At 38.0% G+C, this 72,089-nt stretch overlaps 3 protein-coding genes and 1 pseudogene across 5 annotated transcripts; 2 read left to right on the top strand and 2 right to left on the bottom strand.

Moving 5' to 3' along the window:
- The first annotated feature begins 3,990 nt into the window (after window positions 1–3,990).
- LOC105049768 (uncharacterized) lies at window positions 3,991–19,196 on the top strand. Its single transcript, XM_010929512.3, has 8 exons — window positions 3,991–4,187; window positions 13,756–13,824; window positions 14,617–14,730; window positions 15,199–15,281; window positions 15,378–15,453; window positions 16,162–16,347; window positions 17,209–17,337; window positions 18,799–19,196. Exons 1-8 carry the CDS (start codon window positions 4,113–4,115, stop codon window positions 18,958–18,960), a joined length of 894 nt encoding a protein of 297 aa, XP_010927814.2. The 5' UTR covers window positions 3,991–4,112; the 3' UTR covers window positions 18,961–19,196.
- Window positions 9,535–11,336, bottom strand: LOC140859675 (probable mediator of RNA polymerase II transcription subunit 26b; annotated as a pseudogene).
- Window positions 19,197–42,818: 23,622 nt separating the features above from the next.
- LOC105049766 (vacuolar protein sorting-associated protein 9A) lies at window positions 42,819–60,460 on the top strand. Of its 3 annotated transcripts, none has more exons than XM_019852350.3 (7): window positions 42,821–43,030; window positions 45,751–45,898; window positions 48,902–49,072; window positions 51,947–52,126; window positions 55,942–56,239; window positions 58,999–59,217; window positions 59,291–60,460. In XM_019852350.3, exons 1-7 carry the CDS (start codon window positions 42,933–42,935, stop codon window positions 59,302–59,304), a joined length of 1,128 nt encoding a protein of 375 aa, XP_019707909.2. In that variant the 5' UTR covers window positions 42,821–42,932; the 3' UTR covers window positions 59,305–60,460. The 3 variants fall into 3 exon arrangements, with proteins under 3 accessions (XP_073118206.1, XP_019707909.2, XP_073118205.1); XM_073262104.1 differs by having other exon boundaries at window positions 42,823–43,030; window positions 59,341–59,544; XM_073262105.1 differs by lacking the exon at window positions 59,291–60,460 and having other exon boundaries at window positions 42,819–43,030; window positions 58,879–59,028.
- On the bottom strand, window positions 59,381–66,160 carry LOC105049767 (PHD finger protein At1g33420). Its single transcript, XM_073262106.1, has 5 exons — window positions 65,378–66,160; window positions 64,809–64,935; window positions 62,382–62,591; window positions 60,568–61,185; window positions 59,381–60,361 (listed from the first exon to the last, which is right to left on the bottom strand). Exons 1-5 carry the CDS (start codon window positions 65,724–65,726, stop codon window positions 59,518–59,520), a joined length of 2,148 nt encoding a protein of 715 aa, XP_073118207.1. The 5' UTR covers window positions 65,727–66,160; the 3' UTR covers window positions 59,381–59,517.
- Window positions 66,161–72,089: the final 5,929 nt, after the last annotated feature.

Below are 72,089 nucleotides of genomic sequence, written 5' to 3'. Positions count from 1 at the left end.
ATAATGAAGTTCTTAGAACTATTAACAATCGATAAAGGTGATGAGGATTTAAAGAGTAGTTCTTAAATTTTATTTGCGATCAAATGATATATTATTAATAGGATGATAATATTTATCAAATATAGATCATTGTGTACTATATAAGTTGGTTGTCCTTGTAACCAATGAGTATAGAGACACTGGTATGGCATGCAAGTAAAATATAAGAGTGTATTTTCATTGAATATGAGTCAGTTGCAGAGCGCTCTACTATCAAGAGTAGCTTACGAAGGAATGGGTATAAGTATCCCCCGATCTGAAATCACTATGGTGATTTGCAAGCAACTCATTGTGCTTTGATGCTGGACTATCTGTATTTTTAATACAGTGACGAAAGATTTTTTAGTACAGTCAAATACTTGCGAAGTCTGTGTGTGAGTCAAGATGGAATTGATTGCTCCAGATTATAGGAGATAATGCTTTACTATATTTCAATTCAGTAAAATCTTGGTTAGGATAATTTTTGGGATCAGTCACGGGATTTATAAAGTTGAAACACAAGATGGATGACTGGTTAAGAGTTTGATAGTTTCCTTTGAGATCATCCTAAGTATTGAGGATCAAAGAGATGAATTATACAGTAACCATATACCAAGGTTCTTGAATATTGCTTTGCAATAATTCGATCTATCCGGACGTCGGGTATCATTACTAGATAGTCATTATAATTAATACAAAAATTAGTTCTTATACTATCGATTTAGTATTCAAATTTATGGGATCACACATAATAGAGATTTCTGTGTGATTAGATGGTTAATTAACGATTATGAATCATTGAAGGATATAATTATCAATATAATTGATGATTAATCTTATGCAAAAATTATGATAAAATAATTTACTAATAGTTAGTGAATTATAAAAAAATTAATTAATAATTAAATTACTAATTGACTTAATTTGATTGAGCAATAAAATTTGGATCAAGTTTAATTGAATTGGATTTGATTAGGTTTGGTCTAATTAGTTTATAAGATAACCTAATTGCTAAGGGAGATTAATTCTTGATTTGATCAGGATTTGGGCTCAATTAATTTTTAATTAGATCAAGATTTAATTAAGAAGTTTAGGTTCCTAATTTGATTGGGTTCACTCATCTAATTGTCTCTATCCAAATTAGATTTAGATAGGGATCAAATTGGATTAAACAAGAGTTCAATTGGATTGGACTTCTCCCTTGCGCCAACTATCATCTCCACTCTAATTTTCTTCATGCAAATTTTGAATTTGCATGATGAATATGCCACACCAAATCACATCTTAACACCCCCCTTTCTCTGTTGTAGATAAGGATTGGATTAGTTTATATTTTGAGTTTGAATTCAAGTTGAATTTTGATTTTGATTGATTTTGAATTCAAATTTAAAACTCTAACTAATCCTCATCCTATCTACTCCTTTGAATGCTAACCATAAGAAGTGCTTTGCTTTTGTGCATGTAGAACTTCTTTTGGCCGAACAAGAGGGAAAAAGAGTTTTATCATGAGAAAGAAATAGAGGGCGTGAGGTCTTTGGGCATGGGTTACTTCCTTAGTGTGGAGTTTGGAAGAGAGAAAAAGAGTGTTCTTCTCTTCACTTTCTACCTCCACCTTTTCATCCTTTAAACTTCTTCTCATCTAGGAGAGTATGTGAGATCTGAAGAAGGAGCTTAATCAGCCATCAGGAGCGAAACTCTGCAAAGGAGCTAGCACCTCGGGGAGTTCATTAGATCTCTGATCAGATCAAAAATTTATGTGGATATCTGTAAAGATCGGACGTCTGTGCGGCTAGAAGAACCTGACATATCCATGATTATCAGCTGCAGTATAGATCGATCTGCATTTAGGTATTGGGATCTGATCTCAATTTCATGGTAGATGTGATCTATAGCATAGATATGATCTATGGTTTTAGATTTTAGATTATACATGTTATATAATATCATAAGATCCATGCTTAGGTAGTTTTAAGATTAGATCCAATGCATGCTAAATTAAAGTATTTAATCTAGATCCATTCTGCTGTGTTAAGATTAAAAATTTTTGAATTATATGCATGAAACTACCTGCTTACTTTCACTTTTATGCCGTAGGGATCACATAAATTTTTTATATTCTATTCACTTTTGTCTTTCTCTTATTTCTCTCCACTATTCTGCCACTTCTGATGGTAAGATATGATCTTATAATTGGAAAAGTTATCACTATAACTACCATGATTATGATAATTATTGTAACTTCGACCACGTCTATGACTACGGCTATGATCTTGCCCATGCCCAAAATTGTTAAATATTGTCACATTCACTTCAGTGAATGGAGCAGAACTAGTTGGGTGGGCTTTATGATTTTTCATTAATAGCTTGTTATTTTGTTTAGCCACAAGAAGACATGTAATTAAAGTATTTTGTAAAATCTTTTTTATGATATTGCTGCTGTAGGAGCACATTTGCAGTATGAAAAGTAGAGAATATTTTCTTTAACATATCTTCATCAGTAATACACAATTTCAATTGTGAACTGATTCTAAATATTGTTGAATTATACTCATAGTTTTAAAATCTTGCAATCGTAAATGTATCCGGTAATAACGAGCTTTTGGAAGAATCATTATTTTATGATGGTCATATCTTTCCTTTAAATTTTTTCAAAGATCAAGTGGATTTTTTACCATAAGATACTCGAATTTTAATCCTTCATGGAGATGGTGATGAAGAAAAATCATTGCTTTGGCCTTATCATGATTGGATGCTTTATTTGCCTCTTTAATTATGTCTACAAGACCCATAGCATAGAGATGAATTTCAGTATCTAGTATACATGACAGATAATTCTTGTCCGTAATATCAAGAGCCACAAATTTAAGCTTTGCAAGATTTGACATGATGAAAATTATTATAGGATATATCAAATAATTTTTTTAAAAAAATCAATATAATAGCAATTTAATAAATGTGAAACTATTAATCAACATATAATAGAAAAATGAATGAAAATATTAACAAATTAATAGATAATATATTTATTTTTTTTAAAGACTGTTAACTTTCCAACTTACCTTTCATCAAATAAAGGTTGTTTTAACAATTTTGAACATTATTATATACTATCAAGAGAGAAATTTTTTATGGACATCAAGCAAAAATTATAATTTAAACACATACATCTACTACTATAATAAGGTCATACCAAAAAATTTAATGAGATCAAAATTACCTAAAGAAATAGAGCTTGGCTTATAGAAGCATCAAAACTTGAGAAATTAGAGCATCGTGCTGATAACGTATTATAAAATATAACTAAAAGTGCAAATTGGAATTAGAAATAAAGAAGATGAAAAAATGGAGAAATTTTTCTATTTTATTTTTAAGTGTATACATTACAAATTACATAGGCTCTATTTATAGGCTCATGTTCATAAATAATTATATTTATAATAAATTAGAAAAATAAAGAGGAGAATTAAATATATTAAGTATTATGGAATATGAAGAGTTTTGGGAGTTGAAGAATACGAAAGGGCATCCATACACATAATATTCATAATTTTTTTTTTTTTGCCCCAAAGGACTTTAGTAAGAAGCCTTATTACTAAGACTTTAGTAAGAAGACTTTAGTAAGAGATCAGACTTAGTAAGGCCATCAAAAAACGAGCACAAAATCCTTAACCCGTGACGGGCACGAGCAATGCACTTGCCGTTCCACTCAAAGAAACCCAAGCGCAAACCCAAATCCTCACAGGCTTACCCTCCAAAGCGGCCCAGAAAAGGTACCCGACAACCTGCTTCGCTCGCAGACACGTGTCCCATTTACTGTACCATAATCGATCCCCGATCTGGACGCGAAGTACCGAAAAGCTGTAATCGCGCGTGATTATAAACTTCTACCCGTCAGATCTAAAAGGGTATTTCCGTAAATTTACCTTCGACGACCATTTTCCCATTAAAACCCCGAGAGAGGGTGAAGGGGAAGAAACCTAGCAAGAAGGACCAAAGGATTAGGAGGTTCCCTTGTTCTCCAAAGCCGAAACTATTCGAAGAAGATAGAGATCACAAGAGTAGGGAAAAAAAAGGAAAGAAAAAAGGGGGAAAAAATGCAAGGGGGAGAGGATCTAAGCATCGAAGAGCTCGCAGCGAATCTATCTACATATAAAGATCAGCTCCGCGAGGTCCGTTCCCGCGATCCTATTCTTTTTTTTTTTTTTTTTTTTTTTGAAGTATTAATGTGTTCTTGGTTGAAAGTTTGAATCTTTTGGAGTTTGATTGGTCTTTTTTTACAACGAATTTTGGTTTTGTGCCACAATCATGATGTTGTTATGCTTCTTCGATTTCTAGGGTTTCTTTTGCTACTTTTTGTTTCTTGGATTTATTTCTTGATTGTTTGAATTATTTGTGAGTTCTGACAGGCACCATTAAAGAAACATCAACCACGGGTTTTTTGGCTACGGAATTACTGCTTTTCTTGTTTCTTGTTGCTGCTTTGTGTTTCTTCTTGACAATTGAAGTTAAGCAACTGATTCCTTGTTGGCTGGATCCCTTCATCTTATTATTGCATAATTTTATGGTTTTTTATTATGAGATATTGCGGAAATTAGCAAGAATCATAAAATTGGATTGAATTAATGAGGATTTGACAGTTGCTAATTAGAAACATAGATTTCAGAGCTTCAGGGATCTGGACAGTGGCAGAAATAATATGTTGTGACGTTCCCTTGAATGAGGGGCCCACACATTAGGAGTTCTAGTTGGCAGCTTATCTTTCGCTCCTGGATGTGGTTGGGGCTGCTCATGAATCCATAATTTATTTCATTTGACGATGAAAGCTTTGTCTATCGTGAGGCGAATAGCATGGCGGATTGGGTGGCTAGTTTCGTTGCTGATCACTCAGGGGGCGCTATTTGGTCAAATTATGATGTTTTGCCACCTACTTTTAGGGTCATTCTCTTTTCTGACTTTGTGGGTTGTTTTCATACTCGTGTTGAATGAACACTCCATTTTTTTTATCAAAAAAAAAAAAAAAGATGAAAGCTTTCATCAATAATAGGAGTAACCTGTTCTGAGTTTTTGTGTGCTGACCCAGATACTTCTTACACTTCACAAATCTCACGAATCTGACTATGTTTCTTCACATCAGTAGATGGACTTTAATGCATGATAATGATGTTGAGAAGTGAAATGGCAGATCTGAGGTGACTAACAAACTTCTGGGTAGTGATGGCTGCACACTATAGTTGGTCCCCATCAACTATTGAAGCTTGTTGTGAAATCAAAATTCTATCCCTGAGACTATCGCACATGTTAACTCAGTTTTCTCCAATTCTATATCTTATTTTTTATTTTTTTATTTTACTTTTATTTGTTATTTTTTGATGCCAAGAGACAACATGTTATGTGATGAATGTCGCCTGGTATTATGGGTTATACTATTCTGTTGGTCTCTGCTCAGGGGAAAAGGACCAATTCCTTGGAAAGTGTAAACTCTTTTCAAATGCATTTCTATCACCTATATGAAGCCTTTTTTTGCCCATTTGCTTCTGTGGAGACTCCTCACCAAGGCTATCTCTAGCCAACATTTCATATGCCGACACCATCTTCTATGGCTTCCCTTAATCGAATTCTTCATTGAGGTTACTCTTATGTGGTTTTACGTTGCTTCTAAGCTTTATGAAAATTCAGAACCATATGAAAATTAATAACAAGATTTTTAAAATTGGTTTTGGTCCCTTGGGTAGAGTTTTGGTTTTACAATTTCAGTGGTTTTGGCAATTTCTCTCTAAGTTTCAGAGTTTCGGCCAAAAAATCTAGGAAAAAATCTAAGACAGAAAATTTAAGAAATAAAGAAAATCAAGGTGGATTATTTTCCATTATTTGATTGTGTTTTAGGTTATCTATATTCATAATGTATAAATTTTGGGTAGTTTCAGCCTGAAGTTAATCTATAGGCAAGTCGTTTCCCATCATTTAATTGTGTTTTAAGTTTTCTAGGATCATAATTTATATAATTGGGTAATTTTGATCTCAAAATAAGCTATGTTGAATCTGCATTACAGGAATGTATCAATATCTTAAGTAAATTACTAAATGTCAATCAATCATAGGGTTGAAAATAGGTCAGGCATTATCCAACCAAATCCATTTCCATATCTAGTTTGATTGGATTCGGATACAAAGTTTTGTATTCTATTGGATAACAATATGTAATTGTGAATCTAGGTCTCAAAAAATGCATTAATAACATTAGACTCTGGAATCAAATCGCTGAACAAACAATTGATCTTAGCCACTACTTATCATGTTTCATAATATTTTTTGTTGTTTATTAAAAATCCATTCACATCATTAAATAGAGTAATTTGAAGTGTGCTTTGATATTTCAATAATTAATTTTTCTCATAAAAATCCTTCTTCCTTTGATAGAAAATGGAAAAATAAATATATTTCAGTTTATTCTTTATGTTTTTTTTTCAAAATTTACTGTTTAAAATAATTAAAAAATATCAATAACTTTTGCATATCTTTATGTTATTATAAGTTTTTCTTACAAGTTTTTTAAAACTATTAGATGATTCATGATGATTTTCTATTTAATTTGTAATTAAAGAGGAGTGTGGGTTAGACCGTTGATTGCATCCACCTTTGGTCAATCTTTGATAAAGACCCTTACCTAATTAGCCATGCATAGCTTGCGATCTGGATAGTGGATCAATTACCTGTACGTTGCATGTGATCTGGAGAGTGGATTTTTCTTTCCCATATTTTATGATTATATTACGGATGTTAGTTCTCATTATTGAATTCTACTCAAAATCCAATTTATATTAGGCATAATATTAAACTATATCTATGTTAGGATATGAAGATATGGATATAACTGGTGTTCAACTTGTATGTGCATCTGTTTAGAACAAATATGGATACTTATTTTGATATCAGCTTAATGTCGTTATCTGTATTCATAGGCATTGATGTGATTACTAATTTTGATATCCATTTAAGATGCATATCTGTATTTATATCTATTGAAACAATGTGGATATGGACATCAATATACCAGTATCTGATCCATTTTATCCCTAACCACTTGAGTATAAGCTAACAAGACAAGTGCACATGAGTGTAAAACAAATTAGGTTTACTTATTCAATTCTGCATACTATTTGCAAGGTGAGTCACATAAATAATAGTGGCTATTATCATGATGGCAATGTGGGTAGGATGATTGATAGAGATGAGGATAAACATGAGATGACTCCACTCCCCCGCCAATCCATGGAGTTATGAAAAAAATCATTTTTTTGTACAACATATTGTATTTAGTTGCTTAGAACAATTTTTGTGAAGTAGTAAGATATGGGTCACTAGAAGCCTTGGGCATTAACAATTATATTTATTATATATCCTTTTTTAACTCGAAAAAAGAAAATCCATTGGACATTGGTACTATATAGCAGATGTGCTCAAACAAACAAAGAAATGAAAAATATATTAAAAAGCATCAAAAGAAAGCTTTAAAAAAAATCTAGACCAGTTTCAGTTAGTTTCAGCCGAAACTAATTGAAACCCGAAACTAGGGCTTAGTTTTGGTTCAATATAAACCAATCAGTTTGGGCTGTGAAATGGTTTGGTTTCAGCCGTTTTGGCTGAAACTTAAAACCTTGATCAATAGTGATAAAAAAAAAATCTGAATTCCTGTTTCTTACATAACTTGAATTTTGCAGGTCCTGTGATGCCTTCTTATCTAAGGCGATATTTTATTAAAAACAACCAAATGATGTTTCACAAACTTGCTTGCGCTTGTTATTCTTTGAACTCCTTCCATTTGACTTAGCAAGCAAATATTAGTTGTTCTTCAATATAAGTCAATTATTACTCAATCCCTCCTAGTCTGTCTCTCTCTTAGTGGGTGGAATCCTCTTCCTGGGATCTCACTTCTATTATGGGATCTTGCTCATCCTACATGCAAATAAAAGTATCTTTCATTGCTATTGCTACTTTTTCAAAATTTGTCTTTGTTTACTGATGCATGTAGTATGCCCTCTGCCTATACCACATTTCTTTGAGACGCAAGTAACTAGAAGTTGATTTTGTGTAATATTTTTATATCATTTCATACATATCTGTAGTTGTGTTTATATCCCCCTTTTTTTTATGATAGCATTAGATCCCTGCTTTTCTACTTGAATTTGCTATTGCACACGATATTAGTTAAAAGCTTTTTGACATTTTTTCCTCAAGACAGTAACCTTTTTCATCCTCGTCATACACTAATGTTGAGTTTCATTACTTATTTACATGTACAGGCACCTAAAAGGAAATGGAATGGGAGAAATTTTAGGTAAAAAATAGTAGGCGTCTTCAAACCATTTGACATACACACCCCTAAGTAAATTCATATAATTATATAGTACTTGCATAGGATTTGAGGATTTTTCACAACCACATGTTTTCTTTCCTATCTATAAATGTTAACAAGCAAACATTGCATGACAATCTTCCATTTGATTTTTTCCTTAATTCCTTGTCAGTTTTTCTAATTTAGCATTACAACAAGCTCTACAATCCACAAGAAATTGTTGGGTTATCTAGCTTTTTGTTAAAAGCTGATTGATCTATAATTACCGTATGTAGGTGACTTCTTTACCTTATACTGCGTCTGCGTGGTCCTTGAACCTTCATCATTAGCTAAGCAGCAGAAATTTTCCCAGGTCAAATTGCCGATGTAACATGCAGAAGCCTTAGAATGTCGTGATTGCCTTTTGGAAATTGAGATTCGATTCTACTTTATGATTTTTTTGGAGAGTTAAAAAATTTGTCCCTTTATCTATTTTTTGTTAGGATGTTCCGCTCGTAACGATGGCTTCTCTGCTTCGAGGGAGAGAAGTGCCTCCAAGAACAAGAGATAGAAGGAAAAATTATACTATTGCTGGTATTTAATTCAGAAAATAAGAAATTACAACTTCCAAATTCATTTTCTGAGGACTAGGCACCTCTATATATACTAGCAAGGTCTTTTGAATCTATCCACGAATGCATCTACATTCATTCCTTGCTAAAAGAGTAAGAGATTTTAAATAATGGAATCTATCCACGAATGCATCTACATTCATTCCTTGCTAAAAGAGTAAGAGATTTTAAATAATGAAAAAGAATAATCCTTGTAATTAGTGAGGAATTGATTATATCCGCCGTCCTTCCAAACCTATCTAAATTTGATGATATCGGCCATATCCTATCATATCTCCAAAGTTTTGTAATCTGTCAGGATTTGATTATATCCGGTACCTTTCAAATCTGTCTAGATTTGACGATTTCAGCCATATTTGATCATATCTTCAAGATCAACTTGTATCAGCGTTCTAAATTGATTTAAATCGGACTGATATCAAATCTCTTTATTTCTGTGATCAGCCTTTGACATGTACCTAAGCTACAAAATCATCGGGTACCGTAACATTCCCCCCTTCTTCAGTTTCATCTTGTCCTCAAGGTGTAATGTAAGAGAATCGAAAATGCCAACTAATAACGCCTATTCGCCCAGCTCCTAAAGTTGTTTCGAGGTTTCATATTAGGTTGTCTATGGAGATGGCTCTGCTTTGGTATATCATGCAACTCTATCACTAGTTTCATTCTCTGTTTCTTTGCTTTTTCAGTTTGCTGGTAATCCTCATGAAGTTTTCTTTTTGCTGCCTTTAATTTGGTCCGAACCAATGCCTTTTTAGAATATTTTGACTTATCTTGTGGAATTATTGGAGGCTTCCTCTGTGTAGCATAAAGGTCTTGTTGTTTAGCTTTTATTCTTACACCAGTTTTTTTGCTTAGAGGATAGCCTTGCTGGTCTCCCAGACCCAAAGTCAGCACTGACAAGCTTGCTTTCTTTCCTCAGAACATCTTGAGGCTTAGCTTGGAGAGCAGAGACTTCCTATGGCTTTGTTTGCCTTACCGTTGGTTCTTGTTTCCTTACTTGCCCCCTATCTTTAGTAACAACGGGCTGGTGTAGAGGTTGTTGCTTCCTCACTATTCTTGGTTTACTGGATGTCTTTTCTGTTTTTCCTGTTCTTGTCAATCTCTCCATTATTTCTCAAATTTCCATCGTTATCCATTCCATCGAAGAACTTAGGTAGCTGGATGCAAGTAGTTTGTGTAGCTAATAAAGCTTCCTCATCCAATGGAGGTGATGGAAGTCCTTCCTCACCTACGACAGAAAGATTGATAAAGGCTGGTGAATTATCTGCAATGGCAGTTGTCGCACTGACCCACTCATCAACCAAAACTTTCCAACCATCAATGAGGGTGTGCACAAGATGGCGAATTTGCTTTGAATTTTGTTTCTGCATATTAGTAACAGCACTTCCAATTTCAGTTGCCTTCAAGGTCTCTACAGAAAGCTCCATCAGCTGCGGCCTCCTCAATGAGTCAAATAAGACACTATCCGATTGATCATGCTTGGTGGCGAGAATCTTCTTAATCTTCTAAATCTCTTTAAACATTTGGCTTTCCTCAATTTTCTCAGTTAATTCCTCGACCTCGTCGTAGCTGTAATTGCGAACGAGCCGGTTCAAGTCTTCGGATGGTTCGTTGCTGCTATCCACTTTGCACTCAACATCTCTCTTGACGCTGCCATCTCCCTCTCTATCCTCCGTCGTTACCCAAGACTCAATCCGATCACACCCGAAACCCCGCAGTAGGAGGCAGGTGTAGAGTTTCTCGCCAATCCTATCAGAAGGTTTGTGGTGCAGCAACTCTTCAGGTGGAATCCTATCAGGAGGTCTGTGGTAGTCTGGAATGTTGGTGGTATGCGCCGAAAGTAAATCTTGGGTGGAATCAATCCCTTCTTATTCAAGATCTATACCCAATTGGCCACCCCCATAGGAAAAAGCAGTCGAGCCCAAAGGTGTAGTATAAGGGACAGTATAAGTCCCAAACATCATGGGCATTGCAGAAATATAGTTGCAAGATTGATGCAGTGTTGATTGGTGTTGATCCGGATATCATGTGAACCCAAAGGTATGATTTGGACCTTTTTGAAGGCAGTCGGTTGTAAACTGGCGAGTTGCTTGCTGTTCGCTAGCATGATGATGTGAGTAGATCTCTCCAACGATCTCAATAGTTATGTTAGGGTGGTTGGTTATTTGGGGTACCACCATAGCAATTTTCCTTCCCATATGGGGGCCGAGCACTTGTGAGGAGTTCACCTCCCCTCCTTCGGTAAACACCGGAGGGGGTACGGTATTCTCAACTCGTTGGACCCTACTCGTCCCATTTTGGATTTGGGCGAGAGGACCAAAGAAATTCGGCACCGTCGTCTTGTATGGGAGCATCGGAGTGTGTTGATGAACACTCCCCTTCTCTAGCTAGAAACTTTTCCTTGCGAAAAGTCTTTTGCACGGACTCTGTCAGGCTTTGTATTGCTTTCGTCAGATTGGTTTGGCTCGCCATAAAAACTCGAAACATCTCCTCGAGCGATAGCTGCTCCAAGGGTCGATCACCATGACAAGTCACTTCCGTCGAATCTTCGGTCGCCATAAAGGATTTGGTTAATGTGTTCGTCAGTGATGATCGCCGGAGTTAAGAGTTCCGACAATGAAATCAATTTGTTAGGATGTTTCGTTCCGACCGACAGTTTCTTCGCTTCGAGGGAGAGAAGTGCCTCCAAGAACAAGAGATAGAAGGAAAAATTATACTATTCCTGATATTTAATTCAAAAAATAAGAAATTACAATTTCCAGATTCATTTTCTAAGGACCAAACATCCCTATTTATATTAGCATGGTCCTTTGAACCTATCCATGAATGTATCTACATTCGTTCCTTGCTAAAAGGATAAGATATTTTAAATAACGGGAAAGAATAATCCTTGTAATCTGTGAGGATTTGATTATATCCGCCATCCTTCCAAACCTATTTAGATTTGATGATATCGGCCATATCCTATCATATCTCCAAGATTTTGTAATCTCCTAGGATTTGATTATATCCACCAACCTTCCGAATCTACTTAGATTTGATGGTTTCAGCTATTTGATCATATCTTCAAGATCAACTTGTATCAGCCTTTTAAATTGGTTTAAATCGGGCTGATGTCAAATCCCTTTGTTTTCTTGATCAGCCTTTGACATGTACCTAACCTACAAGACCGATGGGTACTGTAACACTCTTTCCCTCTAACATTTATATATGAAGGTTGTAATGCTCTTTTTCCATAATAATAGCTAAAGTGGAATTCTGAATATCTGTATAATCAAACTAGTTTTGGAGTGCAAGAGGTGTGTAGGTCTCATTAAGCATATTTTTTATTAATTGGAAAACACATGACCATTAGAGTATCATGTAAGGTCCTTGGTCAACATAATAGTTATTTGTGGTATAAACTAGATGCAAGGAACTTGACATTGAGCTTGAACAAGAGTATGCATGGTCTTCAATTGGTTGATTGTTTTGCTTCTGTATCTTCCAAAAGGAAAAAAAAAACTATCTAAGAGTTGTTTCTTGGATTTGCAAGGGAGTACTTGGGTTCTTCCGATAAATATAAAGTGTATGATGCTTGAATCTAACTAGAGTTTGTAGCGGTGGAGAGATTGGATTGGAAAAAGAGTGATTCTAGTTGTAAGATATTTAATGAAAATGTTGCTGAAATTGAGATCTCCTTCAAAGAGAGAGAGAGCAAGCAAGGTGACCCATTTATGTTTCAATATCTACCAATTTTAAAAAGAGGTATTGCATTAAGTGGGCTTTAAAAGTGCATACCCACATTAGATAATCTTGTGAGTGAAGGTGGAAAGCAACAAGATTTTTGCCTACCAAATGCTGATGCATTCATGTAAATAGATGGCAGCATAAGCATAAAAAATATCTCATGATCATTCATTCGTGGTAAGTTAAAAGGATATAGCTTGCATGGCAGGTGTGACATGCAAAACCTTTATGCAATTAAAACTTAGTTGAATTGTGGAAAGCCCCAAAACATCTTTAAGGTTATATTTACATGTACTCAAGTGAGGTGGTCTTTATCATATCTTGTGTAGTAATGATGACTATAATGTGAACTCAGGGGGTTTGAGTCCAAGTTTGACTCTATTTTGATATGTTTTTTTCTTTTTTTAAATACCAAAGTGGAGACCTGGTTGTCTTGAAATTTTCCACCGGATACCCATTTCCCCTTTCCCTCCCCTTAGCACCTCTCTCCCATCTCTCATATGTGCAAGCTCACATGTATTGCATGTGCACATTTCTGGTGTAATGATAATGGAAATCCAACTGTTCTGTTGAATCACCAATATGTGTTGTAAGCATGTGTCTCAATCATGTAGTGAACGCAGAACTCCCATTATGCATTGACATGTTGTGAAAGGTATATTTTCAAATAAATTTGTGCTAGCCATCAGTCTAATTCCTTTGTCAGGTTGTCGTATGCTATCATGTTATTTTGTGAACAAATTAGTATGAGTTTGTTAGCAAGTTTGTCCCTGTCGACTTTGTTCTCTAACGACGGGATTCTGTCTTTTCATTTGTTATGACTCAAAACTTCTATTTTATCATCGTGCATTCTTCCAAGACAATGAACTTCCTCTGCATTCTTGTATAATTTTAGGTTGCTGAATAATTAGCACAGTAATTTTTGTTACATGACCTTCTCCAATCCTTTTCTTCTTCTTATTATTTTATATATTTTATTTTTGATTGTTGAATAATCTTTTTATAATTTTTTTGTTACCAATGCAAACTACTCTTGTACTTCAGGTCAGAAAGCTTTTGGTTGATGATCCTGGAAACTCTGAGTATGCGGATATGGAGAAGGAGCTTGAAGAGGTGAGCTGTCTCCCTTTTATGTTTATTACTCCTGTTATATGTTGATCGCCTTATCAGGTAAATATTGACATTGTCTTATTGGATGCTTTTGATTCGCTGTAACATAAATGCACTACTGCAGATTTAGAGTGAGCAAACCAGATTTTATTTATTATTTTTTAAAGTTACTTTTGTGTTTTTGCCTATGTAAAATTCAACGTGTTCTATTGCTTTTCCCATTCTGCCTGTTCTGTTCAATGGTCGACCAGATGTTCGAGCAAGGCAGCATATGGCTGCTAATGTTTCTTTATAGCTTGAAAGGTGAGATGGAATTTTTTGTCACAAAATAGCTCTTCTTTAAATGGCTTGGAGCCATGGTTTGCCGTGCTGGTTGGTACCTGTATTGATGGTACCATACCATACCAGTACTGAACTGGTACATGGTATCCTGGGGTGGGGTATTGAGTGTCAGTACGTTGAACTGCCCCCCGTACTAGGTGTATTGGCATAGTCATAGAATGATACTAGTATGGGGTCTGGTACCGAGATGGCTAACCTTGCTTGGAGCTATATGGGCAATTACGATATAAAAAGAAGAGCAATATATGAGAAATCATGGCTTTTTAAGATGCCCATCACCCTTTATCTTGGTTCTTTGCAGGTTTTGTGTGTCGTGATGGCCTGCCTGCCTGCAATCTCCTGATTTCAGATGCTCACACTGCTATTATAAGTTCGTGGAGTCTGGGCCTTTAAATAAAAATAATTGGATCCTTGCTTTTTGGGCTGAATTTAGTGTAATGTTTGAGAATGCAGGTTATTGCTTTGACGGAGGAGCTTTTGGCAACTGCAAAGCAAACAGAGGCTGCCCAGCTTGGCTCAGATGTGTCCCCCCAGGGTCACTTTGATGGGTCCTCTCAGTCGAAAGTGGTAAATCTCTTGATTATACTGTGACATACAATCTTGTGTTTCCACACCTTGCTTTTAGTTGTGCAAAATGTCAAAATGGTAACCTTTTTATATTTTTTAAATCATGAATTTTTGATTGATGAAAGTTCCAAAGGTGTGATTCAATATGGATTCACAAAACTAAGATTCGAGCCCTATATCTAACTGAAGAAAAATTTGCTGGTCAGAAGTGTCATATATAGTCCATTTAATTCATTATCTATTCAAATTAGTTGAAGGTCTCAATATATTGCGGAGGTGGCTAATTGAAAGGGCAAGGAATAACAGCCATTCATTTGTACTTCTTTATGCTTGAAACAACACTAGTTTTATTGTCCTGTGGATGCTAATTCACTTTTTCAGGCATGATACTCAAGTTTTGCTGCTAAATAGAGCTTCTGCCCCATCCTGACAATCTATTTTCATTAAATTTTATGGTTCCCATTGTAGGAATCAAGTGAACTTTCCGAAACTCATGAGAAGTTTTCTGTTGGCACCAAAGTTCAAGCTGTTTGGAGTGAAGATGGCGAATGGTATGTACTAGAAAACTTATTTGATCTAGTGAGTACATTCTACTTTTCAGTTGCTTTACCCTTTTTCTTTTATGTGTTGATTAGTTGAATGTTTAGGTATGATGCAACAATTGAGGCTCTCACGCCAAATGGATATTATGTCTGTTATGATGGCTGGGGAAACAAGGAAGAGGTACGCCTAAAATTAATCAAACTTTATAAGATGTTAACTTTTTATATTTGTTTGTGCATCTTGTTTCACATGCGGCAAGACAAACCTCAAATGGGCAAAGAGACTAGTTTGTCTATGTGTAATAGTTTGGTAAAATAAATCAAAATTTATGTTTTTACTTGAGTTGCAAACAATTTGGTCACCTATTGCTTCTATCAAGGCAGTCCTAAACGTGGCTTCACTTTTTAGACTAATAAATATGGTGAGTTTTTTTTTCTAAATTGAGCATTCTCTTTTTATTTCCCATGTATGACAATTATTTTAAGCAAGATTTTGCCATGTTTTATGAATGTTTTAAAGGATTTGAATGAAAAATTAACTCATGTTTCTGGTATGTTAGCTGCTACAATTGCTAGTTCAATTGGCTGACTTTATTAATGATGCTTTTTATTTTGAAATACAAATGAATTCTTCACTTAACAGCACATGCTGTACTCCACATTGCTTTCATGTTCATCTTCAGACAGTTGTCCAGTCCAAACAACTTCATTGCTGTAATTCTATTTTAGAATATGTCAATGTTGCAGTCGACTCAATTGATTTATTATTGAATCGAGATGCTGGATCCTTTGGCATTACTAAAGTAGTCATTCTTTTGCTTTCATATATTTTAGTTCCCCTTTACTGCAATGTCAAAGAACCTTATACATCCATGTTGCTGCATTTTAGGTGGATCCTGCTAATGTCAGGCCCATCCAGGACGGACTAGTTGATGCGTTGCTTGAAGCTGAGAGGGAAGCTGAAGCTACCAGACAAGCCATTAAAAGGAAGATTGCACAAGCAGCTGTGACTGACTTTCAAGCACGCAGTATACCTTCTAAACTTCGCATTGATCCCAATGATGCTGAGGATGTGGTGAGTGCCATTGGTGCAGAATTTCTTTTACACATCTAGTTGTACCAGTGTGTATGGCATATGCTTCCATTCTCCCCCAGACAACGGCATGCATGAGTCTTCTTCATGCCGTGATAATGATGTCTTTCCTAACAAGATCTTAAATTTCTAACTTTTGCCCCATCAAGATAGACATTTCAACTAGAAGTCATCGCCACATGGCTAGTTAATCTTTCGAACTATCATGCAAATCTTATTTTATTTTCATAATAACTTTTAAATTCAGTGTTGCAAGAAAATAATGATCATCGAATATAATTGGCTATTGGTTGCTATAGTTGGGTCTGCCATGAGGTGTAACTATTGTTTGGAAAATCTGGATTCACTGCCACTAGCAATTATGACATGATATCTAGAGCCCTAATTTAAAGTTAAAGGAGGAGAAGGATGGTGGCAAATGGAAGTGGCATGGGGGTAGTTTAATCAGGTTGCTTAGAGTAAAATGGAAATGATTGAAATTCCAACAATTTAGATGTTTGGAGTTATGGTGGATTTATAATGAATATTTTTGTATATGAAACATCTAAAGAGTAATTCAGATGAGTCACTTGAAAGATGCAAGTTTAGCCTAAGGAAAATACTTCTAAACATTTAAAAGAATAAAGAAATGCGAATAATTAGCATAAACTTTTAAATTTAGCTCCATAAGTTAGTGTCAGCAGAAACTCCCTAGTCAACCCAGTTTCATATCGGGTACTGGCCAATCTTGAATCTTTTGGTTTTTGCAAGTTTTGAGTCATAGTTCTATCATATAGTCACTTGAAAGTTATCGGTTGGATGTTTTCTGTGGATTGATGCATTTGGCTGACTACAAATTTGCAGAAAGCTTCTAAGCGCAAAAAAATACATGCTTTCAAGTCAAAGGTTCGCCTTGAACAACTTGAAATTGTGCAGAATAAGCGGCAGAATGCTTGGCAGCAGTTCCAGACAACAAAGGGGAAAGCTAAGACGGTAAAATTGTTATTTCATTCTTGAATTTGCACTTATGCTTTATGCTTGGATGTTTATGGGATTCCTCATCTTAATTTAGTTGGTAAATGCACCTACTCGTGGCATATATTTTAGCAGAATACTGCATTGTACTGTATGGATTATGTCAACGGCAATTTGTGTCCAAATTTTGGTTGGTCTGTCTGTATTGGGTGAAAATTTTACATGTAATTATTGAAACATAGTTATGTCTTTTTAGTAACATCTGTGCTGAAATTTGTATGCGTCCATGTAATTGTTGCCAATATTCTTCTTACCTGCATCTCTGCCTGTGGTTTACAATCCTATGATTGTCTACACCCTTTGTTTGACTTGATAATGATAAGCTCCATTTCTGAGACCCCACCACCAAGGTGCATATCTTTGTTAGGCTTTAATATTGCACCCCAAACTCAATCCCGTGCCGTGTTCCATTTTGTTTTATGAACATGGATCTCTAGCTGCCAAAATCATCTAGGGTATTCTAGGTTACCTATGTTTGTGTTGCTAAAAGGTACAAATTTCTAGAGACAGGTGCCAATGCTCTCCAAGCTAGAGTATTGTTTTTGTCTTGTTTGTTATTTTTTTAACTTTAAACTGAACTTAATTCTGCATCATTCATGTACATGGAAAACATGTTTAAGTCTTTCAGCAGATTCAGAGAGCTAAAACTTCTTTTAAATGCAGAGTTTAATGACAATAAAATGCATTTATGATTCTGAGATTGAAAATCCCAGGGCAAGCTATAGGCCATTTTCCAGCCAGATATATTTACTTGATGGGAACTCTTAAATTATTCACTTTATGTTTCAACTTATATTAATCTTTTGAGTATTTGATGCATGTAATTTTCTTTTATCAACTCTTGCAAATTTGGTACAAGAGAGGTCATGTAATTCAGTTGTGGTTTTTTATTTGTGGGGATTCATTTGAAATCCCTAATTACCAAGAAGGAGTGATAATAAACTCTACTGTTGCTTTTTGCTATCACATACCTTTCAAATGTGCATAAAGGGTTGAATCATTGTAGAATTTTCCAAATATGGAAAGTTGGCTAGAGTTGGCAATTGAATGATGACAGAATTGTGTCCATTGAGGAAACCGTATACTTTGTTAGGAAAGCCATCACAAGGAAAAAGATTCCCTGTTGAGTGATGCTTCTGCTCTGACTTTAATCATTGTTTTTGAGTTATCAGTAAAGAGAACTTTCCTAGAGCTGTCTGCAGCACTGTAGGCAACTTGTAGATCTGAGCTCAACCTATATTTACATCTGCTTGAGAAACATCAGTGGCTGGCTAACCATGTGGTATCATAGAACATCATGAACGCTATCATTGAACTCTCAACAGTACCATTTATCTTACTGTGTTATGGTCTTCATCCATTATGTATCAAATCCAAACTTGATTTCTCCTTTTTCTGCTGCTGCTTTTGTTGTTGCAGATAGGTTTTTTCTCAGGGAGAAAGCGAGAGAGTATCTTCAAGTCCCCAGATGATCCGAGGGGCAAGGTTGGTGTCACTGGCAGCGGAAAGGGATTGACCGAGTTCCAAAAGAGGGAGAAGCACTTGCACCTCAAGGGAGCTACCGTGGATGTAGACGAGTAGCTCAAGTCAATAACAATGCTATCAGTATTCTCATCTTCACCAACAATGGTGGTGGCAGAGGCTGAGTCAGATTTTATATGTAGTCTACTTGGAGCACTCCATGATATTATTGTAAATCTATCTCCCACATGATGGAACTCGGCTGATGAGAGCAGATAGAGATGGTAGTAGGGTGGATTGGAAATGCTGATGGAACTTGCACACTATTTTAAGTAATCAAAAAATCCATTGAGAAAGTTGATGATTTGGTTGCCCTCTTTTATTGGGATTGCAGGATCAGATTCCCTAAATATTATGTCTGGCGTTTCTGGGTTCGCTGAATGAGGAAAAAAAAGAAGTATAAAATTTCAGATGAATGGCTCAAATCTTGGGACCTAGGATGGTCGCCATGGTTTTGCAGGACCAAAACATATTGGATGGCCTGATTTAGGTCTGATAAGAGAACTATGTGATTGTCATGCTGTGTCAGCACACTGTTCAAAAAAAAAAAAAATCTGGCAAGATGGTCCGTTGGGAGAGCATGGAGAAAGGGTGGGAGTGGGAGAGGGAGAGCGTGGGGCGTTGCAAGGCCTACCACTGCAGGGTAGGCAAAAGAAGACCTCTCCGCTGGCTGGGATCATGGCCGTGCGGGCATGGGCGATTGCTGGCCTGGGCGTGCGATGTACGGTTGCATTGGTTTGAGCTATCAATGGTCTTATAAACATTGTTTCGTGAGGGCGCTATTTCATTATGCCATGGTATGAAGGCTATCCATCTCTTACATGTTTCATGATGAAGAAGTTGGCTGGAATCGGGTGAGCTCAGAGCTTTTACACTTGTTCTTGGCCGAGAGATTAAAGCATGATTAACCTCGTGGCAGGAAGGATCACATAAAATTTAAAAAAATAGATTAAAAAAAATTATCCATCCATCTAAATCTATCACTTTGCATCCTCTCAAATTAGAGGAATGTAAGGAAAGCAAGGACGGACGAATGAAAATATGTAAAAAATAAATTTTATATTGATAAAATTATCTCTTATTAACATTTCGATAAAATTTTAATATTATTTTACTTTTTATTTATTTATTTATATATATTTTATTTATTTTTATATATTTTATATTTTATCTATACTATTTATCCTATACTACTAAATTTTATTATTAATTATTTTAATTTTGACACATAATTTCATAATTATAAGTAAATAATTAAAATTATTTTATATTTTATATTTATATTTATTATTTTTAGTTAAATATTTGTTATAAAATCAATTAACTATTTAAATTAAATTATAAATTTATTAGTATATATGATTAATATATAAATAAATTTATTTATATATTCTTTATTAAATTAAATTAAATATTTATATAATTATAAATTATAAGATTCTAATTTATATATTGCTCCATTGCTTTAGTATAAATAAGTACTATAAAATAATAATAATAATATTTTTTATCAAATAATAGTTTATTAAAAATATCAACAAAAATCATGTCTTTTCTTTCATTCCTCCTATATAAACAGAGAAGAAAATTATTCACAACTATCTATTTATATTTTACGAAATATATTTCACATCTTCTTTTTTATTCTTCTCTTTATTTATTCTCTTCTATATTCAATCTTTCTTTTCTATCAATTCTATTGTCAATCTATTCTTCGTACTAAATAGAGGATTAAGGTTAACGAGATTTTTTAAAGATTATGTGAAAGTCATTGCTAGGGATGCAAATAGGTTGGGTTGATCAGTGACTTAATCCGACCCACATAGATTTGATCCAAACTATTTTAAAAGATCTATAGAGTCGGGTTGGGTTCTAAAATTGAATCCATTCTATATTCTGGATCGGATCATGATCTACTTAATTTTGACCTGATCCGGTCCGATCCATGGAGATTTTTGGATTGATTTGGATCTTAAAATAAATGATCCGATCCAATCCAACCCAATCTAAATCCGATACGAGATCCGAATATTCATTCGAACTATGGCATCTCCTAACTTAGTCTAAATCTCTTTGGAACTCTTACAATTTTATATTTTACTGTTGAGCTATGGGCAATATAGGTAAAATAATAGCATCACTAGCAGCCTATATATATACCAACATATCAAGCACTATCCTAAAAACTAGAAGTATAGTTTTAATACATAATATTTGACCTCGAACTATCAGAGCAAGATAATTTTTCAAAAATTTTAGATAAAAAATGAGTAATCATAAGGTACAATTACCAATATAATGATCAATTATATCCAATGGATTTGTAACATCTCTTATTTATTTCTATATATATTTATTAATATATATGCTCACAACTGTCATTCCAAGATAGCCCCCATGATTGCTCAAAATAATCATATTCTTAAGATTCTAGTACTCAGCCATCCCTACCTAACTCAGTAAGGCAACTGGGTTCTGACATATCGCATTTTATAGTCATACCACTCAAACTTTAAGAAAATTTATTTAATCCACTTCAACCCTTTTTATTCAGGCTACCATGAGTCATCACCACTTTCAATTGATTCTTAAGCCTCCACTTATTTTTTGTAATATATAGGATTCATTTTTCTTGATCCATAGATTGCTACCATAAAGTTGGCCTCACATTTTTTTTTTTGAAAAGAACATATCTCAATGAAGCTAGCAATCATCCAATTTGATGATCCTATGGTGCTAACTGATGAAGAGAATCATGTCTTCTATTTTTAAATTTTTTCTTATGCCAAAATCCCAAACTAAGTATCGAGCTAAAACTCTCATGAAAAAAAAACTCATATTAAGCTAAAAAATCACTGCCACCGTTAAAGTAACTCTATGTTGATTTGAACTAGATCTAGATCCGATTCGAATCTGAATCAAACCTACATTTTATGGATTGGGGCTAGGTTATATATGGATTCGATTTGATCTGAATGATCTATTGGGTCAAAAAATTTGATCATAAACTTGATCTGACTTGACCTGATCTTCTATGGGCTAGGTTGGGATCTAATATTCAGATCTGATCAAGAAATCGGATCAGATCGGGGTCACTTAAGATCCAATCCGATCCGACCCATTTGCATCCCTAGTCACTGTCATTCTAGCCTTAATAATGATTTGACTATTTGAGTAATATTTATATGAGGTAATCTAAAAAAGTAATCTAATAGGACCAGGCATGGATCCGATTGCCACAGTTGTTTTAGTGTGCGTCTAATTATTACAGCTTTTGTCCTAAGCATTTCTCTGTAAATTTGAAGGACTCAAAAATCCTGGACCCGGTGACTTGCATGCAACAAATCTCAGTATTTAAGAATGTTGAATATTCTAATTTGTCTATATTTCCCCAGCAGTTGTCATCCATATGTGCAAAGTAACCTTACTCTCACAAGATATGTCGAGTGCTCGTTAGAACGAGAGTAGACAACAGCATCCAACAGCTCAATTGAGGGTGTAGAGAAATTCTTTATGCACCGCGGATAATGTAGAAAATCCAACATGGAGCATCCCATCTTATCTGATTAGTCCACATAGTGACTACTTTTCAATGCACATTTAATGCTGCCTGCAGTTTTATTTTTCTATTTGAAATTTTGAATGACGAAAGTGTTCTTACTTTTTGAAAAAAATTATGATATCTTATATCCATATGATGACATCCTGTGTGCAAGAAGTCATAATTTGATACAGCATGTTATAATTTTTCTAAAGAATAGGGATATTTTTGTCATTCAAAATTTTCAAACGAAAAAATAAAACTGCAAGTATTAAATGCGTATTGAAAAGTGATTGGATAAAAATATTTCTCCCATATTATGATATTTTGGACCATATTATGACATCCTGCATGTAGAAAGTCATAATTTGATGCAGGATATCATAATATGCCATAAGATGTCATAATTTTTTCAAAGAAAAGAGATATTTTCGTCATTTAAAATTTAAACAAAAAAGTGAAAATGCAGGCATTAAATATGCATTAGAAAGTAGCGGCTATATGAACCAATCAGGCAAGGCAGTGCATTCCACATCGGATTTTCTACACCACCCGCTGTGCACAAAGAATTTTCCTTGAGGTATAATTGAATGGATCATTTGTGGGCCACATTTGTGGCACATGCAAATATAAGATGGTGAAGCAAAAAAAAATGTGCCTTTATGATAGAAAATTTGCTACACAGCAAAACCAAAAGTTACCACTGGAGCAAAATGCATCTCAAGGGTGTTGTGATTTATATACGAATAAATAATGCAAATAAAACCTCCTATTAATCACTAACAAGATTTATCATACCATATTGGAGGATATGGGATATATCATACTATATCAATTCGATACCAGTACATGATATGAGGGGCATATGATATTAGATTTGTCGAACTGGCTCTGCACTGATACAATAACAAGTTGACACCAATACAGGATCTGGTATCAAGATGATGAATCTTAATCACTAAGGTATTAACTATCTATTTTGTATAATTTTTTTAGAAAAAATATATTTTTGTACAATAAAGCTTAGGGGTACTAGCAATCGAGTGATCTAAATTTTATATTTATTAATTTGATCAATAAAATAGCAAGATCGATCAAAATCAGAAAAATGGACAGATAGAGCTCAACACCGTTTATCTGTGATCATCACATGACCACACATGGCCCACTAAATAAGCAGATATGGCAAAAAAGTTGCTAAACACTGCTGATATGGCATCTTATTGTTTTAATCAATGATTAAGGTTGGAATATAGTCGGATTTTTAGTAGCACATCTTGTTTTTTCCATCTTTTCATCGTCCTCATCTAGGGCTTCAAAGAGAAAGAAAGAGAGATGGAGATGGAAAGGAGAAGGCAGAGAAGAAGCTGTTCATTCTAGGTATTAAAGAGAAATTTAATTCTTTCTCATAATTTTAGTCCCTTCTAAGCCATGAATACAGTCAACTAGCTGTAGTTCGATCTCTTCATCAACAAGCAATATTCTATCTCCACTCCGGTGTTCCACTCCATCCGAGAAGAGCAATATTAGTTGAAAAAAAATCAATTGCAATGTATTTGCTCGACAATAGATATCATGGATTAACGATAATCCTAGTAGGAGGTTTGTAGGTTGCCCTAACTACCATGTAAGTATGATTTAATATAATCGAAGGTTATGTTTCTCAAATATTTATTATTTTTTAGTGAATGATTTGATTGTGTAAGATGAGGAGTTATATTGTAGATATTTCGATTGGATATATCCTTCTATATGTACTCGATCAATGCTAGTGATTCTTGAATTATGTGATGAAACTCAGAATTTAAGAAAAAATATAAATTTAAAAATACAAACTTCTTTTTGTCGAGCAAAGCTTACTATAGCTGAGAAAGAAGTAAATAAACTTCATGAAGTTGAGTCAAAGTTGATTCAAAAGTTGCAGAAATCAGAGGTTTGGCATGGAAGTTTTAGAAAAATGACTTTATTTGTATTATTTCTATCATAGATTATGATTTTTGAATGATAAATTTGTTCTATAATGATGATATTGGTATATTAGTGTAATCTATAAAATAAAAAATATGTAAGGATGGTTGTCATTTAGGTTGAGTATATTTAGAATGTTGGTTGTTCAGAATATTTGTTATAATTTCAAACTCTCTAAATTAAATTTTTCCTATTGTTAATAGAAGAAGCAGAGGCATTTTGATCAATTTCAGTCACATCTATTTCATGATTGGATTTTTAGTAATCTACATTAACTATGGTTTTCTTCATATTACAACTGAAATGTTTATTGATTACATCAATTTCACCCATAATTGTAAAATGTTCATTCATTACATGTGGGTTGTGATTCTTGACTATCATTTTCAATTGGTAAGGTAAAATCCATGACTTAGAATAAGGTGGGACCTTATAATATCAAGTGATTCTAATATCCAAACCTTGTAACAAATTAACGAAGAAAAATAAAATCAATCAGTATATTCTTCAAGATCTTGGAAAAAACAACTCCCATCCCCCTTTGTATTTATAAACCAAACAAGGCAGAGTACTTTGAAAAGCAGCAAATAAAGTTGCTAATATAAAATTACATCATACTAGCTATCTGCGGCTATTGGTTACTTTGAATATATTTCTATTCTACTCATAGATAAAGCTGCCTGCAACTATGGAACAACTATAAAAAATTATATCATATCAGCTAATACTTGTGAGCATCTATAAGCAATGTACATTAACATCATACCGGTAAGAGCCTTGATGTAAAGTTACTTATTATAGCAATACAATAACTTCAATCATTTGGTACCAAGAGCCTTTATGCCAATACATCATACTACTCATATATTGATAGTCCATTTTGCCACCATTTGATATCAGAATCATAGAGTTATTACATCCTTATTTTTTACTAAACAACCAGCTTCTTGCCAAGTAACAAGTAACATAGATTGACATAATAAATAACAGTGAGATGAAAATTCATATAGACTTATTAAATTTCATGAAACCTAAATATTATACCAAGTATATAGTGCTACAAATAGCATAGCAATAATTTCAATTAGCTATAAGCAATTTGAAATACACTACAATTGACAAACTCTAACATTATAAGTAGTCAAATAATTTTAATTTCAATTTCAAAAAAAATTCAATTTCCATTGGCCAACCATAATATTCATAGAGTTAAAACAACAATAATTTTAATTGGCCAATTCTAATATTTTCTTAGTTAAAACATGAACTGCTTACATACATGCAACTCTAACAATTTCATATTTAACATACATACAACTTTAATAAAACGACAACTATAACCCAAAACTTTAACACTTTATGTTCACTGTTGTATGTTCGGCTAGATTGATTGGAAGTATTGGACTCTATCACTAATGTCTGAGTGCTAATAGCAGTCCTCTTTTGCTCATATGACATTGTCCCTTGTGGTGCTGCTCCTTATGGTGCGGTCTTTGTTAAGGTCCTACAAAGTTATATATAATATATTAGGCTATTGATGAATTATCATAACATCACATTGATGATAACTTTTGTGTCACCTATATCATGACACCAGGTATAGAAGCATTCACCTTCCACCTTTCAGTCATAAAGAACGTTTCACTTTGATCCAAAACATATATCCCATAGCCAACAGGAACTATTGAGGCCTATATCATCCAATTGAACTGTCTTTGTTAGTATATTTTTAAGATAATTTTAGAACAAACCTAATCAATCAATTACCTTTCTTTTTTGCTTTTTCTTTTACTATTGATTTGCCACTGATTTCTACTTTATACTGCTACTCTGCCTCTGAAATTCAGTCTGAGATGACTGATGCAGAAAGTCATTTAGCATATAGTATACTCATATAAAGTAAAAATAGATAGACATATACCTGTCCTATCTCTTGGGAGTTGTAGATTTGTGCACTACCTCTTCTATTACTTCTACCTTGTCTCTTCTTTCCTTGGCTATTGGTAAGAGTTGGACCTTTGCATACTTTTATTATAGCCAACCATGTGACACTTAGAGCAAGCCACTATTTTCCTCTTCTTAGTAACCTTATGAATTCTTAGGCTCATTTAAGTCTCTTTTCCTCTGCTTTTAGGATCTACTAAGAGGTCTTCTAAGTGGCGGTGGTTCTGATGGCTCATATCTAAACTTTGTCCATAGTCTTGGTCTATTAACTAGCTCTATGAAATAGTCATATATCTTTCTGTAAGTTTCAATTTTAAACCAATATACCATATAATCTTCCACAATTTGCCAATTAAACCATATCATTGTCACTGCATGGGGGTATGGGATTCCACTAAGCTGCCATGCCCTGCAGCTACACATTCTTTTGCTTAAATCTACAATCCAACTGTCAACTCTATACCTCACTTCATAACCACTCTTTTCATTGTAAGTTAAAGTATAATATCTGTTATCCACCTTGGCTCTCTTTATCTTTGCTTGGATTCCAGGGCATATAGGTCTATTGAAATTCTTTTAACTCTTCATTTTTTCTATCTTAACCTAATCATCATAAGAATCCTGATCTCTTCCAACATTGTGATAATGGACCTATCTTTGCTTTTCAAGATGTATGAGTTAAAATATTCTATCATATTATTTTGCACCTCATCATTATATGCTCTCCTTGTGAGGAAAGCTTTAGCCCATGTTTGAGAAGAAGCATCCTTATTATCTATAACATCCTTGTAAGCTCTTAGACTCTTCAAGTATTCCAATATAGCCTCATACTCCTATATCGTGTAAGCAAGTGCTACCTTCTATAATAGATTTTTAAGAACCTTTCTTTTACGCTTTTTTTAAAAATTACTTTGTATATGCCTTCTACAAAACCTATACTCAATCCCTTCCAAAACTTGTTGAAAGTATGGTACTAGACCCTACATTGCGAGACAAAAATATGCAGAACAAGTTTGTGTAATGATAACTAAAAGATAATAAGAAATTATTTGCTCAACATTACCTTTTGTTGGTCTGACATGAAAATCCAACCTTTCTCATGCACAAAGCTAATGTCCATCTAAAGCAAATTTAAAAACCACTCCTATGGCTCTCTTATTTGTGCTTCTACTACTGTCCAAACTATAAAAAATATTCTTTTATTGGTATCTCTCCTAACTGTTGTTAGTAGATGTCCTTGACAAACTAACTTAAGAAAATAACCATCTAAATAAAATATGGGCCAAGAAATCTTTTCTTGCATGCATCAAAGCATACATAAATTTTTTTAAAAATAGGCTTCACCTCAACTTGTGGCCTATATATATGAATGACAACTATATTGTTAAGGTTCGACCTTTTCAATTTTTGAGCATAGTCATACAGTCTTGCATATTATACTTTATAAGATCCTTGAATTTTCTCAAGTGTCTTCTTTTATGTCCTATAGCATTGGTACATTAAAATATTAATAATCAGGTTCTTGTGAATATCATTCTATAAGTCTTTGACTTTAAAATTGAGATTGCTCCTAAACTTAAGTCGTGCCTAATAAGCCATGTTGACTTTATCTGACAATTTTCATAGCTTCTACTGTATTTATCTTCATGGCAATAGTATTTAACTTGGAATGATTTTTTTATACTCATCCATGAAGCAGATATCCTCCATGAGCAACCATCAGCACATACAGCGGCAATGTAAGAACTGGCATTCCTTTTGAATCTAATATATCTATTCAATATCCCATATATCCTTGTGACATCTTTAAAATCCTTATGATTATCAAATTGTATTCTATTTAAGAATTTTGGATCCTTCAAATCTATTCTAATATTAAACTCTTTAAATTTTCATCATTTCTCCTAACACTATCACCATCACCATCAGAATCAGCATAATCAGATTGAGGCATTTTTCCTTCTATCATATCCTTGAAGAACTGATTTGATGGACCTAAATCTTTGTACATGTGCATCTCTATCTTAAAATTACTTTCAGAGTCAGTACTATTACCAGCTTCTATCATATTCCTATCTACAAAATCACTATCACAGTCAACAGTACTATTACCATCAGTATCAGAATCATTATTAATATCATTGTCAGCATTATTGTGAGCATCATTCTCAGTACTATCAAAATTTTTATCAATCTTTTTAAAAAAAAATTATAGAAACATTCTTCAACTTTAGTTTAATTTAATTTACACTCATGTACTTTAAAAAGTATTAAATCGATCTTTTTAATTATCGATATGTTTCAATATGGTCCAGACATCTATCTCTATTAATAGAATGATGTCATGTGACCATCATATGATACCATTATTTTATAAAATGATAAAAATATCTCTATCTCTACCTCCTCTCCAATTGATCTCCTTCTCCTCTATCGTTGGTATATCTTTTTCTCCCTTCTCTTTCCTCTTTCCCTTTCTCCTCACCCATTTCTCCTCCTCCATTATAGCTTGCTCCACCTCCATCCATTTATCCATCTTCTCTCTTTCCTCCTCATCCTCTTTCAAGCCGTCCATAAATTATTCTCTCTATGATGGCCTCCTCTACCTCCGTCCTTTTTCATCGACAACCCATCTTCCCCCTTCCCTTCCTCCCTATCCTCTTTTCCTTCTTGTCCTCCTCCAATCTATTTCTTATCGGCGATATTTCTATCCTCCTTCCTTTTCTCTTCATCCATTCCTCCCATTCCTTCTATTCATACTTTTCCTCTTCCAAATCATCCTATCTCTCTATAACGGCTGTTTCCACATCCATCCCTTTTCATCGATAACCCATCTTTCTCCCTTTCCTTTTTCTTCACCTATTTCTCTTCCTCATCGTGGCTCCCTCTGCTTCCATCCATTCCTCCACCTCCTTCTCTTCCTCTTCATCCATTTCTCCTCATCCTCCTTCTGTAAGCCACCCATAAGCTATCCTCCTCCATGGTGACCCTCTCCAACTCCATCCCTTTTTGCCGATAATCCATCATTCTCCCTCCCCTTCCTCATCCTCTTTTTTTCTTTCTCCTCCTCCTCCAACCCATTCCTCACCAACGGCTCCTCTCCCCTCCTCTCCTTCCTTCTCATCCTCTTTCTCCTCCAAGCCCACACATAAGTAAAGGATATTTCTATCCATTAAGAGGAAAAGCTAATACCATTTGTTGGTAAGTAAATGGTTGGGCCACATTGAAATATATCGATAACTAGAAGTGTCAGTTTAACACTTTTTAAAGTATGTAGGATATAAGTGAAATTAGACTAAAATTGAAGGGATATTCCTATCATTTTCTTATCTTTTTATCAATATTTTCAATAGAAATATAAGTATTATTCTCACTGGCACTCACATTCTCATCCTTTCCAAATTTACTTGCAAATTGAGTAGTATCAAAGATTTTAAGTATATTCAAGTGATGTTTAATAAAAATATGCAGCATACCTCATAGTCGATTTGACTAAATGTCTCAAAAACCTACCAGTCATCATATAAAAGTTTAAGGCTATTCTTAAAATATCTAGTACCCAATAGTGCACTTTTTTCATATTAATATAATCTAACTCATTTAACTTATTAATAAACTAATATTTCTCTCAAGTTATCATGGAATCTTCTATTAGGTATCTCGGTAGTCATTTTCTTCACAACAATGGTGGCATTCCGAGGAAAAATAGATAGATAGCTGATTTAGCTGACTAAGTTGTTGGACAAAGATGTAGTCGGTGCTCAAGAAGAATACTTGTAACTATCAGGTTGGAACTTAGGAGGGATGAAAAAAAAAGAAGTTTTTTCTTTTAACCGACTGAAGTTTTCAATTATAATTTGTCATGTCTACTTATTTAGTGGCTCATGTGCAATCACGTGATGGTCATGGATAAATAGTATTGAGTTTCGTCTACTCGTTTTTTTGATTTTGATTGATCTTGCCATTTTATTGAACAAATTGAAAAACATAAAATTTAGATCATCCGATTGTTAGTATCTCTAAACTTCATTATATAAAAATATATATATTTTAATTTTTTATCGTATATAAAATACATCTCTACTCCAAGGGGGTGTTTGATTTGCAATTAAAATCGAAATCGAAATTGAAATGAGAATGAAATCGAAATCGAAATTGGAATCGTCAAATCATCTGAAGTGTTTGGTTTGTGATCGGAATTGAAATCGAAATAGATGATTCTTATTGTTGTTGTTTGGTTTTGTTGGTACAAAAATCCGTCTGCGCCAGAGAAGCTGGAGTCGAGGGAGTCGCGATCGTCGCCGGGACCTGCAAAAGAAGTCTAAACCGGAGGTGGGGTTGCTCCGGCAAGACCCTCCGACGCTCAAGTCAGTTCTCTGCCTCAACAAGAATGGAGTGCTCGAACGAAAATTTTAGCAGAGTTTTGGGATAGAAAATAGAGCTTAGAGAATAACGTATCTGGGATTCCCCCTTTTATAGGCGGAGGGAGCGATAGACTGATAGCGATGTCTGTAACCGCCTGGCAGTGGGCTGCCCAGAGTCAGGAGGAGTTTGTTGCGAAGAGTAGTGGAGTGGAATCGTGGCTATTGTCAGGACATGCCACGTGGAGTCTGTCGCAGGGAGTGGAGCGGCGTCCGTTGTCGGGACTTGCCAGAGAATGGGAGAATCGCGTGGTATCCGTCGCAGGAAGTGGAGCAGGATCGTGGGCATCATTGCGGTCTGTCAGGGAGTAATGGAGCCGTGCGGAATCCATCGCAGGAAGTGGAGCAGAGTAGTGGCCGTTACTGCGGCCCGCCAGGGAGTGATGGGGCCGCGCAGAATCCATCGCAAGAAGTGGACCAGAGTCGTGGCCGTTGCTGCGGCACGTCAGGGACTGTAGGCCTGTCAGCCGAAGTTTGGCTGGAGTGTCTGGTGGAGAGAGGTGGTTAACTACCCGTCTGAGAGGAGCCCGGAGTTCGACTCCCGTAGGAGTCCGGACGAAGTCTTCCTTCAGTCGAAGTCGGGGACGAGGCCCAGCTCCCGTAGGAGTCCGGGCGAAGTCTTCCTGCAATTAAAGTCAGGGACAAAGTCCGGCTCCCATAGGAGTCCGAACGAAACTTACCAGCAGTTGAAGTAGGGGACGGAGCCCGGCTCCCGTAGGAGTCCAGGCGGAGTCTACCTGCAATTGGAGTCGTGGGCGGAGTCTGGCTCCCGTAGGAGTCCGGGCGAAGTCTACCTGCAGCCGGAGTCGGGGACGAGGCCCGGCTCCCGTAAGAGTCCGGACGGAGTCTTCCTGCAATTAAAGTCAGGGGCGAAGTCCGGCTCCCGTAGGAATTCGGATGAAACTTACCAGCAGTTGAAGTCGGGGATGGAGCCCGACTCCCGTAGGAGTCCGGGCGGAGTCTACCTGTAATTAAAGTCAGGGGCAAAATCCAGCTCCCGTAGGAGTCCGGGCGAAGTCTACCTGCAGTCGGAGTCGGGGACGAGGCCCGGCTCCTGTAGGAGTCCGGGCGAAGTCTTCCTGCAATTAAAGTCAGGGACGAAGTCCGGCTCCCGTAGGAGTCTGGACGAAACTTACCAGCAGTTGAAGTTGGGGACGGAGCCCGGCTCCCGTAGGAGTCCGGGCAGAGTCTACCTGCAGTTGGAGTCGTGGGCGGAGTCCGGCTCCCGTAGGAGTCCGGGCAAAGCCTGCCTGCGGCCGGAGTCGGGGATGAGGCCCAGCTCCTGTAGGAGTCCGGGCGAAGTCTTCCTGCAATTGGAGTCACGGGCGGAGTCCGGCTCCCGTAGGAGTCCAAACGAAACTTACCAGCAGTTGAAGTTGGGGACGGAGCCTGGCTCTCGTAGGAGTTCGGGCGGAGTCTACCTGCAGTTGGAGTCGTGGGCGGAGTCCGGCTCCCGTAGGAGTCCGGGCGAAGCCTGCCTGCGGCCAGAGTCGGGGACGAGGCCCGGCTCCCGTAGGAGTCCGGGCGAAATCTTCCTGCAATTGGAGTCACGGGCGGAGTCCGACTCCCGTAGGAGTCCGGGCGAAGTCTTCCCGCAGCTGGAGTTGGAGATGAGATCCGGCTCCCGTAGGAGCCCGGGCGGTGCAATGGGGGTTCGCCATCTGCAGCCGAAAGCCGGAGGAGTCCAGCGAGGGTCAATCCTGTTAAGAACTTCGGCTGAGGGTATTTTATACCCAACACCAGTCCCCCTACTTTTGAGTTTGAATTTCAAATGAAGGAAGTACAGAGAGGTTGGCACAGCCCAAGTTATCCCCTTGAATCCTATGCACGATCGCCCCCAGATATTTTGGCATTAAATGCGCGCGTGCTGGAGTCTTTTCGAATCGGGGCGATTCGAAGGGACCTTTCGGAATTTTCGTTGGTATGTTGGCCCAGGTACGGTGCAGTAATGGCTCTGTCAGTCGTCAGCCACTTTTAGCCGCCTGTCGTGGCGAGTGGAACACGTGTCGAGCGTGGACCGATCTGGGAGGATTCGCGATCATTATGACGCCGGATCCCAGGGTCTATTTAAACCCGCCCTTCCGCCTTTATGGGCCCTATTTCGCCTGAGAGTTCTATCGGTGTCCGTCTTTTTTTCGAGAGCCCTGACCCTCCTTGGCATCTTCCTTGGCCCTAAGCGTCCTTCGAGTCATCCCTATCCTCGCCCCTCTGCATCCTTCAGAGCGATCTAGGTTAGTCCCGGAACCTTTGTCTTGCTTCTTGCCATTTAGGGGCCTTTTCTCCTCCATTTTCTTCTGTCGCATTCCTCTGATTCGGTCTCCCGCAACCCCTCATTCCTTATCCCGCCTGATTTCTCCGGGATCTTTAGGGTCTTCATTTGAAATCATTCGAAATATCTTCCGGCATCTCCGCTTCCAGCGGTTCTGGGAGTTCTTCTGCCTCAGCCCCCCAGGACCCCCACTCTGTAGATGAACCCGCATTTGGGGCTGGGCTTCGCCTGATTTTTGCGCCAGGTGCCATTCCCTGCTCCCTGACTCCGAATGAACTCCTACTGATAAGGGTTCAGTATGGAGTTCCTCCGGAGTACGACCTGGAGCTTCCTGGCCCCTCCGACCAGGCTAGCACTCCCCCACCCGATCGTTTCTGCCTGTATCAGGAGGCCTTCCGTGCCGGACTCCGACTTCCGCTTCTGCCCTTTGTCGTCGTCCTTTTTCGCTTCTTAGATATCTCTTTAGCTTCAGTTGCTCCGAATTCCTTTAGGTTTTTGATAGGGTTTCTCTCCCTTTGCCATGTAGTCGAAGTTCAGCCGTCCCTTTCTTTGTTTAGGCATTTTTACACCTTCAAGCGTCACCCTTCGGCGAAGGACTGGTAGTATTTCTCTCTCCAATTTAGCAAGAAGGGGTTACTGAAAGGTGCTCCCTCTTCAATCCATAACTGGAACGGAAAATACCTCTTCGTCCACTGTCTGACCTTGAGGCTTGGACTGCCCCCTTGGGGTTCTTTGAGGGACTCTGTCCGTCGGGCTCCCAGCGTGGGGGAGGACGACCTCCAGGCCGTCCGGAAGCTCCTTGCCTATTCCGCTCCTTTCCTTCCCAACCTTCTGAAGGAGCAATTTTTGTTCAACATTGGCCTGAGCCCCCTGGATCCCGCGAGTATTCCATCTTTTCTTTTCTCTTCTTTTCTTCCGTCCTTCTTCCTTTTTTTTTCTCTTCTTTTTTTTTTTTGCGTGGCACTTCTTCCTTTTTCACCCCATCGCTGATTTTTGATTTGATTTTTTTTTTTTTAGAAATGGACGCCGAGGCAGCACGGATGCTTGCCCGGGGCCTCAAGGCCCACAAAAGAAAAGGCACCGCGGCCTCCGGGTCAGCAAAGAAGGCCAGAGTGGAGGAGACGAGCTCGGCCGCGCCTGTTCAGGTGGCCCCCGCGGTCGACGTTCCTTCAGACGCTGAACCACCGGCTCCCCGGGCCTCTTCAAAGAGCTCTCCCGCTGAGGTTCCCGCCTCAGGGGACCGCGTCGAGGTGGTGCCCGGGGCCGAGAGGGGGAGGAGAAGGAAGTCGGTGGCCCACAGGGTAAGTAGCCATCGAATCGCCATTGAAGAGTCCCTTGGTTCCGAGGGGGAGCCGGAGGAGAATCCCTTTAATGACAGAGATCTGATAAAGCGGCTGATTGACGGCTGCATTCTGTCCGAGGTCGTCGAGAGGATCGATCGCGTCGATCCCGAACAGCGGGTTTGGGACTCCCTGGGATCCTTTCTCGAGGTAACAGATTCACCCTCCCCCTTCCCTTCATTTAATTAGCTTCTTGTTCTTTCGTTCTGACCTCCCAATCGACCTTGCAGATCGGACACCAGCTCCTTGCTAATATCAAGACGACGAACCGGATGAGGAGGGATGCCATCCAGACAGAGGAGAGTCGTCGGGCCAGAATCGCTCGTCTCGAGGAGAAGGCAGCCGAGGTAGTCGCCCTCCAAGAGGCCCTGGAGAAAGAAAAGCAGGCTCGGGAGGAAGAGAAGCAGACCTCAGAGGAGACGGTGAGAAAGGTGGAGGCCGAGGTTGCCAATTTGACGGAGCAGATTTCGATCCTGATCTCAGAGGCTAGGGTTCTTGCGGTGGAGGAGTTCAAGGCCTTTGCGGAGATGAGGGACCTGAACGTCCGATTCGGCCAAAAAGCATTCATCAAGGGGTTCGAGCTCTGTCAGGAGAAGGTGGCCAGAAAATTTTTCGAGCTCGATCTCAGCTTCTTAGGCGAGGAGTCTGAAGATGAGGCCAGTCCCTCTCCTGCTGCTACTGCTGCCGCAGCCCTCCTTTCAGGGACACCGAGCTCCCCAACTCCTACCGCAGAGGTCTGAGACCTCCGACCTTGTATTTTTCTTTTACTGCAATTTTTTCTTTCTTTTTTATCTTTAAGAATCATTCAGTCAATAAAGTTAAATTTCTCATCGTGGATGGCTTCTCCTCTCTTCCTTCCTCCTTTTTGTTTTTCTTTCTGCAATGAGACGCGCTTTGACGCTTTTGTCTCCTGATGGCAGTATCCTGCCGTAGTGCTTCCCCTACCACGGGAGATCCCACTGAAGTCCACGATCCAGCGTCTGAAGAAGGAAGTTCATCATTTGACGAAGAAGTTGAAGAAGATGGATGGCGAACTCCGCAGGTTGAGGGAGAGCCACTCTGAAGCCACCACGGAGGCCACCCACTTTCGAAATCTTCACGTGAAGGGGATCATAGAGTACAGCCGGAGGAAGGCAAACTTCATGAAGGAGCTTGAGGAACACAAGAAGCGCGCCAGCGATCGAATTTGGGCTCAAGCTACCAAGATCAGTTCTCTCAGGGTGGAGCTGTCGGCTGCCCAGGAGAGGATTGGCCAGCTGGAAGGAAGTTCATCCCGACTTTTGACTCGGGCCGACAGCGACCGGGAGTGATCAAAGAAGGTCTCCGACCTCCAGCAACAGCTCCAGGATGCCGAGGCGAGCTATGATGCGTATCGGGCCGGCTGGCGCAAGTAGGTGGACGAATACAAGGAGAGGCTTCGGATGGCGACCGACGAGGTTGTCCACCTTCAAGGGCAGCTATCTGGAGGGGCTCAACTTGCTTCCGCTCGGGATTCTAATGAACTCCAATCCCTAAGAAGAACCGCAGAAGAGCTATCTGTCGCCCTTGGGGAGGGGAAGGCCGAGCTGCAGCAATTGAAGATCCAGCTGGTATGCGAGCAGCAGGCCGTCAAGGACACGGAGGCGGAATCCGAGGTCCTGAGAAAAAGGCATCGAGAGGCGGAGAACAAAAGCCAGTGATTTCATCGAAGATACATGGAGATATTAATGAGAGAGAGAGAATTGGAAGCAGAAGTCGAACATTTAAGGGGTTCCCTGGTGAGGGTTGAAGCCGAAAGTCCGAGGTCGAAGGAAGTCGGGTCCCCTTAGGGCTCTTTTTGTCCTTTGTTCCTCTAAGTGTCTTCTTTTGTCGCTCGTCTGTTTGTCGTCGTCGTTGCTGTCGTTGTTGTTTTTGTTCCTTTAGCCTTCTGGGCTTTGTAGTATATCTTTCGCGAATGAAATGAAAAGAAAATTTTGTGTTACCTCATCCACGTATTGTATTAAATTATCGTCCGTCAAACTTCTCTTGTCTTTTGACTTGTTCGACGTCGATATCGTTTGGAGGTGCCCAGTCATCGTCATGCTGATTTACTTTTCTTGTCGTCCATGGCCGTCGGCTCGAGCTCGGTGGTCCGAACTTCGCATTACCTCGAAGGAGTCATTATTTTCTTGACCTGTGTCGAGAGCCCTCCTGAAGACCAGGGGTGTCCGGTAGGAACTCCCGTCTTTGTGGAGACGAGGTCCCCTATGTCTTTGGCATAGTTTGTCTTTCATCTGTTGCCGATGTAGTTCGTCGCTTTCCTTTTTAATTTTCCTCCTCTTTTCGGAGTGAGGGTCCTCCCCTTGCTTTTTGCGGGGTTGCATAGAAGTGTAGAGGTACCACTGAGGGGCCTTTCCCCTTCATCCGATCTTGTTGGACAACCAAGTTTTTGTCATCGTCAGGATGAGGTTCTCCTTCTGTTCCTAACGTAGTCGATCTCAGCTCAGGTTAGGACGAGGTTCTCCTCCTGTTTCCAACGGGACTGTAGGGGCACATAAGAGTCGTTGCAAGGGCCTCTCCCCCCATCCGGTCTAGGAGAATCGGGCCTTCGACTTTGCTCATATCAGGACGAGGTTCTCCTTCTGTTTCTAACACGGCTGTGGGGGCGCATAAGGGCGTTGTAGGGCCTCTCTCCCCATCCGATCTAAAAGAATCGGGCCTTTGACTTTGCTCATATCAGGACGAGATTCTCCTCCTGTTTCCAACATGGCTGTAGGGCACATTAGGGCGTTGTAGGGCCTCTCCCCCCATCCGGTCTAAAAGAATCGGGCCTTTGACTTTGCTCATGTTAGGATGAGGTTCTCCTTCTGTTCCTAACATGGCTGTGGGGGCACATTAGGGCGTTGTAGGGCCTCTCCCCCATCCGGTCTAAAAGAATCGGGCCTTTAACTTTGCTCATGTTAGGACGAGGTTCTCCTCCTGTTCCTAACATAGCTGTGGAGGTACATTAGGGCGTTGTAGGGCCTCTCCCCCCATCCGACCTTAAAATAATCGAACTTTCATTTTATTTATGTTAGGACGAGGTTCTCCTCCTGTTCCTAACATAGTCATGGGGCACCTAAGGGCCGTTATATGGGCCTCTCCCCCAATCCGATCTTAAAATAATCGGACTTTTATTTTATTTATGTTAGGATGAGGTTCTCCTCCTGTTCCTAACATGACCTTATTTTAATTGTTTGAAGGGGTTATCCCCAGTCGTGACAAGCCCATGCAAAGTCAAAAGGAATTTTAATTCAAAGCAAAGTCGTTAGTAATACATTTACAGGCTTTTCGAATCCCATAGTCGTGGAAGGTCTGCTCCCCCTTGGGGTCCTCCGACGACGGAGTTGATGATCCCGATTGGAGGCCGATCTCCGGGTTGTTCTTCCCTCCTCGGCGGCTCAGGCTACGGCAGGGCCCTTGGCCGATCTTCTCTACCCTCAGGCCGGCGCCGAATGAACCTATCGAGTCGACCTCACCGGATGAGCTCCTCGATCTCGTCTCGGAGCTAGATGCATTCCTCCGTGTCGTGGCCGTGGTCGCGATGGTAGAGGCAGAACTTGTTGGGATTGCGCTTCCCGGGGTGTGTGCGCATCCTCTCTGGCCTAGGGAGCTGCTCTCTGACCTCCATCAGCACTTGGACTTTCGACATGTTGAGGGGGCATAGTTGCGGAACCTTCCTGGGGGAGAGCTCCATCGAGCTCGACGTTCCGGGCTTCCCTGCCTGCGTGCTCGAGGAGGAGTCTGGGCGTGCTTGTGCCCGAGAGGAGTTCGAGAACGTGGCCGAGCTTCTCTCGGCCCTTTTTCGACTGCGGGCTTACTCGAGTCTCCCGCCTGCCGCTCTCTCGCGGTCTCCTCATCCTTCATCCTGAAGGCTTCTTCCGCTCGGGCATACCCTTCAGCCTGAGCCAACAGGTCAGCAAAATCCCTGGGATACTTCTTCTCCAGGGAGAACGAAAGGTCGTTCTTCTGAAGGCCGCCCTTCAGAGCGGCCATTGCTACCGACAGGTCCAAGTTTCGGACCTCCAGCGCGGCGACATTGAAACGATTGATGTAGGCTCGAATGGACTCCCCCTCTCTCTGCTTGATGTTGATGAGGGACTCCGAGCCCTTCCGGGGATGCCGGCTGCTAACGAAATGAGCCACAAACTGGTGGCTCATTTGATCAAAAGAAAAGATGGTACCCAACTTCAGTGCCGAGTATCAGTTTCTAGCCGCTCCCTTCAAGGTGGATGGGAAGGGTCGGCATAAGATGGCGTCGGATGTGCCATGAAGCAGCATCATTGTTCGGAAGGCCTCCAGATGGTCAACTGGGTCTGAAGTCCCGTCGTAGCTTTCGAATTGAGGGAGCTTGAAGTTCGGTGGGATTGGCTCCTGCATGATCATTTGAGAAAAAGGAAGGTCAGTACAAATATCCTCACCATAAGCGGGGGAGCGTGGCGGAGTTCTTCGATCCGTCGGTTCATCTCCTGAAGCCTCCGATCCAGGAAATCCTCTCGACTACGGGTCTCGAGGATCTTCTGGCAGGATGGAGGCAGAGATCTTCCAGGGGTGGAATCATGGTCTGATTGAGGGCTCTCCACCCTTGGATTTGTCTTTCCGGGAAAGACCGGGCGGCTGGCCCAAGTGGCCCATCCCACCATCGGATTTTGCAGTTTTGGCGACGCTCTTTCCGATCGCACTAATGCCTGCGGCTGCTGCTGCTGTTGCATGGCCTGCACAGTTTCAGTGAGGCCTCTGACCTGCTGCACCAGTAGGTCGAATTGCTCCGTGCCAACCACCATTGCCGGAGGAGAGGGTAGAGGCTGGGAGACTGGAGGTGAGGCCGGAGCCTGAGATCTGACTGCGGAGGCCGTGGATCGCCGTGTGGATGCTTTGCGGGGAGGCATCGGGCGAAGATCAAGTGGGGGAAGGAGGAGTAGATGTCGGAGAAGATGATCAGAGGCGGTCCCGTTGAGCGCTCCTTTAAGAACAAGGGTACTGCGAAGACACAGGCCCTTCCTCTAGTGTCAATCCTGTTGGTGCAAAAATCCGTCTGCACCGGAGAAACTGGAGTCGAGGGAGTCGCGGTCGCCGTCGGGACCTGCAAAAGAAGTCTAAACCGGAGGTGGGGTTGCTCCGGCAAGACCCTCCGACGCTCAAGTCAGTTCTCTGCCTCAACAAGAATGGAGTGCTCGAATGAAAATTTTAGCAGAGTTTTGGAATAGAAAATAGAGCTTAGAGAATAACGTATCTGGGGTCCCCCCTTTTATAGGCGGAGGGAGCGACAGACTGATAGCGATGTCTGTAACCGCCTGGCAGTGGGCTGCCCAGAGTCAGGAGGAGTTTGTTGCGAAGAGTAGTGGAGTGAAATCGTGGCTATCGTCGGGACATGCCACGTGGAGTCTGTCGCGGGGAGTGGAGCGGCGTCCGTTGTCGCGACTTGCCAGAGGATGGGAGAATCGCCCGGTATCCGTCGCAGGAAGTGGAGCAGGATCATGGGCATCATTGCGGTCTGCCAGGGAGTAATGGAGCCGCGTGGAATCCATCGCAAGAAGTGGAGCAGAGTCATGGCCGTTACTGCGGCCCGCCAGGGAGTGATGGGGCCGCGCGAAATTCGTCGCAGGCAGTGGAGCAGAGTCGTGGCTATTGCTGCAGCACGCCAGGGAGTGCAGGCCTGTCGGCCGAAGTTCGGCTAGAGTGTCTGGCGGAGAGAGGTGGTTAACTACCCATCTGAGAGGAGCCCGGAGTCCGGCTCCCGTAGGAGTCCGGACGAAGTCTTCCTTCAGTCGAAGTCGGGGACGAGGCCCGGCTCCCGTAGGAGTCCGGGCGAAGTCTTCCTGCAATTAAAGTCAGGGGCAAAGTCCGGCTCCCGTAGGAGTCCGGACGAAACTTACCAGCAGTTGAAGTAGGGGACGGAGCCCGGCTCTTGTAGGAGTCCGGGCGGAGTCTACCTGTAGTTGGAGTCGTGGGCGGAGTCTGGCTCCCGTAGGAGTCCGGGCGAAGTCTGCCTACAGCCGGAGTCGGGGACGAGACCTGGCTCCCGTAGGAGTCCGGGCGGAGTCTTCCTGCAATTAAAGTCAGGGGTGAAGTCCGGCTCCCATAGGAGTTCGGACGAAACTTACCAGCAGTTGAAGTCGGGGATGGAGCCCGGCTCCCATAGGAGTCCGGGCGGAGTCTACCTGTAATTAAAGTCAGGGGCGAAATCCGGCTCCCGTAGGAGTCTGGGCGAAATCTGCCTGCAGCCGGAGTCGGGGACGAGGCCCGGCTCCCGTAGGAGTCCGGGCGGAGTCTTCCTGCAATTAAAGTCAGCGGCGAAGTCCGGCTCCCATAGGAGTCCGGACGAAACTTACCAGCAGTTGAAGTTGGGGACGGAGCCCGGCTCCCGTAGGAGTCCGGGCAGAGTCTACCTGCAGTTGGAGTTGTGAGTGGAGTTCGGCTCCCGTAGGAGTCCGGGCGAAGCCTGCCTGCGGCCGGAGTCGGGGACGAGGCCCGGCTCCCGTAGGAGTCCGGGCGAAGTCTTCCTGCAATTGGAGTCATGGGCGGAGTCCGGCTCCCGTAGGAGTCCGGACGAAACTTACCAGCAGTTGAAGTTAGGGACGGAGCCCGGCTCCCGTAGAAGTCCGGGCGGAGTCTACCTGCAGTTGGAGTCATGGGCGGAGTTCGGCTCCCATAGGAGTCCGGGCGAAGCCTGCCTGCGGCCGGAGTCGGGGACGAGGCCCGGCTCCCGTAGGAGTCCGGGCGAAGTCTTCCTGCAATTGGAGTCACGGACGGAGTCCGGCTCCCGTAGGAGTCCGAGCGAAGTCTTCTCGCAGCTGGAGTTGGAGACGAGATCCGACTCTCGTAGGAGCCCGGGCGGTGCAATGGGGGTTCGCCATCTGCAGCCGAAAGCCGGAGGAGTCCAGCGAGGGTCAATCATGTTAAGAACTTTGGCTGAGGGTATTTTATACCCAACAGGTTTATACAAAAATAAGATCGGAATCAATTCAAATTTTTATTTTTATTCTTAACTAAAATTTTTAAAAATTAATTATTTTAAAAATTGATATTAAATAAAATTTAAACATCATAATAATATCTTTAATTTTTTTAAAAAAATTATCATTGAAAAAAATATAGATAACAATCGCCTTCTCCTTCTACATTGCCAGTTTTCTCCTCACCTTCTTTCTCGAGAACCAAACCCTCTCATCCCCTTCGAATATCTTCACCTTGTTATTCCCCTCCGTAGCCATCGCTATCGCTACAGTTACCGCCCTCGGCACCAAGCCATTGAAGCACCGATACATCTCCGACGGCATCCTCCCAGCCTCATCCCACTCCAGCATCTCCAGATCCAGCCTCAAAATCAGGACCGTCGAGCATGACACATCGATTGCAAACGACGACCGTAGCCCTCCGATCATCAGGATCCAGTCGCCGCCCACTCCAGGGAGCAGCCAGGGCCGCTTCAGGATGTTGAAGATGTTTCCCCACTCGTCGACAAAGATTAGCTCTAAGTGCCTCATCAATGAGGCCACCGGCACCACCCCGGTTCGCCCCCCCGCCATCTTCGGGATCCCGTCCATCAGCGCAGTCCGCATCGAGCAGATAAGTAAGGTCATGCGGTGGTTCGTCATGGAGCTCCAGTATGGTGCTGGGGCCACCACTGGCGCCGCTCCCCATCCCAAAATCTCCATCCCTTTCGACGTCTAATTTTTGGAAGATGATTTTTTTTTTTAATCTCATCCTACGAGAATGAGATTTTGACTCTGTTGGGATGAATCTGAATTCCGTTACAGAAGGAATGGATCATTCCCATTCCTTTCTGAAATGGGATGAATCCGAATTCGGTTATAGAAGGAATGGATCATTCCCATTCTTTTCTGAAATAAAAATCGAAGTGAAACTCTTTCTAATCAATCACTTGAAATGAAAGTTATCTATTTTAATTTTTATTTTAATTATTTTAATTAAATATTTTTTAAATTAAAAAAAAATACACCAGCTTCCACTCATGCGTGAAGTACGTCTTTACTCAAGCTTTGGCTGATAAACACGCTCGGTGCGCCGTGGTAACGCCTTTTACATTCCATGCCTGATACCAGGTCTTCGTCTATAATTTTACATATCTTTTTTTTTTTTTCCTCTCTATAACTTTTTTTTTTTTCCATCAATAATAATGGTAAAAAGCTAGGGGCGGAGATTACCACGTGACGTGGTCGTACCGCTGAAGTCGTCACATCTGAATTCCTCAATCTACCGTTCGATCGAGTCCACCGAAGTCTTCCGGTCCCCAGTCCTCCACCAAACCCGCGTACCTTAACCCGTGTGCGAGGTCCACTGCTCCGTTGTCGGCGCTCCCACAAATATCCTTTCGTGTGCGAGACTAGCACGCAACCGGTCCAAGTAAATTGTATTAACAGTAAAATAAACAATTCCCTCACATGAGTTCCCATTAAGGCCCACGCGCCAAGATCAGAAGCACCTAACATTCCTCGCGGGTCTCTCCCTCGTATATTTTACAGCGCCAGATAAGAAAAAGAGATGGCGATGTGGATCGCAGTCGATCCAAGAATAGGGTTTGGGTCCCCATGGATTCCTCCTCCGCTCTCTCACAGCCCAATTTCTACGATTTTCTCAATCGGATGCGTCATCCCGCCTCCGCCGATCTCGTCCGTGCCATCAAGAGGTCTTCTCTAGAGCTTTTGCCAAGATTTTCTCCCTCTTTTTTGGTGATATCTGGAGCTGGAATACTGAATTTTATGCTTTCTTTGCTATTTTAGGGTTTTATTTGTGTATTTTGTGATAGACTTGGATTGCTTCTGATTGCAGCTTGGGGTTTTGCTGTTCTGATCTTCGTTGTGTTTAGGGTTATATGTCGGCTTTTGTTTGAATGTAGGGGTTGTTTGGTGTATTCTTTTGGTGGATTTATTGCCTGTTACTTGTTATCAGACAGGGAATGCTAGCTCAGTTGTTTTTCGTTTTCTTTTGTGTTTATTAGCAGAGTGGTTGATGGATCGTGGTATCTGGATTTTGTTTTCAATTTCTTTATATAGGTTTCTTTTGGATCTCATGTGATCTTTGATAAGTTTATGCTGTCTACGCTGATTTCGAAGACATTTCTATTCGTTTCCCTCAACGTTGTTGTTGTTTTGGAAAACGGTGATCTTGCTTGCTTCTATTTTTCTGCAGTATAAAGGGGCTAAAATTCTCTGGTTTTGGCACTAGATATTTAATTTATGCCATTGTGTAACTACTTCACTTTATTTTAGGGTTCTATTCTGTATCTCTATTGATGGACTCGTGCAAGACTTGGATTTGTTTAGAAAACTCTATTCTCTGCTGCCTGTTATCGAATAAGAAATGCTAGTTCTCTTGTTTGTCTTTTTTCTTCAGTTTGCATGGTAGAGTGATTGATGAATTATGATATCTAGGTTTTGTTTTGGATCTTGTTGTTTAAGTGTTACTGGAATTACTGGAATCACATGTGATCTGTGATCGTTTTCTGTTGTTTATACTTGTGCTGGAGACAGTGTCTATACGTCTCTTTGAACCCTCTCATTTTTTAAAATGATCATCTTCCTTGGTTATATTTTCTACCATATGCAAACAATTTGAAATACAAAACAAAGATCAGCTTACACTTGTTAATTTTGAGGATTTGATGTTAGCCTTTATTTGGATCAAAGTATTGATGTGTTCGTTCTGTTCGTAAATTATTTGAATTGTATATATGCTTACTGCTTTTGCTAAGAAAGCCTGATTTTGATTTCCTCGTTCCTTTCTATTCTTTTGTGGTGGACAAGATAAGTCAGTGAACCATGATATTGAAGTTTGGATTTTCTTTACCTTCAATATTTTTTCTATGTATCTTTTGGTATGATCATCTGTAATAATATAGTTTGCATCCTGTGGGTTTTTTTTTTTCCAATATATTTCATCTTTACCATTTTTTTGGCACATCCTCTTTTAAAGTTTGAAATTAAACATTTTCATATGGAGTTCTGGATGAAGAACTTCACTTTTATTTCTAAATTTAATTTCAACACCCTCATTAATTGTGGTTTCACATAGCTTTCACGTATTAGCCCCTTCTGTTCCTGCTATATTATTCTTTTCCTTTAGGCTGTGTATGGTTGCTTTACAAAAAAAAGAAAGGAAGTAAATTTAAAGGTCAATAACAATCCCCCTTCTCATTATATCATCTACTTTTGCAAACATCACATTCTTTTTTTATGCATGCTAGTACTTTTATTCTTACTTCTCAAAGGGTTATACATTTCCAAATTTAACAGAAATAGTGAAAAGTACTGTAATTATTAGAGAGTCATAAATGGCCTGAAATGGTAGGGCTTTCTGACTAATAGCTAGATTTTAGTGTCTTTCTGGGTCCTGATGCAAGGATAATTTGTCTTGAAACAAAAACTGAAAGGTGAGTTAAGCTTCCTATATTTCCTTCAATTCAATCAAATTGCCTTCCATTGCACATAATTCAGAAATCTAAATCTTAAAAAACAGACATCAGAGAAAGGGGCAAGTGGTTAGTCTCAAGTCTCAAATGGTTGAAATAATGGTTATCTGTCAAAAGCCAGCAATAATGTTGATTCCAAATAATGTGGCTATGTTTTCCTTCTTTAGGGTCATAAGGGGTTTTATATAATAGGTAGGTATTAATAAGAGTTTGTTCAGGTTTTTCATGTACGAAAAGTTAGGAAGTGTTTACAGCCGATTGAAACATTTTGCATTTCTTTATATTCTGGTCTTTCCTCCATTCTAAACATCCTATTTGTCTATTTCTTGCTTCTGATACATTGGGGCCCATGATCTTTCTGAACCATTCAATTTGATTGCCTCACCAATTTTATTCTAGGAATATGGCTCCTTTTTTATGGTGTCATACTTTAAAATGTGGTTACTTTTTCCAAGAAAATCTTCATAATAAGATTACCACAGACTATTTTGTATTGTGACTGAGTCAGAATTGGTACTGATATCAAGAGGATCATACAAGCATCATCAACCAATGACTTGTATATTTTCCTTTTCATTATATAGTTTTTAGGTTCTTACAATCCAAATGGAATCTCATGGATCAAGTGAATTATTCTTAGTTGAGCATCAGTCTTGATCTTTCTCCATGCATAATAGAGAGCAGCAAGACTTTCGTGTGACCATGGACACTACTATTAAAGAGCATCCTTTACGGGCTCATGCTTAACAATTGTATCTACCTGTATGTATGTATGACTTGTATAAGAAATGCTCTACCTGTTCTGAATGATAAGCGCATGTGATATATTATTTTTTTTCTCTCTCTCTCTCTCTCTCTTTCCACCTTTTTGGGGGTGGGGGAGTTGTGTTAAATTGTTAAATTAATATTAACGCACAAGAAATAGCATTTATTTGCAGCTTCATTGTGTCCTTCTCATTTCACGCAACTGATGCTGACAATGATAGTAGAAAGCTGCAAGACTTTCTTGTGACCATGGAGACTACTATTAAAGAGCATCCTTTATGGGTTCATGCTTCACATGAAGAACTAGATAGTGCAATTGAGGTAATGTTTGTGCTAAAGAAATACCTACACAGTTAGATACTCATTAATATCCAACTTGCTGTTATCATGCTGTAGTGCGCTGCTGATATGAGTTGTTCAAATTTAATTAGTTTCATTTAATTTAACCTAATTGTTTTCACATATACACTTTGTTATGGCAAGTTAACATGTGCATGGATTATAGAGCAAATGTAACCATCAATTTTTGTTAACAGATTTTAGTGGACTGCACTTAACATTCTTACTATCTATCAACCAAATGTTAGCCTTGACAACTGATCCTGCATTTAGTCCCTTCGCTTGACTTTATCTGCAACCAAAATTTGAAAAATCTTTGGCTGCATTTTTCACTTGCATGTCTTGTGCGTATCCAACATGATTCAGTTTACATCTTCAATGACAAGTCTTCTATTATTATTTGAACAAATGCTGTGTTAAACAAAAATAAATAAATAAATGCTATGATACCCGATTTTGGGATTCTTGCACCTCCAATTCCTGCATTAGTTGTAGTTTTATCATGATTGCTGATCTCAAAGATGTCTTTTCTTAATGGAGATGTAGTTGATATTATTCTGGATTCACTCTTTTGAAGCATAAAAATTTTTATCATATTTTTGTGGTTATGTAAAGCAACAAATAACAAATATGCCTCAAAAGATAGAATATGGGGAAGATTCTCAATTTTCAAACTTTTCTTGTCTAGAATCTAGTTTCCATAAAGCTTGCTGTATTATTATTATGGATGGAATTTTTCACATCTTTGCTTCGCAATGATAAATTAAAACTTGTTATTTCATGGATATCCTTAGGCACTTGTTTGGCATATCCGCTTGAAATTACATCATTTGCATGCACATAGCAAGTTGTTCTACTCAGATTCAATGTATGTTTATTTCAAATGTAGTGTATGACAAACACTTACTGGGGAAATGCAATAATGCAAGGGATCCATTATGGGAAATAACTGTTTATGCTTATAGTAGGTATTTCCATATATACATGTAGACATTGACTTAGGTCCTGTTTGGCAAAGCATTTGGAGGGTCAAAAAGCACTTTTTGGCCCTCCAAAAGCACTTTTGGATGATATAGTAGTATTTGATAAAAAATCAGAAAGCTATTTTGATTTTGTCAGAAAGCTAAAATGGTCTATCTGGGAAAAGCTTCATTTTGGAGTTTTTTTTCAAAAGTGCTTTCTAGTCAATGTTCAGAAGCTATTTTGATTTTAATAAAAAAATTATACCATGACCAAAATGCCCATCAACAAATCTTGTAATTACATCTTATATCATATCATACTATATTATTATGCAATAAATATAACATAATATAATATAATAATTATAGATTAATATTATATTACATTACATTATAGTAATATAATATATTATATTATTGTGTATTATAATATAATATATTTTATATTATATTATAACTAAGCATAATATAACATATTATTACAATCATAATATTATATTATTTTAATAATAATAGTTATATCATGATCATATTATATATTATGATAAAAATATAAAGGAATATTATGTTATACTATTATATTAATAATATAACAATATAATATATTAGATTATATTACATTATATTGTGTTCTATTATATGATTATATTATAATAATATTACTATATTATTATGATATAAATGTATAATATAATCTATTGTAATATTGTTATATTATAATAACACTACCTAATATGATAATATTTAATGATAATATAATTTTATTATATTATAATAATATAGTATAATCTATTATTAGATTAGATTATAATCCTTATATCATATTATATTGTTATATTATATTATATATTACATTATAATTATAATAATATCATATCATATTATGTTATATTATTATGCTATAGTATTCAGTATTATATTGCACTATACTATAATAATATCATACAATATTAGTAATAGCTTAATATGCAATAATATGTAATATTACATTGTATTATATTCCACGACACAATACCATGCAAATGTCCTTCATTGCTATTTTATCATAACATACATTAAAGTTTCACAACACTTTAGAAATATAGTTACCAAATAGCAGACAGCTTTTTATAAAACCTCGACTTCCAAAAGCTCTATTACCAATAGCAATCCCAAACAGAACCTTACATAGCAGCCTTTGTACAATATTTAAAATAATTGGAAACAATATCATCAGCTGTTTTATTGCCCAGTATTGAATATGTAATCTATTTCATTTAATTTAAAATAACACTTATGTGTTTAAAGTTCTATCATTCTAAATAATCTAACTTTTAGTGAATGTTCTCCGTTCAAAATTTGATTGATTTGGTGATGGACATGAAACCAGATCACTAAAAGGCCAAAATTAGTCTTGTGAATGCTGTGTAATTCAAGGTTTGATACTAGATTCTGTACATGTACTATGCTGGTATATTGTCAAAATGCCTGGTATGGGATTTGCTTCAATCCTGCTATGCCCCCAGTACCGAGTCTTGGTTCAGTAGCAATATAGTATGCCCTGTACAGGTGGTACCCACTGGTATGGCACTGTAATCAGTCAAGAATCATCAAGTGCAATGGCATTTTACTTCGTGAACAAGATCTTCTGTTTACCTCCACTTGACACTCTTAAAAATGGTTGCTTAAGAGTTGTCTTGGATTGACTGAACTTCAGAACCTTTGAGGATTTGGTTAACAATAAGAGAATAAATATTGGTCGTCCATAAACTATGGCTTAGTCAGTTGATAAAAAATGAATAAGTTCTTCAAGTCAAAAAGAATGAATTGAGATTCAGCATTCATCCAACTGAATGAGGCTGCCCTTTACTTTCTTTACAGCATGTATTTCAGGGTTAGTGCTCTAGAGTTTTTGAGTGAGAGAAAAATCTATCTTGTAATGCTTGCTTTTCTTTTGACAGAAATACCTAATTTTCTCTGTTTCACATATAATATTTTGAACTTGTTTTGAAACATGTCTTTGAAATAGTTGTGCACTGTACAGGGTCTAGAAAAGTATGTCATGACAAAGTTGTTCAACCGCACATTTGCTTCCTCTTCTGAGGATGTAAAAGCAGATCTAGATGTTTCAGAGAAAATTCGCTTGCTGCAGCACTTTATTAGGCCTGATCACTTGGATGTCCCTAGAGTTCTGCATAATGAAGCATCATGGCTGGTATGCCTTTTTTTTTTTTTTTTGGAAAACAAAAGAAAAGAAAATCTACATGCATATTCTTTCCTGCATGATATATTCAGCTGTTAATTTTCCCTTTTATTTTGTAAGTCAACAACTTATTTTTACCATAATTGTTGTGTGCTTTATTGTGAGTTCTTGCATGAAGAAAGAGATGGTTGGATTAATTGCTGATTTTACTAAAAACAGGCATGGATTTGCAGAACTGTTTCAGTAGTTGTTGGCAGTCATTTATTTTCTAACCTTTGTAGGTTCAACAATAAGGCAAACATAATGAAATGTGAGTTGAGTCAGTACATTCCATGAGCATATGAGGAGATGCAATGCCTGAATGCCTCCTTTTGTCCACTTCTATTGTTGTGAAACATTCTTATATTTTTAAGTCTTCATTTGAGCCAGCTAATTACTCTTAAGGTTCTAATGAAGAGCAAGCTGAAGTTACTTCGAGTTGGGTGATGGACTGAATGGTGTGCATTGCCACTAGCACAAAAACCAGAGGAATTATTTATGATAGAATAGTAATTTGGAATTGGGTTAATTTCAATAATTTAATGAAGGTTATATTGAATATTGTGCTTAGTCTAAGAAGAATTCTCAAGCACTCATAATGACATTACATAATGCTCTTTAACTTACACTGAATTCTCTGGTAGATATAGATATCTTTAATAGATGATGCAGAGCTATGGACATGCTGACATTTAACCTTGCTTTTCGCAATTGAAAACATCATTTTAGGTGCCCAAAGAGACTTCTCATACAGTTAAAGAGAACTGTAAGCAGTAAACATAGTAAAACCAACAGCCTGTGGACGTCTCCCTCAAGGAAGAAAGTGCTTCCTTGTAGCAAGATAACACTCCTTTCTTGTAACCTCCATATCTCAAATAGTTGTCTTCCCTTGCTTTTAATGTGAATGACATTTAAATGGCATCAAGTCATCCTTTTCTTAAACTTGACAACAGCTTATATCATTCTTCAACTTTTTCCAGAGGGAAAGTAGCTTACCTAAGGTGAAAAGGGGGCCAAAAAAGACAACTGTTAATGACACTGATAGCTAAAGTAATGCATTAATTGCTTATGGATCTCCTGTCAAATTATAAAAATCTAGTCATAACATAGTGCATTGAGAACATTTTATTTTTCTTGAATTAAAATAATGTTTCTTTTTGTTGTCAATGTGTACCTTGACCTTTGAGGCAAGACATGCCATCTATTTGACACAGTCAAAAACCAATTCTTGACAACTTTTTCAAGCAGCTACCAACCTGACATCAATTCTCACTTATTGGGTTGCTCAAAAATTCTCACTTATTGGTGCTGATTTCTTGACCTGCCCTACCTTGTCTAAGACAGTGGGCCTGGCTTGACATAACATTTGGAAGATGATACAACTGGAACCAAAGTTTTAGCAAAATTAGAGTAATTCTGTAGGAAACCTAATATGCTGAAAGGCAGAAGTTTTAAGCTGTACTTATCCCCTTTTTTCATCATAACAGGGAGGGGATAGAACTCCTTGAGTTAGGAGTGTTCAAAACAGGGTTTTAATTTCCAATCCTTACGGCTGGTACAACGAACCTCATATGATATTCATATGTTATGGGAGCTTGATACGGCCCTTTACCGACTTATGTCGTACTGACTCTAGCATCGTACCATGGATCAGAATGGAGAGTACTTTGTCATATTATGCCAATAAGCTACTGGTATGGGGCCCCATACCAAGACTTAAAACCTTAGTTCAAAACAAACATCTTGAGCATCCACTACAATTTGACACCAAATGTGGAAGGTATTGGTCCAAACTGTCCTACTAATGTTGCACTTCTCATTTGCTAGCCAGGAGGAAACCTGGCTCCCTTCCCTAACTTTATCAGTTTATGGTGGGTTCAATGATACATTGACACTTTCCCAAATGTGCCAAAGTTAGGGTGAATGGTGTTAGTTGGTTGACGTTACTTGATCCACTGAATTACTGTTTGTGCGTCACCTTCAATGTCAATATATTGAAGGTGCACCGCATTTTTAATTGCTTTTTAATTGCCTTAGGCCCCTCTCACTTGGCTCTCAATGGGACCATGGCACGAAACAACCCAATGGAGACATCAATCAACACTTGTCCTTCACGATCCTGATCACAGACCATGCACCAGCCTTGCTGTGATTTTCCACTGAGCTATTGAAACTGAGCTTGACCAAACCTGGCTGTGGTGGCTTCTAACAAACAAGGCGCGGCATGAAATTTTGACCTTTCGACCATGTGTATTCTGCTCTGAGAATTTAATCCAAGTTACTGTTTGTATGCTCATGTATATAGTTCTTTCATTTTATGGAATTCCATCCCTTTATTATTGTTTGATTTGTTGTTTATGTTGCTCAAATCAGTCCTGTATAAGTTCATGTGGCCATCAGTGTGGTCAATCTACAATTCTACATATTTTACTTGATATTCATATTTATATTATTTTATGTATGTCCTTCAAAGAGCTTTGAAGCTGTACTCTATCAAACAATTCTGTCTTAAAGCTATGTTAATACAATCATGGAACAACATCATACAAACAAGGAGCATAGTCAATAAAATGCATGATCTATTGTAATTAATTGATAAATTGGTTAATAAATTGATTGGGCACATAATAAATGACAGAGACGCTCAATTAAGGTCGACAGAGATGTCATAAATAGCTTTCATTAAGTTGTGTCGTTTACATTTTGGAAGTAATGACCCTGGTGCAGCATTTAGGGTGCTATAGTTTTCTAGTCAGAAACATTTTGCAGGTTATAATTTAAGATCATTGTTTTCTGAATGCCAAAGTTTTGACCAAGTTTTCTTCCTTTTATCTATGGTTTTACTAGTTTGCAGCAAAAGAACTGCAGAAGATAAATACTTTTAAAGCTCCCCGTGAGAAGCTTCTCTGCATTATGAATTGTTGTCGAATCATAAACAATTTACTTCTCAATATATCAATGTCAAGCAATTATGTACCAGCAGGGGCTGATGACTTCCTTCCAGTTCTTATTTATGTTACCATCAAGGCAAGCTCTTTTTGTTTTCGGTAACAGTAGTTGTGCTTACCTTCCCTTTATGGGTTCCCTTACTTTTATTGCATGCTGTTTACAGTTGCAGTTTCTTGTTTTATCTCTCTGTCATTAGCTAAGTGTGGTCTGTGTATTTGTCTAGTGCACATGTATTGAATCCATAATACTCTAGGAAGAAAGTATTTTATAATGTGTCAGCAGTTCCCTTGTGAAACTTGATTATCTGCTGACTAAGTTGTTAAGTTGTTTCAAACTTAGAAATGTAGACTCTGAAACCCTAATTGCTGCCAAAGGGGTTTAATGATTCTATTCTTGATCTCTCTGTGTTATGAGAAGCAGAATTTTTCATAAATGAGAAATAATAAATAAAGCTTTAAGTTAGAAAAAAGTCTTTCAATAAAAAGTTTCATGCATTTCCTTAGTAAAAAAACTGTTTATTTCTTATATTTTTCAATCTATAACAGAACTATCTTTTTTGAATTTCGTCGTGGATGTAGTCATTGAGTACTAATTCATAATGAGGATCGCATAAGGTAGCTCCCCAGCCACTCTTTTTCTTTCTTATTTATTTAACATATGCATGTTTAAGATGTCCTACTCTTGGAATTGAAGTGCATTCTTAATAAACATGATCTGGGAGTGGAGTATTATGTGGAAACTCAGTCATGGCCTGGTAGAACTCGCACAAATCTTTAACCTTTTTAAGGTTTTAAAAAGTCTCTCTTTCTAAGAAAAAGGTTTTCAAAAGTCTGTCTACTTTTTTCAAATCTGTTCAACAAAGTGATGCAGGACAATTTTGAATTCGATCATAAATTAAGAAGTGGTAATAGATTGTATTTCCTGTCAGTTTCCTTGCAGACTGATTTTTCAGAATGCTGCAAATTAGTTCCAGCACTCTAGATTCCGCTGAAATAATGAATATGACAAGTATAGCTCTGCTGTCATAATTTAGCATTACTTGTATTTTTGTTCGTTTAAATTGAAAGAACAAGAAATCTAGCTGTGAAGGAGGTAAACTTTGAGGCATCTTATGCTAAATTTAAAAGAAATCATTGTTGCACTGAACTCCATTAGAGACTGTGGAAGAATGACATTGTTGGTTGATCATAGGCTCCTCAACTATGTTCCTACAAGAAGAGAAGTCTGAAATATTAATTGACCATTTGCAAATAATCTGTTCACATGAGAAAAGAGACTCCTTTCTAGACTCCTGACTGCTCACAATACCATGCTCATTGTAATCTAGTCATACATACATAAATTAGGCTCATGACTTGTCCTGACTGGATTCCTGCTTGACTGAAACACAACCTGAAATATGAAAAGAATTTATGACAAAGGGACAGGGAAAATGATGGAATTGATTTGCCTTGGTTTCTTATTTCTAAATGCGGTAAAAGTGATACTATTTATACTACATGGTGAATGGCTGCTTTGTGATCCCCGAAGTAGCCAACTTTTTCTTTTGTTGCCTACCCTTAATATGGTCCCCTACTGCCTTGTGAGATGCAGACAGCTTGATGAGGAAGGACTTCTAGAAGCTACCAAACTCATTTTCTTTCTTTTTTGACTGCCATGAGATGGCATCTCAAGGGTTTTGTTACAGTAATGGACCACCATAAAGTGACGATGTCCCTGGTTTCCTCCTTCCACCATGCATAAAGAATCCTTCAAGTTTCCAAACATCATGGTGGATCCAAATATCTGGCCAATCACTTACTGCTGATTTTACTTTTCCCTTTTGAGGATTCTTTTCTTGAGAGGTGTTCAACTTGATATCCTCTTTGATTTACAAATTCATGAATCAAAACCTTTCATCAGCTTTCTCAACCAATGTTAGTCATGCATTGGAAGTTTCATGCTTCATGATTATAATGTCTTCAATTGAAAGCACACATTTCTCTTTTAATCACATTCATCTATTGAATGATATTCGCTTGATGTGGTCTTGGATTGCTACCAACAACCACAAATCCACAATAAAGAATCCTATGTTGTGCCATAAATAACTTTCTAGGGCTTTTAAAGCAGAAAAGACATATATAGCACATTGTTATCATATATGGATAGCACATTGTTATCATATTTGGCTTGGTGATGGTTCACATGTTTTTGGTTAACAAGAACAGACTATTTTAAGGAGTAAAAAGTGATCCAATTAAAGGGGAAGGTAGAGGCCCGAGTCAAGTTACCTGTCCTACTGACATCGTAACAAAAATATGAACAATTTCTCAGTCAGACAAGTCATTTGTCTTGCCCATTCAGTCATCCATGTTTCTCTTTGAGCCATTGCTCTCTAGCTTGATTTATTGGTTAAGACACCTTTTCTCTTTGAACACAGTATTTTCAAGTTTCCATGTGATTATATGTTGTTGTTGGTAGGTATCACATCTGTGCTGTGTTTCATTTGTATTGCTGTTCTAAACTATGGATTACATCGTAAAGCTATGGATTACATCTAAGGTTATTTGATGGTGCTCATGACTGATGTATATACATCTCATTATGTAAGGTTAGCTGATTATATGATTGCGATAAAAATGGTCATAATGCATGTTTTACTTCTAATGAAAATGTGGGAGCATACTACCAGTTTTTGTTGATTATATGTCTTGGGAGATAGTACAGGAAAAATGGGGAATAGACTTTGAAGCCCTTTAAAGATTTGTATCCGTATTCTTTTTAAAGGCATTATCTTTCAAAATTTAAGTTACTCCCAAGTGAAAGTTATTCTCTTATTCCTGATTTCCAGATATTTAGTCTTTACTTTGGACATTAACTGTCATATATAACAAGTTGCATCCCAATTCCAATTTCTTGTTACACTCAAGCTCATAAATATTTATGATTAACTCTACCATTTTCACTCATAAATTATTATGGTTGTCTTGATTCCATTTCTTTAGAGAACATTTTTATAAAAGAAAAACCACCACAATTAGCATTTTAACTCTATAAGCCTTTAGTTTCTAAAGGACCTGTCTTTGAACCATGTCCAGTTTAATAATGTCCCAGTTTTTTTTTATTTTGGGGGAAAACCCACATTAGCGGAGCCAGCCATAGAATATTCTTCAAGTAATTGCGAATCCTTTCTTGGAAAGGGACCACTGAGGTGTAGAATAATTAAGGTGTACTGCTTCTCTAGCAGAGTAATATTTACCCGTATGAACAGTTTTCTAATGTACATGCAAAGTCAACCACTTGGAGGCTTTTGAAGTTACATAGCCTATTTTTATTTTGCATATAAAAAAATTAAGTTTGTATTACATCATTGCCTTTGCTAAATATCACTGCAAGAGTGAAGTAGGCCTGAAGTTTACAATTGGTTTATTTTTCATGAGAACAATTTAGATTGAGGGTATTACTGATGAAATGCTTGAGATTTCCTACTGCACAATGATTTCTGGTAGTGGCATAATGCATGTGTCTCTCCATTTCTTCTCATTTCCAACTACTTGGGACGAGGATTGCAGGATATGATAACCAAATTTCTTCTTTGGTTGTGAAAACTCAATAGAGAATTGTTATTTTATGAGTACCTTTATTTGACATTGTCTTTTCAAGTTTAACTTTGACTCTTCACAATATGGGCACTCAGGGTGTTATCTTAATGAATAAATGCTCTTTTCTTGTTACTGGGAAAAAAAAAAAAAAGAAAAATCCTCTTTCTAACTGACCTATGATTTCCGGTGGGTACCAGACAACCCTTAAACCATGCTAGTTGCTCAGAACTCATTATGTTTTAATTGTTTATCAACATGCTTTTTCTTTCATAGTCTAAAGCATTTGAGTTTCCTTTCAAATTGATGTAGGCCAATCCTCCCCAGCTGCATTCCAACTTGAAATTTATCCAGCTCTTTAGAAGGAACTCGAAGCTTGTCTCAGAAGTGGAATATTACCTTACCAATCTCATCTCAGCAGAAACATTTATAACAAATATCAATGCCAGTTCACTGTCCATGGAAGAAAGTGAGTTTGAGAAGAATATGCAACTAGCAAAATTAGCCAATGAAGAGACTGCCGCTAGGCATGGTAGTATACTACAGTTATCTGGAGATGATGCTCTCACCACGAGAAGGCATGGCAAGGAGATCCATGTCAATCTTGAAGGTAACTTTACAGTATTATATTTTTATTTATTATCTATGTTTTTGACATTTGTTGACATAAAAAGGTGTATTTTGACCAAATTCAGAGTTATTCTGCAAACTGTATGCCCAATTAATTAATGCAGCAGAATTGATTTTAACCAATCAAGCTATTTTCTGCTTTTTAAGCTATCCATGCTGCACGCTCTCGTCATGTGGTTTATCATAAGTTTAGTAATCATCTGTAACGGGTCCAGTAAAGCAATTATTCATGGCATCCATTAAGCATACAGTAAATTGCCAAATATTTTTGGTAAGCAGGCGGTAGTTTTAACTAATTTTGTGAGGTAGCTTGGCAGTCTGCCTTGGTGCCTATGCTGGATCAACTGCATAGGTTAGGACCATCCAGTGACTCTAGTCTGTTTAGTTGACTGATAATGCTAATAATCAAGTTTACTAAATAGATATTTAAATTGGCTTGATATTTGCTTCTTAAGTTTACATGCTTATTTTTTTATTTATATATTTTTACATGAGCTGGATATGTGATTGTGCATATTGATAGAGACGCTTATACTACATGCATCCTACAACCCGTCGCAATAGTATTGCTGCATCCCACCGGTGATGAGAGAGTGGTACTTGGGACAGCCTCAGGACACTGGTTTGCTCATGAAACAGATCTACCAGCCACCCCAGTTGATGCTGGTCGGGATTGCCTGGTTTGCTATCTGGGTCGCCCGGTACTAGCCAGGTAGATGGGTCCCTCTCACAGACAAAAGGGGGCCACTGTTGGCTCTCTTTTTGTCTCGTTGGTTCAGCCATGCGAGGCAGCTTGGAGGTCCAACTTCATTATAAATAATAAAAGTTACAAACAGTTGAAGGAAAAAAACAGAAAAATTAGAAAACATTCAAGAAGGGGCATCCTAGTACAAAACCTATTTAAGAGGCTCAAGTTGACTAATTAAGAAGCTAAAAAATCTTTAAAATCATTTAATACCAACAAAAAATACTTAAAAAAAAAAAAACCCCAAAAAAACATGGATTTCGGTGGCTCGCTACAAGTATTGGATGCCAATCCATTTGGATTATTGGAGCAGGTACATCCAAGTATTGTATTGCCTTAGGACAAGACCTGGATGTGTGCTGATATCAAGTCTTGAATCCTTCTGCACTTGTGAGTCTTCAGTTTCTTGATCGGAACCAATAGGGAACATGGAGTCATCTACAATGACTAATTTGATTTGACATGATTTGTTAGATGTCAAATATTATGCTAATATTAACAAGTTAGAAATATATTCTGTATTAAATTTAGAAGATATATTTACTTCTAAGATTACCCTTCACTGCTTCTTAATTTGACCTGATATGCATTACAGTGCAGAAGACCCTTGAAAAAACTTTTCATTTTCATCATTTTTTTTTGAAGTGCTACTTTGTCATGACCAGATCTTTCTTGTTTGCTGTTGAAAGATTTCCATCTTCCTCCTCTTTGTATGCCTTCTATTTGTCTTGGCTGTTGATTTGTTTTATCCTTTCTTATTTTCTTCCATTTCTTGTCCCTTGTTTTTTTCCCTCACAGATACCACCTTGGCCCATTTTGCTGCTTTGACAACATCAATTTGGACATAATAGCTTGTGTGGTTTCCACAGGCCATGATTACTTGATTGTGACCGTGTATGAATGTTGCATACTGTTTATCTTTCCATATTGCATTAAGAGATCCTATCCTTGGAAATTTTATTAATATCCTTAGAAATCTTCTAAATACTTGTGCATATACATTTAGACCGCATACCAACCTCCAATTACTTGTACAACAATAGAGACCTTCAATTATCTTGTACAGCACAAGTGACCTTAATCGTAAACAAGTTTCATCCTCTCAGAATATGCATCTTCCAAAATACCTATAAACTTTCTCAACAAGTTTTTCTATTTTTGTGTGTTCAGTCGTATCGAAGATTCTCATGACCGGTTGTGTATATGAATCATTAGGGAAAGTTCAAAGTGATCAAGTAGTAGTTCGAGTTACTCTTGTCAGGCAGTTAACCAATGCATTTTGGTAGCCTGCCTAACTGAATCAAGTATACCAAAATACTTAAAGCTTGCAGAACAGACTTAATAAACTAGTGTGGTTGGTAAGGTTATTGGGGTATGGTAACCGATAACCTAGGTTAAAATCCTGCTTTAGATTTCCATTCCTCAAATTTTGTCACCAACTTTTTACCCCTTGAAGCCCTTTATGTTTGCTCATGAACACATTCAGATTGTGCTGATTCTTTTTTCAGCTTCCTCACCTTCCTCTTAGTGCTCTGATTATCTTCTGCATTTTTTGATTCTCTTTGTCGCACTCTTGCTTTCTTGTCATCATGTGTTTTCTGTCCACCCTTTTATTATTTCAATGAACACAAGGTTGTAATTGAGTCCTCACTGGTTGTAAAGGGTTTTGTCACCTAAGAACCATATGTGCCTAGACAAATTCATTGTGATGGAACTACCTGTCACATGAGGAACCAGATTGTACAGCATTCTGTGATCCACCACAATCACTAGATGTTTGCCTTTTCTCCATGTTATGCCATTACTTAGGAATCAGCATGGAATAAATTCTGCATTAGTTTCAAAGCATTCAAAAATTTTAATTGTTTGTACAGGGCAACCTAGGTATATCATGGTCAAGAAATAGTTCCACAATGCTGATTCTGAGTGCCCCTTAGCAATAAACAATCCAAAATTGATAGCAGACCAACTGATGTTTTCGTAAGGGATTGCAGGCTGCGAATATCCTTTCATGGAATCAGAGGCAAAAGACCTGACAGTAGAGGATGTTCAACAGCTGCTAAGGCTGTATCAACATGTGGTGACAAGGTATACAAGGCTAACAAAGGCTCTGGCACGACTCTCGCTACATGAAGAACGGCTCTTGCATACCATGAAAGACCCGGCAAGCAGCACTGAATTAAAAAAAGAGATTGAAAAATGGCTCCATAAAGGTTAGTGTTTTGAACAATTATATATTTGGAAAGTGAATTAGCTAATTCTTAATTAATGTTTTAATTTGTCCAGGCATACTAGATTAGTATGCCTGATGCGTATGAGCTGTTCATGCTATGCAGGTGCAAAGTAAACATTTTGCAGGAAGGATGAGCTTCTGCATCAAAGAGAAACAAAAAGTTTCTACCATGGCCATAAAAATTATTACAAGGAGGCCAAAAGCTGAGACTGTCATCAGCTCTCATGCTAAGCTACTCTATGTACATGCAGACTAACACTTTACAACAACAAAAATATTATCACCCTACGGTTGTCAGGCTACCAAATCTCCCTGGCTCAGTGATGGAAGGCTCTATTTCATCTTTGCACCTCCCACCAGGGGTGTTACTTCTGATTCGTGCACTGCTGCGGCCTTTAGACTTACGCATACAATTACATTTCTTACAAACAAACTTAGCTGGTACTTCTTCATAATCACTTATCCCAATACATCTTGTATGCTGCCAAACCCCACAGGTATCGCAGGCCATCATCCTTTCACCATCATCATCTTTTGCTCCACAATAACAATCCACAATCCAATTCTCCAACCCTCTTTCCATACGGAACTGTCCCAGCCTTCTATCATCTCCAACACACTTTCCTCTGATCATGGCAATTTCATTTGGACCAAATATATGCTTGACAAGAGTTAACTCACCAATATCTCCACGGTCCAATATTAACTGCTCAACTTGGAACCTTTGGAAGACGAGGTATGTTTCTTGAAAAGCTCTAGCCACTTGTTGCTTTAAATCAGCTACAGTGGCAGACATTGGCAGAATCAAAAGCTCCGGTGGGGAAGCAGTATAGTCCTTAGGATGATCAATCAACTCGACATGGCACCAGATCCGAAGCACAAATGGACCAGAAGACAACCAACCAGAAGCAGGATCATCATAATGCTTTATGAATTGCTTACAGTCGAGGAGTTTTGATGCTGAACTCCTGACGGAATCATTTGTGGCCTGTGGCTTGTAAGATTGCATGGTCGTCGGATTAAGAATGGCATCATACAAGAATTTGAGATCATGGAGGAGCTGATCGGCAGTTGGCCTGGACAAGTATTGAGTGGACTGCATCTGGTTTGAAGCTTCCTCAAGCCTGCATTTTCCAGAAAAGGAAAATATATACTGACAATCAGTATGTAAAGATTTCACCCAATAATATTTTATCAAGAGTGATCACCTTGTGGCCCTCCAATAGGATTAGTTGCAATGCATAGGATTAGTAGCAATGCATAGAATTGATGCCTGAATAGACTTAAAACTAGAAATAAGCAAGATACAAGCTGATATGTTTTGCCTGACCTGTACTCCATTGCACTTGTTTCAGCATTGCAACGGACGGCAACCATCATGCCATCATCAGTAACCTTACCACCCAGCCCCCTAAGGCAATAATTAAGCAGCTCTGGAGATTCTATTGCCCGGCATGTGGCTCCTCTAAGAGCACGCCAAGTCACCCACTTGAACCCCCCAACAGCTCGAAGAACCTTGACCATGGCCTTCTCTGCCTGCTCAACATCTTCCCTTGTCCATGCACACAATACACCTGAAGCAGCTTTAGCCAATTTCTTCCTCACAAGAATTTCTGGTTGTGCTCGCTCATGAGCTTCATGAAGCAGCTGCATCACATAGCAGAAGAGATCCCTCACGGTCACTAATTGACAATCAGAGATGGACTGATACAGTGCAATCATATTCTGTAATGGGGTGCGAGGAGATCGGGCATGGGAGAAGAAGATGGACAGTGGAACATTAGAGAGGGTTTCCACAGCTCTCTGATAGACATCAGCAGTCAGCGCAAAGCTACCAGCACCAAATTTGTATCCCCAGTCTCCATACCATGAACGGCCCGCAGTTATCGCATGCAGAAGACGATACTCCATTCCGTACTTTTTGGAAATATCCATAACAGTGACCTTTCTGTCATCACAAAAATGATTTTTCAGTCAAGCAGAAACAGAGTACTGGAAAATTTTAGTTGAACAAAGAGGTACTTGTAGTTTCATTTCAACAAATCATGCTTTTGGAAGTCATTAAAACAACATAACCTTTAACCAAAATTAAACTACGAAATTAATACATGAAATCACAAATAATAAAGAAGGAAATCAAATCAGAATTCCTAATAAAATGTATTCCTAATTACACTTATCAGGTACCGCATCATACCAATGAATATAAGGTTATTCAACTTATATATAAGCAGGGATAATGGTTACATCAAAAGCACGAGTTGCTCAAAGTCGAAACTTGCATATACAAGGGTGATCTCAGTAGCCACCATGTAATCAGAATTAATTATTCAAAACCTCATAGTGGGTGGAATGGGAAAGGCAATCCAATTTCACAAGAACCAACAATCAATAAACACTAGGTAGAAGCCATGTAAATTCCATAAGCATCCATGTCATTTGCACACCAAACCATCAGCTTCATACGCACAAAATATGCAAAATCTCAAGATGGAAATTAAATCCATTATCATCGCTAAGGGAGAGAAGCAGAGAACTTGGGCCAAACCCCGTGGATGCTGCACTCTGAGCTCTCAAGTGTTTTGACTCACCATCTTACATTTTTTACATATGCTTTGTCAACAAGCGGCCTTCCAATATCTCTGTGCTCCTTGCTCAAGGTTCGGTTTTGTTGATTCCAACTTCTAATCTTCTTCAAACACTCACCTACTTGCAATATCACAGCTCTGCATTCATACTTTGCAAAGTCAATTAACAATCATGTACCATGTTTGTCATTTTCAATCGTCACAAAAATGTTGTTGCCAATTTTGTGGCCCATTCTAAGGACAGCCGGCAGCAACATGTTAAACAATGGCTGCCTTGGCCATCTGAGATCTACCAAAGTTGAACTGCCTACAGAGTCTTAAGATTTTGCATATTAAGATTTTGCTGTGATTATAATAAGAATTTGACTGTAGAACACACAGATGTCTGTATACAAATTTCTAATACAGTGAGCATTGAGCATTTTGTAACATATGAAGTAATTATCAGGTTTCAGGTAATTATCAGGCTGCAACAAAATGTTGCAATTAATATTAAATCTTGATCAATGAAAATGACAAGAAATATATGATAATCACAAGATAGCCCATACCTGACATGAGCATTTTGCATATGCGATCCCAAAAGCCCATTATATCACATCCTGTTAAATATTTTGAACCACCTTCTCGACCATTAACTCTGAGAAGGTGGCCATAACCATTTGCATGCACCACAGCATGCAGTAAATGACTAGAATCTTCTAACTGTACATATGGCCAATCTTCTAGATCATCACCTGTCATCTCATATTTGCATGTAATACACCTGAAAAAGGTTGCATTTGCATGAGAAACAGTATATCAACAAAACGTTGCATGATAAACAAGCATCATAAGATCAATAAATATAGTTCAGATCTATAGGGGCGAGATGCCCTGCTCAAATCTCCTTTGTTTCCACACATACTGCAGAATCATTGTGATTGCAGGAGACCACCTCTTATTAAGCAGTAACAAGTTCCACCGAAGCATTTCAAGACAATACTGAAAGTTATACTTTAAAGATAAATATCTATCTCATAAAACTCAAATCTTGAACCAGTTACTACATATATTGACAAGAAAACAAGTTCCACAAAATACAACAGTGAGACACTTGCATACAGATATTAAAGTTTATCACAGTTCTTAATAATATGGCTAACATGCCTAGCCACTAACATCGAAATATACTCGACTTTCACTCTACTAATCAAAACACTCCACAGCATAACAGAAACCGGGCCAATACCAACATGCATGTAAAGCTCCAAAAAGCTACTCAAAATAAAGTTAGAGAAGTGTGCCTGCTGTCCTCATACCCACTTTTGTAGGTCAAAATGGCAACAAATCGCTTAATTGGTACAAATTGTTTAGGTTTGTTCCAATAGAAATACGTAAATGCTGATGTCAACCCAGATGGACTCTCTTATCTAGCTCCAATACGTAACATGAAATACAATGCTAGGTCCACTGAACTGCAAATCAGAACCAAGACAGCGAAGCAATCAAAATCTTCATTACACAACATAAATAAATCAAGTAAAATATAAACAAGATCTAAGAACTAAAATTGACTAAACCATATGCAGGTGGCATATGGTCATATGAAATTATAATTACAAACCTTATTATGAATTGCAAATGATCATAGCTCAGGAGGAAGTCTTCTAAAAGCTCTGCACTATCAAGGGCCATCCCAGGGAAAGATTGTATGGAGCTTAGCAGAAGGCCAAAATGAGCAGATCATTACGATAAAAGGATACAGGTTTCAAGCATCCTAAGGATATTCATCCTTGAGACAATGATCTGTCATAACGAAGCGTTTTACAGAAGAAAAGCACACCACCGTGAAGGTAACAGCATCTAATAAAAGATGCAAGCGATGTGAAGATAACAATCTTCTATTCTAGGGCTCAGTGTGTAGGCCGAATTATCCTTTTAAAGCCTGTCGAACTAATCTAAGGAAAACAACCAACAGAAACAACACATCAGAATCCTCCATGGAAGACAGATATACTTGACTCAGAGTCCAGCAAACCTTGAAGAGGCTTCCATTGTCTACAAACCTAAGCACATCATTTTCTTTTAGATGAGCTATTTCAAGTCTCACACACCAGCTTAAGCATAATAGGGGCTACTAAAACGTTCACTCGCCCCTTTGAACCAAAGATGCTTCAAACTGATCCAACATTTTCAGAATCATGTCAGACTGAATGACTTTCAAATCAAGAAAATGCAACAGGAGAAGAACTTTCTTGAGAAGCATTTGAAAAGAAAATTTCCCCCAACCAAAAACTGCATCAAGTCTGCCAACAGGAATTGTGGATATCCAATTTCTCATTAAACTTGACAAAGCCTTATATAAATCAAAGGATTCAACAGAAGTATACAACAACAAGATGATATCAAAATGTGCAGCACTAACCACATAAACCAGATTTCCAGCTCAAGTTGCCTGATTAAAATTAATATGGAGAACTTTCAATTTCTTTTGTTGTTTTATGACTATATTCCGCTGAGTCCCTGCATAACAAATTACATTTAGACAAATTTTAGATATATCATGCAACAAAAATATCAGCCTAAATAGCCTCTGTCGCAATCCTTGAACTACTCAGAAAATATCCTGCTTGCAAAAAGTTGGCAATCGTCAAAGTTCCATTTCATAAAATCTCCCTGATTCAGTACCAAGGATTTTGATTAGACCCAGACGGCTCATTGGATGCCCAGACTAAGTCTCAAGTCCACAATGTACAAAAAAACTAATTAGCCTGTTTGGAATCCTAACTTCGGCAAAAGGGGCATAACAATAAGAAAATATATGTTATGATTCATTACATGCTTGTACATTAAAGCATATTTTACCAGCTAAACACCCTCAATTAAATAGAATCAGTGAGACAATGAATCATTGACATTGCAAACTTGGTCATTATTTATTAGTAGATGAGGTCATGAAACCAAAAGAAATGGAACACTATCACGAAAGTATACTTCTCACCTCGTATCCGGCAAAGGCAAGGAGGTTCCACAATGGATACAAGTCTGGCGACAATTGGAGGGCGGTTTACCATCATTTCGGATTATAAAATGGTAACGCTTTCCACAAACTGGATGACCACTCCACCCTGTAGCAAGATCAAACACAAAATAACATTTTCAGAGCACAAAAATTCGAAAGGCAATAATGACCACTGCTAGCCATTACAATACTGCTTCAATTTTCGAGCAATCATGCATTCAACATCAAATTAACGAATACTCAAATCACAAAGCAATGTAAGAAATAAAGGCGAAGCATGTAAAAAAAACATTTATTTTTTTAAAAAAACATTGATTTTTTAAAAAAATCGACCTGATTTTTTTTTAAGATTTTAAAATCCACAATTCTAAAATAAATTAGTTATTATTAAATTTATAATGATAGTCACGTAGTGCGTGACAGTTGTCAGATGAAGCCGGTTCACCGAATCAGATCCGGTCAACTAAACCGAAAAAAAAAATGTTGTAAAAAAGAAATAACCAGAGCGAAAATTGTTTTAAAAAAAAAAAGTAAAATTATCATCTCACCTACGACTCTACAGTGGTCACAATAGATCGACTTTGATCGCAGCACATCCTCTTCGACAACATCAAGTTCGACGAAAGCTCTCGGCAGCTCACCCTCCGCCGGATCACCTACCCGGAACATGATCCGCCACGGTATGAGATGCGGCGAGGCAACCGCGGAGGGCAACAAAATGGACGAAGGCGGCGACAGCCGGGCGTGCCCCACTAGAAACTCGCGGACGTTCACGCGGAATGGCCCGTCGAGATCGTCGCAGATCCCGTCGCCGGCGGCCGGAAAGGTCAGAAAATCACACATATCTGCGGTCACCCGCCTCTTTGCGCGCTTCAGCGGCCTCCCGTTCACCACCATGGCGTCGGATCCCGTCGAGGGCACGGCCAGATCTCGCGATTCCAGCGAAAACGGCGCCGTTGATCGGCCCAAGATAAAAGTACGGCTAGTGTTTAGCTTCAAAATGGAGAGAAAGAAGGAGATAGATTAGGGGGAACAAAGGATCTGGGTTAGGGTTAGCGATCGGCTGGGGTTACGGCTTAGGGTTTCAGAAATAAAGGGGAAGGCGGAGGAGGAGGAGGAGGAGGAGAGGAGGAGACGACAGGGATCCGATGGGTCGCCTTGGCAATCGATAACCAGGGTTAGGTTTGAGTTAGGGTTAGGGTTAGGTTAAGGATTGGTTCCCAAAAGAGAGCGGGAGAGGGAAAAAATTGGGGACCGCGCCCCTAGTTTTGGGCTCTCTCATTTAGCCTTTTGTGCTCCGAAATGATGTATTTTAAGGCGGTGCGAGACAGATGGAGGGCTCCCTCTGCGACGGCCCTGACGATTTTATAGAAGAAAACAGAGAGGGACAGAGTCGGTGGGCAAATTCCCGGAATAGCCCTACAGGGGCATATACGGATACGTCTCAAATTACCAGAATACACCAACCAGGGACATTTACGGAAAGAGGAATAGTATGCGAAATTTGGCGAAATTACGGAAGTGCCCTCGGTCATTTGCTTCGTGCTGCGCTGACTGGTAGTTTCGATTTGAAATTTTTAAAAAGGAGGAACGGGTGAGCTTTAGCCGGGGTCCATTATTAGAAAATTATGTTATAGTTTTTCTTTTTTTGGTTGAGATTGCGAAAATGTCGATTTGGAATTTTAGAGCGGGTTGGAGGGAAGTTTTGCGGGAACAGGATCGGGATTTGAGGATCTGGATCGGATTTTTCTAACCGCTTAATTCGTGCTGGGTTTGGACTTGGGGGTTGTGTTATATGTGATAAATATATTATGTTTCAGAATTTGCATGATATAGAGCTGTCTGCGGCATGGGATAGTTTGTGATTGGAAAGTAGACCATCCGAAGGATGAAGAAAATCACGCCTAACTATGTTTTCCATATGAAGCTGAAAATGGATTGGATAAGGATTATAAAATGCTATATTAATATTTATATATATATATGTTTTTTAATAAATATAAATATGGATATTAAATAGATAGTAAACTTATTATTCATATTTATTATAATCGGATATGGATAGTAATTATATTAATATTGGGATATGGATACAAGTCAAACATTAGTTATGCCACATCTTTTCTATCCAAATATGAGAATACATTGTATATTATTTGGATATAAGTTAAATTTTTAGTGAAACTTAATAATGAAAACTAATATTAGTTATATAACAATAAAGAATGGTGCCATAATTCACTAAGTAGATTGTATTTGCATACTGATGGTATTTATGCAAGCGACCATTATCACGTAGTTAAGACGTTAGAAATTGTAAACAATATAGCACACAAGAAAATTGATTTTTAGTAGCGCCAAGACCGCCATTAAAAATTTCAAAAGCCATCAGTAAACTTATCTAGTGGCGATCAATAATAGCCACCACACTGGTCACTAAAAATTTTATCACTAAAATAATTAGCGACTCAAAATGCAACTCTCACTAAAAGATTTCTTTAGTGGTAGCCACTACACAAAACTTCAGTGACAAATTAAAGTAGCTGCCACAAAAGAATTTTATAATGGTGGCCATAATGTGGTTATAAAATGATACTTTTTGTAGCTTCTGTAAGTGATCACCACTAAAATTACATTATTAGTGACGATCAAGTAATTGTCACTAAAGAGTAATGTTTAAATGATAAAGATTACTAAAAAAATATTTAGTGATGGTCTCATATTGTCACTAAAACAGCTATATGTTATGACAATCAATGACGGCCGTCACTAATATATTTTTAGTAGAATGTGATCACTAAAAGTCATGTATTCTATAACAAAGTGATCACTACAAAATGTTCTTAAATAACAGAAGCTACAAAATTATATAATAATAATTTATTTTTACATTCAAAGTCTTCAAATTTATCTCAAGCAAAGATAATAAGAATTTTATTCTCACCTCAACAATATTTCAATATCACAAAAATAAAGAACTCAAAAATATCCATAAACTAATCATAGAAACATATCCTTACATCGTATAATAATTGTTAAAACTCATATAGCACTTGTTAAAACTTTAAGTTTAAAACAGCTCATACGGCACATAACATTCCAATATACTTGCTAAAACTTTGTATCTTCCATATTTTGAACCATAGCACTCAATGATCTTGTCCTTTATTTAACTGCTTTTCTGATTCAAAAGTAAACTGGATAATAAAAAAAAATATCATATAACTGAAAATAAAAGATAAAAAGTAATGTGCATAATATACTATACAAAAAAGATTAAAAAAAATTAAAACATATTCCTTACAATCTTTTAATGATATAAATAATATTTGATCTTATTGTTCTATATATACAAAAGTTCAATTAGCTATATATATTTAAAAAAAGCCAGACAAATAACACTTACCATATTAGAAGTCCCATGAGATTTCATGCTACTTCTCATCTCCAGCAGTGAAGTTCAACCTATCTCTTTCATTTTTTTCTTTTCCTCTTCAATCATCTTTTTTAACGATCCTGTTTCATTTTTTATTTTCTCATTATGCTTTCTTGATTCTTTCAATTTACTAAAAAAGGTCATTTAATGGTCATAATTTTTTGGCCACACTAATAGTCTATCATTTAGTGTCCATCACTTTAGAGTTGTCACTAAAAACATCATCTTTTTAGTGGAGGTCACTGATGGTTGCCACTACAAAGAATTGTTAGTGGCGACTATGTAGCAGTTGCTTCTAAATGTTAAAATTTTGTGAGGGCTAAAAATGGTTGCCACTAAGTGTTGGTATTTAGTGATAACTTTCTTTGTGACCGCTATAAAAATAATTTTTTAGTGTCCACATATTATTATCATCACCAAAATTATAACTTTTTACATGGGTCATAGTTATCGTCACAAAAATATTATATTTGATGGTTACTTGATATTAGTTGCCGCTAATATAGAACTTTATGTGGTAGTCGGTTGTCGCTGTCACTAAATATATTTATTTGATGATCAATATTTTTTGTCCCCACTAAAAATCTTTTTATGTGGTGGCCGCCCCTAGTTGTTTCTAGAAATGATATAGTGACTATATTTTTATAGTGGCAACTAAAAGTGGTCACTAATACTCATTTTTGTTATAGTATGGCTAGCCGTTATGATCCATTTAAGCCACAAACTAGCTGTTGTGTACAATTACGGTTTTGCACCGTTCGTTATGGAAACAGCTACCAACCTTCCTCGATAAATAAAGGGAGACAGAAACCTTCAGATAAGCCTCTCAAGCCTCCATCAAGAGCTCTAGCTCTCTCACTTTCTTACGCTCTCAATATCTCATTCTTTCTTTGACTATTTTCTAGATTCTGACTGACTTACGAGTTAGAAGATCTTTTATCAAAAAAACTCCAACAAAGGATTTTTTTTAGATTCAGTAATTAATCGAGAAGCCTCGACAACAAGACCAATCTCAGTTCACTTCAATCCTACCAATCTCAATATAACCTTGAAATTCAACAGTAACAAATTGGTACTAAAGAAAGGATCGTTGCCATTTCGAAAGAAAGAAATCCCACATTCCAACCTCATGGTCGTGCAAAAGTAGGGGCATCATATCCTCATACGGCTTCAATGCTTCTCTACCAAGCCCAACCTATATACCTCCTCAACCATCTTAGTTTCCAGCAATTGTCACTCTAGAGCAGTTTAATCTGCTTGTCCAAAAAGTGCAGATGCTGACTATAGTAATCTAAGGAATGTAATAGTCAGTTGCACTCCAACAGCCACCAAATTATCCAAACCCTACTTCAGCACATCCATCATAGAGCCACCAATCTTGCCCTCATAGCCAAGGTGAGCTCAACCAATTAGCATAGCTGACCTAGGAGTCTTGGGTGTGGCCATTGTAGGCGTTCGTCGAGCCCCCACTCTAGGAAGGATTCCACTCTGAGATATTCATTGTCTTGACATTCAGGGCATTTGAGAGATTGATATCGATAGAAAGTTCTAGGAGATGCATTGACAGATTGAGACCTTAAAAATACAAGCCTAGACCCAGTTTAGTGAGTTTGATTTCAGCATGAACCTATCATTCAATTAGAATATTATAAATAATGGATCTCACCTTAGTTCAAAATACCTCAACTGGAGTCTTAAGATGAGACTACAAACCCTTTAATTTTTTGGCCTTAATATCAAATGGGGCCTTAATGTTTCCCTTATTCTCTAGCCAAAAATAGAGATACCAAGCAGATGGTGGCACAAGAAGATTTTGCATGATGTGCCACTAGCCCATGATTGAAATTTGAGAATAATAAGACTAGATTTGATTATCTTGAAACTATAAAGATTTTCGAGATCATGGAATACTATCTACTTTTACAAATCTACTGTAAAGGAGACTAATGTAAGATAAAGTAAAGAAGAAGATGAATAAAATGGGTTTTCATTATTCTCAAAGATATCTCTTCTTCACAGCTATAACATGATATTTATAAGTACTCTTAATTAATAGGATGTATGTTAATACTTAACTTTGGATACTAATCCTCATTATTTGTGCCATGTGGACTACTATTGCTAGAGCTGGTAGTACTTCTTTTCTTCTTATGTTATGGTAATAGAAAGATAGAGACTATTACTCATTTTGGATACTTGCTTTATTGTGGTATGCTACATAGGTCAACACTTGATGTATAGTGCTATTTCCTCTCACGTCATGAGTAGTAGAGAGATGGATACTACTATTTATTTTGAACACTTATTCTTTATGTTGTGTGCCATATAGACCATTATTCTCACCTACGATATATAGTGCAATTGCTCCTCATAGGTCGCGGTAATAGTTTGCTAGTACCATCCTAAAATTTTGCTCCATCAAGGCTATATCATGGGCCGATTACTATAGCTTTCTGGATATACATCCTAGTTATTTGGACTATACTCTTGGCATGTCGGCCTACGCTTTCAGTGTATCAGCTTGCACCTAAGTCAATAGGTGTATTAGCCTATACCCTTAGTGTATTGACTTACATTCTTGATATATCGGCCTGCACTCTTGGCATATCAATCTATACTCTTAGTATATCAAATAATATATAAGTTGATAACATATCAGCCTACATCTTTAATGTATAGACCTACATCCTTGATGTACTAGCTTGCACTCTCGGCATATCAGTCTACACTCTTAGCATATTATCTTACATCTAAGCTAATAGATGTATCAGCTTGCAGCCTTAATGCATTGATCTATACTCATGGTGTATTGACCAAAATTCTTGATATTTTATCCTATTTTTTTGATATTTAGTCTAAGATTAGCATTTTTCTAATAGTAATCATCCTAGTAACTCTATATTTTTTTTCAATTATTTAAGTACTTTATCAGCTAACGGAGCATAATTTAGCATATTGGCATGTCTTTCAACTTAATAGCTGAGTAATTCAGTCTACTTATTATGTTCTTGATTTGTACTTTGGTATTTGATCAAAGATTGATATTCTTTCAAAACCACTACTTCGATATGCAAAGAATATTTTTTTTGGAGATTTATTATTATCCAATTTATAATGGACGGCCTTTTGAGGTTGCTATTGAGTATTTTTGGTATCATAATCATTGATAATAGATCTCTAAATTAGACCTCTAATTATAATATGGGTGGGTTTCCCTTTATTTCTCTAAGAAAAATGTTTATGAAATTTTAGCAGACATGTTTGAATAATGAAAACAACAAATATTTAGTTAGTAATATATTTAAGCCATGATGGAAAATCTAGTAATGCTACTTAAATTATATATATCCCATTTTCAATTTAAGAGTTAAGATCCTATCCAATTTATTGTTGAGTTAAAGAAGTTTAATTCTGAGTCACCCCATCCATATAATATGGAATAAGTGGTACTTAAATAGGATTGGACATTCTACAATATACAAAAAATATTGAAGCTACTCTTACCCTTTGTCATAACCTACTGCTAGCTTATATATTGATGTTCCCAAAAAAAATTATGAAATTTGTGTCTTATATTAGATAATATATTATTTTAGTTTTATTTTGTAGATAAAAAATATGAAGAATCAATTAAAACACCGGATATAAGCTAGCAAATATAAGGTAAGAAACTATTGCTAGTTAAAGTATAACCACAATTCTAGTGATAGAATATCCTAGTAGGATTATTACAACTTACTGTTGTTGGAAAATCTATTTGAATTTTTACACTTTAAGTGATTTGCTGAGTTTGACTTTCTAAATATATCCAAATCTTGATATTA

Source organism: Elaeis guineensis, chromosome 8, assembly GCF_000442705.2.
Source record: "Elaeis guineensis isolate ETL-2024a chromosome 8, EG11, whole genome shotgun sequence".
Lineage (NCBI taxonomy): Eukaryota > Viridiplantae > Streptophyta > Magnoliopsida > Arecales > Arecaceae > Elaeis > Elaeis guineensis.
The sequence above is the reverse complement of the archived record's forward strand: the minus strand, read 5'-3'. Positions and strand labels throughout refer to the sequence as shown.

What these genes read in the sequence shown, in the direction of transcription:
- LOC105049766 (XM_019852350.3), top strand. Translation starts at nt 42,933, where the DNA reads ATGGATTCCTCCTCCGCTCTCTCACAGCCCAATTTCTACGATTTTCTC. An exon ending in ATAATGAAGCATCATGGCTG is followed by an intron (nt 49,073 to 51,946) that starts GTATGCCTTTTT and finishes TGGTTTTACTAG; the next exon opens with TTTGCAGCAAAAGAACTGCA. An exon ending in GATCCATGTCAATCTTGAAG is followed by an intron (nt 56,240 to 58,998) that starts GTAACTTTACAG and finishes AAGGGATTGCAG; the next exon opens with GCTGCGAATATCCTTTCATG.
- LOC105049767 (XM_073262106.1), bottom strand. Translation starts at nt 65,726, where the DNA reads ATGGTGGTGAACGGGAGGCCGCTGAAGCGCGCAAAGAGGCGGGTGACC. An exon ending in TGACCACTGTAGAGTCGTAG is followed by an intron (nt 64,936 to 65,377) that starts GTGAGATGATAA and finishes ATCTTGCTACAG; the next exon opens with GGTGGAGTGGTCATCCAGTT. An exon ending in TTGCCTTTGCCGGATACGAG is followed by an intron (nt 62,592 to 64,808) that starts GTGAGAAGTATA and finishes AACCTTTTTCAG; the next exon opens with GTGTATTACATGCAAATATG.
- LOC105049768 (XM_010929512.3), top strand. Translation starts at nt 4,113, where the DNA reads ATGCAAGGGGGAGAGGATCTAAGCATCGAAGAGCTCGCAGCGAATCTA. An exon ending in GCTGGGGAAACAAGGAAGAG is followed by an intron (nt 15,454 to 16,161) that starts GTACGCCTAAAA and finishes GCTGCATTTTAG; the next exon opens with GTGGATCCTGCTAATGTCAG. An exon ending in CAAAGGGGAAAGCTAAGACG is followed by an intron (nt 17,338 to 18,798) that starts GTAAAATTGTTA and finishes TTGTTGTTGCAG; the next exon opens with ATAGGTTTTTTCTCAGGGAG.